The following is a 72,089-nucleotide window of genomic DNA, read 5'->3' as shown; positions in this document are numbered from 1 at the left end:
GGATTTCCCAGGCAAGAATACTGGAGTGGGTTGCTATTTTCTTCTCCAGGGGATCTTCGCAACCCAGGGATCAAATCTGTGTCTCCTGCATTGGCAGGTGGGGTTCTTTGCCCCTGAGCCACCTGGGGAGCCCAGAGAGCTGCCTGGAAATAATCATCATAGCCATTTTAGTATTATTGTCTTGAAAAAAGACATTTTGTTTAAATATAAATTATGTATCAGTTTGCACTTAGACTGTTCAATGGGTTCTTCCCTTTCACATCCTCTGGGTCATTTCTATTTTGTTTTCTTGTCCCTTCTCACCGTTTTTCAACTCAACATGAAAGTCTTGACTAAACTCTCAATATGCTACGTGGGGGAGCAGTGGTTCCCACATGTGGAGAGCAGTATAACTACCAACAAGCACAAAAAAATTATCACATACAAAAGTGTAAAGCCATGGGACTAACATGAGAGTTGATAGTTGTTTATTTTGCCAAGTATATTAAAACAAAGAAAAATAAAAGAAAAGCTACTATCTACTATCATTTCCAAAACAAGGACACACATACTTTTAAAGATTAAGAAAAATATAATCTCACACTTCAGATTTTCTTTTTTTCTTTTCCATTATTGTATATCATGTGTGTGTGTTTAGTCATTTCAGTCATCTTATTCTTTGTGACCCTACAGACTATAGCCCACCAGGCTCCTCTGTCAATGGGATTCTCTAGGCAAGAATGCTCGAGTGGGTTGCCGTGTCCTCCTCCAGGGGGTCTTCCTGACCCAGGGATCAAATCTGAGTCTCCTGTGTCTCCTGCATTGCAGGTGGATTCTTTACCACTGAGCTATCAGGGAAGCCTGTATTGTTTATCATAGGATGTTGAATACAGTTCCCTGTCCTATATGGTAGGATTTTGCTGTTTATTTACTCTATATTTAAGAGTTTGCATCTGCTAATCACAGCCTCGTAATCCAACTCTCCTGCTTGGCAACCACAAGTCTGTTTCTTGTATCTGTGAGCCTGCTTCTGTTTTATACATAAGTTCTTTTGTGTCATATTTTAGATTCTACCTATAAATGATATCATATGGTATTTGTCTTTCTCTTTCTGACTTCCCCAGTTCAGTTCAGTTCAGTTCATTTCAGTTGCAGTCATGTCCAACTCTTTGTGACCCCATGGACTGCAGCATGCCAGGCCTCCCTGTCCATCACCAACTACCGGAGCTTACACATTGAGTTGGTGATGCTATCCAACCATCATGTCATCTTCTGTCATCCCCTTCTCCTCCCACCTTCAATCTTTCCCCGCATCAGGGTCTTTTCAAATGAATCAGTTCTTTGAATCGGGTGGCCAAAGTATTGGAGTTTCAGCTTCAACATCAGTCCTTCCAATGAATATTCTGGACCGATTTCCTTTAGGATGGACTGGTTGGATCTCTTTGCAGTCCAAGGGACTCTCAAGAGTCTTCTCCAACACCACAGTTCAAAAGTATCAATTCTTCCATGCTCAGCTCTACTTCCGTAAGTCATACTTTAAATTTTAAACATGAAAAACTCACTATAATTTTTTTTTTCGTAGTTCCTTCATCTCCCCACAAGACAAAAAAACTGACTTGTGGTTTGGGAACATTTGCTCTAGGTAATGTTGGGATTACTAAAGGAGATCAGTCCTGGGTGTTCATTGGAAGGACTGATGCTGAAACTGAAATTCCAATACTTTGGCCACCTCATGCGAAGAGTTGACTCATTGGAAAAGACCCTGACGCTGGGAGGAATTAGGGGCAGGAGGAGAAGGGGAAGACAGAGGATGAGATGGCTGGATGGCATCACTGACTTGATGGACATGAGTTTGGGTAAACTCCAGGAGTTGATGATGGACAGGGAGGCCTGGCGTGCTGCTATTCATGGGGTCACAAAGAGTTGGACATGACTGAGTGACTGAACTGACTGGCTGAATCTTGCTCCAGTGTGATGTCACCCACAGCTGTGACTGGACATCAGCTGGCATATCACTGTCCCTTTCCCTCTTCATTGTCTACCTCCTAAGGGTTGACTCCCAGCATGTGGATATACTGAGTACTCACTGTGATGAGAGCAAGACAGTTTTTCTTCACTCTCCTGCAATGCACCTCTTCCTCCACTTACCTGGGGACCCAGCCATGTTCGTCAAAAATAACTGCACAAAAGTCTGCCTGCCTATGATTCAAGAATGATGTATTTTTTTGACTTAGGCAGGTATACTGTGTAACCAATGATCTCATTTATCCCAAAAGTTTGTTGGTTTTGGGAATCTGTATGTTTCACTTGTGCGTCTTAGTCACATGGATAAAGATTTCACCACTTTTCACAGAACATCCAAGGTCTTCTCACACTTTGGGACATAAGAATCTCTAAGAATCTACAGCAAAGGTTTTCTTTAACCCTCAATGAGCAGAAGACAGTAGTCGAAGGAGAAGCATCAATTATATATGTATATAATCTCACAAAACAGAAAGTCCAGCTGATGCAGCTGATGGGAGGGACTGGTGGTGGAAAAAACTGGATCTTGCTCTGTGGGCACAGCTATGCTCAGTAAAGCTTTATTCCAATTATCTGCTGATGGGTGGGGTTGCACTCCCTCCCTGTTGATTGTTTGACCTGAGGCAGTCCACCCTTAGGGTCTACAGGCTCTACAGTAGGATTGATGGAATCTCCCCAAGAGGACTTATGCCAACGGGCCCCTTCCAGGATTGCTGTTGCCAGTGCACCTGTCCCCATGGCGAGCCACTGCCAACCCACACCTCCAAGGGAGACCCTCCAACACTAGCAGGAGGATATGCATGCACTTCATTCTACTCTGCCATCTTGAGTAAGAAAAGCCTCTTAGCCTCATCCACCAGAGGGCAGACAGAAGAAGCAAGATGAACCATAATTCTGCTGCAGCTAGAACCAAAACCACATCACAGAAAGTTAACAGGATGAAAAAGTAGAGGGTTTTGTACCAGATGAAGGGACAAGATGTTATTGTTGTTGTTGTTCAGTCACTCAGTCATGTCCAACTCTTTGCTACCCCATGGACTGCAGCATGCCAGGCTTCCCTGTCCTTCACCAGTGCCTGGAGCTTGCTCAAACTCATGTCCACTGAGTTGGTGATGCCATCCAACCATCTCATCCTCTGTTGTCCCCTTCTCTTCCTGCCTTCCATCGTTCATAGCATCAGGGTCTTTTCTAATGAGTCAGCGGTTCACATCAGGTGGTCAAAGTACTGGAGCTTCAGTTTTAGCATCAGTCCTTCCAAAGAATATTCAGGGTTTATTTCCTTTAGGATTGCCTGATTCAATCTCCTTGCAGTCCAAGGGACTCTCAAGAGTCTTCTCCAACCACAGCTCAAAAGCATCAACTCTTCAGTGCTCAGCTTTCTTTATGGTTCAACTCTCACATCCATACATGACTACTGGAAAAACCATTGCATTGATATACAGACCTTTGTCCACAAAGTAATATCTTTTCTTTTTAATATACTATGTTTGTCATAGCTTTTTTTCCCAAGGAGCAAGCGTCTTTTAATATCACCATCCACAGTGATTTTGGAACCCAAGAAAATAAAGTCTGTCACTGTTTCCATTGTTTCCCCATCTATTTCCCATGAAGTGATGGGACTGGATGCCATGATCTTCGTTTTCTGAATGCTGAGCTTTAAACCAACTTTTTCACTCTACTCTTTCACTTTCATCAAGAGGCTTTTTAGCTCCTCTTCACTTCCTGCCATAAGGGTGGTGTCATCTGCATATCTGAGTTTATTGATATTTCTCCTGGCAATCTTGATTCCAGCTTGTGCTTTCTCCAACCCGGCATTAAGCATGATGTACTCTGCATATAAGTTAAATAAGCAGGGTGACAATATACAGCCTTGATATATTCCTTTCCCAATTTGGAACCATTCTATTGTTCTATGTCCAGTTCTAACTGTTGCTTCTTGACCTGCATACAGGTTTCTCAGAAGGCAGATAAGATGGTCTGGTATTCCCATCTCTTTAAGACTTTTCCACAGTTTGTTGTGATCCACACAGGCAAAGGCTTTAGAATAGTAGAAGAAGCAGAAGTAGGTGTTTTTCTGGAATTCCCTTGTTTTTTCTATGATCCAACAGATGCTGGCAATTTGATCTCTGGTTACTCTGCCTTTTCTAAATCCAGTTTGTACATCTGGAAGTTCTCGGTTCACGTACTATTGAGGCCTAGCTTGGAGGATTTTGAACACAACCTGGCTAGCATGTGAAATGAATGCAATTGTGCAGTAGTTTAAACATTCTTTGACATTGTCCTTCTTTGGGATTGGAGTGAAAACTGACCTTTTCCAGGCCTGTGGCCACTGCTGAGTATAACCTAAATCAAATCCCTTATGACTATACAATGGAAGTGACAAATAGACTCAAGGAGTTAGATCTGATAGACAAAATCCCCGAGGAACTATGGATGGAGATTCACAACATTGTACAGTGGTCAAAACCATCCCCAAGAAAAAGGGACAAGGCGAAACCCTAGAAAAACAACCAAATGAAGTGGAGATAGGCAAACTTCCAGAAAAAAAATTCAGGATAATGATAGTGAAGCTGATCCGGGGTCTCAAAGAATGGAAGTAAAAATTGAGAAAATGCAAGAAATGTTTACCAAAGACCTAGAAGAACTAAAAAACAAACAAACAAATTAACAGTATACTATGTACATCCTAAGTCACTTCAGTCATGTCTGACTCTGTGTCACCCTATGGTTCTGCAGCCTGCCAGGATCCTCTTTCCATGGGGATTCTCCAGGCAAGAATACTAGAGTGGGTTGCTATGCCCTCCTCCAAGGGATCTTCCCACCTCAGAGATAGAGCCCACATCTCTTCTGTCTCGTGCATTGGCAGGTGGGTTCTTTACCACTAGTGCCGCCTGGGGAGCTAGAAGGAAACAATAGCAGAATAACTCAGGCAGAAGAATGGATAAGTGACCTGGAAGACAGAAGGGTGAAAATCACTTTCTCACAACAAAATTAAAAAAAGAAAAAGAATGAAAAAAAAAAAATGAAGACAGCCTAAGAGACCTCTGGAACAACATTAAACACACCAACATTCACATTATAGGAGTCTCAGAAGGAGAAGAGAAAGAATCTGAGAAAATATTTGAAGAAATAATAGCTGAAAACTTCTCTAACATGGAAAGGGAAATATAGTCAACCAAGTTCAGGAAACACAGAAAGTCCCAGGCAGGATAAACCCAAGGAGGAACACACCAAGACAGATAGTAATCAAAATGACAAAAATTAAAGACAGAGATAAAACCTTAAAAGCAACAAAGAAAAAATGACAAATAATACACAAGGGAACTCCTATCAGTCTATTAGCTAATTTTTCAACAGAAACTCTACAAACCAGAAGGGAATGGCATGATATATTTAAAGTGATGAAAGGGACGAACCTACAACCAGGAATACTCTATCCAGCAAGAGTCTCTTTCAGATTTGATGGAAAACCAAAAACTTTCCAGACAAGCAAAAGTGAAGAGAATTTAGTACCATGAAAACAGGTTTACAACAAATATAAATGAAATTCTATAGGCAGAAAACACAAGAGAAGGAAAAGACCTACACAAAAAAAAATCCAAAGCAATTAAGAAAATGGTAGTAGGATCATACATATTGATAATTACCTTAACTATAAATGGATTAAATGCACCAACCAAAAGACATGGACTGGCTGGGGGGTGAGAACATGTGCTTGCATGCACTTCCACTTACCTACTCAAATCCCCAAATTGTGTGTAATTATTTTATATTGTTAAGATAATCATGTTTCTATTATTGATTGTAACGGCAATTATCTTTTCTTCTTATCTGGCTATTGACTGTGAAAACTGATAAACAGCTTTTACTCTTGTGGGGAGAAAACTAAACACGCTATATTCCATGGCCATTCTTGCCTTTTGTTATGACCCACACTCTGCGGCTCGTGTTTCTTCCAGGGCCTCTCACTTTCTGAGATGGCCCACAATCTGTGGAGAGTGTTTCTCTCTAAATAAGTCCACTTCTTACTATAAAAAAAGTAAGGAAAAATGACAGAAAGAAATGACTGGCTTCCTTACTATAAAAAAGTCCAGAGGCATAATGTCAGAGAGGGATGATTTATGAGATCAGTACCATCATCAGAACCAGGGTCTTCCCATCATTCTATTCTGCATTTTCCCTGTGGGTTTCACCCCTAGGTTGACACCACAAGGGCTCTGGCCCTCTAGCCATCATGTTCAGACACATGTCAGGTAAGGAAGTTCATGTCTTCCTGTATTTCTCTCACAGGAAGGAAAGTGTCCCCAGAAGCCTCCTGGAAAATTTTCCCTCAAGTTTCATTGGCTTAAATACACACACATGCCCACTCCTGGACCAATAAGGAACAGAGATTAAAATTAGACTAAAACAGATTAGGTATCCTCTTGGAGCTGGAAGTGGAGTCAACTTCCCCTGGGTATTTGATTGCAAGGGAAAGGGTGGCTGCCTAGGGGGAAAATCAGGGTTCTGCTATGGAGAAGCAAGGAATAAGTATCAAGCATGCAAATAACAGTGCCTCCCACATCCTTTTAAATAAATTTGTGGTTCATATGGGGAGGGAGATGGGAGGGGGGTTCAGGATTGGGAACATGTGTACACCCATGGCAGATTCATGTTGATGTACGGCAAAACCAATACAGTACTGTAAAGTAAAATTAAAAAAAAAAAAAAGAAAGAAAGAAAAACAAAAGTAAATAAATATGTGAGTTAATACTATTTATTCATCTTCAAGAAAATAGATTTATGGATTCTGTGTTAAAATATTTTCAGCTACAAGTTCCAATAATATTCAACCAAATGTGGTTTCAACAATTGTAGTTTCCCTTGTGGCTCAGCTGGTAAAGAATCTGCCTGCAATGCAGGAGACCTGGGTTCGATCCCTGGGTTGGGAAGATCCCCTGGAGAAGGGAAAGGCTACCCACTGCAGTATTCTGACCTGGAAAATTCCATGGACTGTATAGTCCATGGGGTCGCAAAGAGTCGGACATGACTGAGTGACTTTCACTTCACTTCACTTTTCTCTTACAACAGAAATATTTTAAGTAGATCATTCCAGGCTTTTCAGTGGCTCACGACTATGAGGACTCTGGGTCAGCTTTTCACTGATTTTCTTGACTTTTTCCTCATAGTCACAAGTTGGCTGCTGATGCTTCACATGCCTCATCCCCACAGGACAACAGGAAGGAAACGAAAAGAGGTGAAGGGAGGAAATGGGAGGGGAGGAGGAAGAAAGGGAAGGATTTTCTCTTCAAAGGATTCTCTAAGTCTGGGCTTTTCTGACTACAAACCCTGAGGCAAAGACTTGTGTGCAAGTAGTTGTTTAGGGAATGTGATTCTCTCGTGAAGAATGGGAGTTTAGGATACAAGCAGTGAAACAGTAATGAAGGGAAAGACAATGCAGGATGACTATTGATGTGGCCACTACTGTGGGATATGTGCTCAAACTACTGGGACTTTCTGATGAGGCTTGTGAAATGCATCTTCATGAATGTCCATACAGGAGATGAAAAAGAAAAGGTTTATCACCTCTGACCTCCCAGTGGTTGAGGTTTGCCTAGTAGCATTAAGTCACCCCACACCTCCAGATTGTGCTGCAGAGAACAAGCTTCCTGTGGACTTTGAAGGTTGTGGCATCAGAGAAACCCCTGAACAAGAAATGAGAAGCACAGTGCCTGGGCCCAGGTGAGGTCCCATCAAATTGCACCTGCACAGTCAGGCACTGGCTGGCACAAAGCTCCTCAGCAGAAAGGCTGAGGGGATTTTTAAGTGATGCACCAGAGTGGTCCAATGCAGTTTCTCTTTTCAATAGGGAGGAAAATCATTCATGAAGTTCTAAGCAGACACTCACTATGTGATGTCTCATGGTCTCATTGTCCACAGCTGGGTGACATGCTCACCCATAAATGCATAGAAGGTTATGATGTATGCATTCTTAGCCTCTAGAAGAAAAGGTTGGCTTTGCCAGCAAAATACAAGAGGGTGCGATATGTATTTCTTGATCCTAACAAAAGATAGAGGATAGGGTGCTTATTTGCTGGAGGAGGTTTTTCTACAACCAGACACAAAGTCAGACCCAGTGGGAGGAAGAGGAGTGGAAGGAAGAGTGGGACAACTGAGAAACGCGGACAGGAAAGGGAAATTCACTCTGTCTGAGCGGAGATTGGTGAGTCTGCATCTTGAGAACCAGGGAGCGGGGAACAAGCTGAATCCTGCTCAGTGTCACCCACCTGAGGACCTGAGTACACTGCCAGGTCCTCCACGACCCAACTGATCTACTGTCTACATAAAACCCACCGTGCACTAGTTCCAGCACCTGAGGGCGGCAGATGGCCGGGAGGAGAAAGGCTCTCCCCTAACCAAGGGGGACCGGGAAAAACCAGCTGTTATTTCCCTATGAGCCAGGAGAGCAGTGGACACCTCACCCGTGTTATGAAAGGTATCCAGCACCCTGGCGTGACATGTGGAGCATTAAGTTTGGTTTTAAAATAGAAATCTGGTAATTGTGCAGATGAGATAAGTAAAGAAAAGTTCCCATCAGTTCAGGACCTTCTAGAACTAATACCAAAAAAAAAAAGTCCCCTATTCATCACAGGGGACTGGAATGCAAAAGTAGGAAGTCAAGAAATACCTGGAGTAGCAGGCAAGTTTAGCCTTGGAGTACAAAATGAAGCAGGGCAAAGGCTAACAAGTTTTGCCAAGAGAACACACTGGTCATAGCAAACATCCTCTTCCAACAACACAAGAGACAACTCTACACATGGACATCACCAGATGGTCAATACCAAAATCAGATTGATTATATTCTTTGCAGCCCAAGAGAGAGAAGCTCTATACCATCAACAAAAACAAGACCAGGAGCTGACTGTGGCTGATGAACTCCTTATTGCAAAATTCAGACTTAAATTGAAGAAAATAGGGAAAATGACTAGGCCATTCAGATATGACCTAAATCAAATCCCTTGTGATACACAGTGGAAGTGACAAATAGATCCAAGGGATTAAATCTGGTAGACAGAGTGCCTGAAGAATTATGGATGGAGGTTTGTAACATTGTACAGGAGGTGGTGATCAAAACCATACACAAGAAAAAGAAATGCAAAATAGCAAAATGGTTATCTGAGGAGGTCTTACAGACAGCTGAGAAGAAGAGAAGTGCAAAGTAAAGGGGAAATGGAAAGACATCCTTATTTGAATGAAGAGTTCCAAAGACTAGCAAAAAGAGGTAAGAAAGCTTTCTTCAGTGATCAATGCAAAGAAACAGAGGAAAACCATAGAATGGGAAAGACTAGACATCTCTTCAAGAAAATTAGAGATACCAAGGGAACATTTCATGCAAAAATGGGCACAATAAAGGACAGAAACAGTATGGACCTAACAGAAGCAGAAGATATTAAGAAGAGGTGGCAAGAAAACACAGAAGAACTATACAAACAAAGATCTTCATGACTCAGATAATCACGATGATGTGATCACTCATCTAGAGCCAGACATCCTGGACTGTGAAGTCAAGTGGGCCTTAGGAAGCATCACTATGAACACAGATAGTGGAGGTGATGGAATTCCAGTTGAGCTCCTTCAAATCCTGAAAGATGATGCTGTGAAAGTGCTGCACTCAATATGCCAGCAAATTTGGAAAACTCAGCAGTGGCCACAGGACTGGAATAGGTCAGTTTTCATTCGAATTACAAAGGCAAAGCCAAAGAATGTTCAAACTACCAAACAATTGCACTCATCTCACATGCTAGCAAAGCAATGCTCAAAATTCTCCAAGCTAGGCTTCAACAGTACATGAACTGAGAATTTCCAGATGTTCAAGCTGTATTTAGAAAAGGCAGAGGAACTAAAGATCAAATTGCCAACATCCACTGGATCATAGAAAAAGCAACAGAATTCCACAAAAACATCTACTTCTGCTTCATCTACTATGCTAAAGCCTTGACTGTGTGGATCACAACAAACTCTGGAAAATTCTTAAAGAGATGGGAATACCAGACCATGTTACCTGTCAGTTCAGGCACAGAGTGACAAAAGCTAAAGATAGGAAAGGGAAAGGAGGCAGTAAGACACCCTGGAGGCGGAAATGGCCACTACGAAGAAAGACTAAAATGGCCAGTAAGAAGAAAGACTGGGGAGTTCCTTGGTGGTCCAGTGGTTAAGAATCCACCTTTCAATGCAGGGTTCAATCCCTGGTCAGGGAACTAAGATCCTACATAGAAAGTGAAAGAAAAGAAAGTGAAGTCTCTCAGTCGTATCCAACTCTGCAACCCCATGAACTGTAGCCTACCAGGCTCCTCCATCCATGGAATTTTCCAGGCAAGAGTACTGGACTGGGTTGTCATTTCCTTCACCGGGGATCTTTCTGACCCAGGGATTGAAACCAGGTCTCCCATATTGCAGGTAGACGCTTTTTGAGCCACTAGGGAAACCCAAGATTCTACATACCATGGAGCAACTAAGTCCAGAAGCTGCAACTACTGAGCCTGCTCACCAAAATAAAAGATCCTGCATGACTCACAGAAGACCATATGTGCCACAACTAAAACCTGATGCAGTCAAATAAATAAATAAATATTTTAATAAAGAAAAAGAAAAGACTAGACAAGGGTTGGTGGGTGGCAGCATATGAAAGAAAAGAGACAAGAAAGAGTTGGTAAGATTCCCAATATTCCCACTCCTGGTGAATCATGCTACCACAGCCTGAAAGGACGAAGGAAGAAGCTGAACAGTCAGCATGGGAGGAAAGATAATTTCTGTTTTGGACAGAAGGTAAAAGAAGCAATGTCCAGACACCCTCATGGAAATGCCCACTAAGCATAGAGACAGGGTTAGAAGTTGGGGAAAAGGTCAGAGGAGAAGACAAATTTGAGTCCATTCTGCAGATATCTGTTGCACTTTTAGGGGTGTGTGTGTGCTCAGTAGCTAAGTCATGCCCAATTTACAACCCTATGGACTGCAGACAGCAAGGCTCCTCTGTGCATGGGATTTTCCAGGCAATTTTCCAATCACTCACTGGAGTGAGTGGCCATTTTCCCCTCCAGGGGATCTTTCCAAACCAGGGATCGAACCCGAGTTTCCTGCGTCTCTTGCATTGACAGGTGGATTCTTTACCACTAATCCACCTGGAAAGCCCCTGAATAAGGATCTTAGGTATAAGATCCTGAATCTCCTAGGTACTAGGTTAACCAGACTCTTCTTGGCTGGAAGCTCATCTGAATTCAGGTAACAGGTTTTCAACATACAGCTGGCTTGTCCCAGAGAGACAGTGAAAATGGAGGAATAAAAAGGCTGAAGTCAGACAGAGCTTTTGGGGCAGGTAAGTTTGGAGGATGGAAAGCAGCACCAACTGCTGCAAATGGCCAAGGGAAAACAAGGTTGAGTGAAGGTCATGCCTTTGCCAGGATGAGGCTCTAGCTATTTTGCTAGTTCCTTTTTGGTAATTTGCAGAAGCAGAAAACAGAAAGCAGAGTGTTAAGAAGGAGAGGTGCAGTGAAGACACAGTCAAAGGCATAGGTTTTCCACTCTAGTTATCTAAAGCAGCACCTACTGTTCCAAGATCATTATAGGAAGAAATCCAGCATGGTTCACTTCAATTCCTCCTGGAGTTCCAAACCAAGGAAGATTTTGAAAACGGAAACAGGGACTCTAGGATGGTGCATTGAAAGAGCAGGAGAGTCGGCTTTGTCTTTTGCCCAAGAACAAGGGAGCCCATCTCTAGGCAGAAAGAATGACATCTTTGAAGAAGACCTGTTAATATAAAGGGCCCAGACTTTATGGCAGAAGGAAGACAGAGGAATAATGCATTTGTGGAAGGGACTTTGAAGAAAAGGAAGGCATCTCTCCCTCTGAGACTTGAAGGAAAGGAAAAGATGAGAAAGAAACAGCTTAGTTTGGACATGGAGAGATGCTGAGAGACCTCACAAGTGAAATAGCTAGAGTCTGATGGACTTTAGTGCAGCCTCATTGAAGGGAGTGTAATCAGAATGACAGATGAACAGAGGGACTGCTGGGCAGCCACAGGCAGCTGCACCAGGACTGGCAAAATCAGCACAATTATAGGACTCAGGATAGGAGCTGAGGGGCTACAATGTGTGCATGTTGGGGAGGAGGTCCTGACCACCAGTCATATTAGGGCTAACATATTTCCCAGCAGCCATAAAGGAGAGCAGTATCTACTGTTCCAAGATCATTACAGGGAAAAACTCAGTCCACCTCATTCCTATTCCTCCCCAATTGCAAAACTGAGGGGTTATTTATATAGCAAGCAGATGCCAACCTATATAAACTGGTCAGTAAAAATAATCACAATTTTACTACATTAAAGTATGTGAAAATAGAGTGTGTAGCTGAACAGAAAATCCATAAAAAGAAGACTCAGATGTGCATACCAAAAGAGCTTCAGTTCCCACACGTAAAAGCTTAGCAGTTGTGAAAATTCAGCTAAGTCCAATTTTAAACAAAACCTGAGATGGCAAAGATGAGGGGCTTTGCTCTCACATAGGCAGCTTTTGACTGCACCAACAGAAAACCTAACCAGGAAGGACTTCAACGATAAAAGAAATGAATTCTCTTACACAACAAAAAGTTTCAAAGTTGTTTCAGTTAATTCAGTAGCTCTATGAAGTCATCAAGGAACTGAATTCTCCCCCTTTCATCACTCCTCATCTTCATCTTACTGATGCATTCTCTTCATTTCATTCTCCCTCATGATCTCAGTAAAATAATGACATGAAGACAATGAGATCTCAAAACAGGAAAACTGGGATCACTTTCTCCTAGGCAACTCTTGTGAAGAGCAAAGAAAACTTTTCCCAGAATCCTAGCCACAGCAGACTCCTGCTGATTGGCCAGACTGTGTCACATGACCACTCTTCAACCAATCACTGATGAGCAGATGGTGGGTCTATTAGTTTAATCAAGGAACCCCTGGGCACCGGATATTGAAAAAAATCAAGGTTAGATCGACAAGAAAGAACAGAGGAAATCACTCTTGACTGGGCAACAGCATAATCTGTCCTAGATGTTGTGTTTGCAAGTCAGGAAATCACAAAATGACATTCACACATGAAGAGGAAGTTCTGTGCCAGTCAATGGGACTACAAAAGAACTTCAAGGTACCTGACCTACTTACTCAGCTCAAGACTGGCTTCACATATTTAATAAATATTTCTTATGTTTAGACATCTTTAAGCAAGTATTTTAGCAAGGCAGTCTGGTAGAGTAGGATTAGACAGACCTATGTACCAATCCTGGCCCCATGACTTGAATGTACATAAGGGACCTTGCCACACTATTCCAAGGTGGGTTCTTTTTCTTTTAATCTTGTATCCATTGTGGAGATTAATAAACAGAGAATCTCGGTGTGTAGTAAGCAGTATGAAATACAAGGATTGAGATCATCTTCTAAATTATAATCCAAGGATTATAAATGGACTGCCCTGATTTATAGTAAAGACTAATCATTGCTAAAATTATCCTGTGGAATTTAACTTGTGAACATAGGTTGATAAGGGAATCAATCCACACTAACATTGCAAGTACAAACCTAAAATATTTTTAGCAAAGGACTGCTGCAAGATATATTTGGCTAAAACTGTAATAACAGGAAAATAAGTCCTCATCAGCAGACTAGACATTCTGCTTTCAGATAAAAGTAAGAATTTATTGAAATAAATGGTGCATTAGCAGAGACATTGCAAATGCTTATTCAGAATAAATAAGGACAGTAAATAAGCAGAGTATAACTTCCAATTTCTTCCCATCTCCAACATTTCTATAACACCCTCATACTGAACTTCACAAAGTCTCACTTTTAAAAGAATGTGTTTTATTGAAGTATAGTTTAGTTACAATGTTATGTTAATTTCTTCCGTACAGCAAAGTGTTTCAGTCATACATATTATATACATTGTTTTTCATATTCTTTTCCTTTGTGGCTTATCACAGAATATTGAATATAGTTCCCTGTTCTATACAGTAGGACTTTGTTGTTTATCCATTCTATATAGAATAGTTTGCATCTGCTAATCCCAAGCTCCCAGTCCATCCCTACATCACTCCCTTCTTCCCCTTGATAACCACAAGTCTGTTCTCTGCGTCTGTGAGTCTGTTTCATAGATATGTTCATTTGTGTCATATTTTAGAGTCCACATAAAAGTGACATCATATGGTATTTGTGGTTCTATAAAGTCTCACTTTTAAGCCCTTACTACTCATCTCCAACATGTACTGTTTTGGTTGCTCATCTGATAGCTTGCCAGCCCTCATTCTGGTGTCTGAAGATGTCAAAATCTGATCCACTTTACCTCTTCCCAGTTTGTACTGAGAGCTTAATCTCATCTTTATACTGGTTGCAATGCACACATCTTTCCACCTGATTGCTGCCTTCCTCCCCTCAGCATATATGATCTTCCTACCCTTTCATGAGAGTTGGACCATAAAGAAGGCTGAGCACCAAAGAGTTGATGCTTTCAAACTGTGGTGCTGGTAAAGACTCTTGGGAGTCCCTTGGACAGCAGGGAGATCAAACCAGTCAATCCTAAAGGAAATCAACCCTAAATATTCATTGGAAGGACTGATACTGAAGCTGATGCTCCAATACTTTGGTCCCCTGATTGGAAGAACTGACTCACTGGAAAAGACCGTGAAGCTGGAAAAGACTGAGAGCAGGAGGAGAAGGGGGTGACTGAGGAGGAGATGGTTGGATGGCATCAACAACTCAATGAACATAAGTTTGAGCAAGCCCCGAGAGATGGTGAAGGACAGGGAAGCCTAGTGCACTGTAGTCCATGGGGTCTGCAGACTCCATAGTGGGACATGACTTAGTGACTGAACAACTTTTGTGAAGGAAGAGGGTCAGGGTTTCTGCTCAGGGAGCCTTCTGTGGAGATCTAGCCCTCAAGGATCCACACAGTCTTCCTCTGCCCTGTACCATGCTAAGGCTCAACTCAAGTTCATAGTGGGTCATCCCAAGGGGAGCTGGGACAGCAAGATGAGAGCTCTTGAATCAGACAACATTTGAGTTCAAATCTTGGATCTGCTGTTTACCAACTCTGTGACTTTGGGCAAGTTCTGTCTAACTTTTTAAAGGACCTCGGTTTCCTCTTCTTCAAAATAGGGATAATGTCAGATTTCTCTGCCTGGTTTTATTGACTATTGAATAATCTAATGTATGTTTTTGCATAGGACCTGGAATATGATATGAGTAAAGAAGAATATAATAATTATTGGCTGCTCACAAAATGCTTTCTGAGTCTATGTCTTGCCTCACAGGTTTGACTGAAATCCCTATAGATAATGACTACCAGGAAAAACAGATCTCCTCCTCTGCCCAACTCTTCCATCAGGTCCTGTTGGTCCTTCACCACATGGGAGGAGGTTTTGTGTCAACTGAACTTTCCCTTCTGCCACTAACCCACACTAGAATCAAAGATGCCAATTCTGGGACTTCTCTGGTAGTACAATAGATAGGAGTCCATCTGCCAATGCAAGAGACTCATGTTCGATCCCAGAGCCCACCTGCCACTACTGAGCTGGTGTGCCTAGCACCTGTGCTCCACAACAAGAGAAGCCACCACGAGAAGCCTGAGCACTGAACCTAGAAAGTAGCCTTTGCTCAGTTTAACTAGAGAAAGCCTGTGTGCAGCAATGAAGATCCAGTGCAGACAAATAAATAAATAAAAATGAAGCCAGCCTTGTCCTGGAGAGAGGTGATCCCTTATAGGTTTTGAGGGAAAGTTATAATAAGAATAGAGCAACATGCTTGCAGAGGGCAGTATTTCCACAGGGGTGCATGAGGGCACCTGCCTCTGGAAGGCAGTGGAGAAGCAATGCCAAGAGGTAAGATGGGGGTGAGGTGCTGGGTAGGGGTTGGGGTGGGGGGGGGGGGGGCGGAGAGGAACTATTCCAGCCTGGAGCCATGGGACTTAAAGAGATCCATGCTGAAGATTGCCATTGTCCTGCCATGTCTTCAATCTGATGAAAACTTAAATATATTAGGAGAGTGAAGTAGAGGAATTTACCTATCAAGGAATCACTTAACAGTTTGCACATTTTGTTTAGAAATATGGAGATGCAAAGTGATTCTGGAAGAATGGAGAAAGATTATCTCTGGAGAAAGGCTCTCTGGGGAACTTTGGGAAGAGTTTCATGGGGCAGGAGACTTACCAGGCTTTTGTACTTCCCAACTTTTGAAACCACATGAATATACTATTTCGGTAAAGTAAAATTTAAATAATAAAAATAAAAAAGGAAAAGATCAAATTGATCAGCATTTTCTAAGTCAATGCTCCTTATGAACTGGTTTTTCACTCGGAGATATTTTCACATTTTATTTAAATATGGACATCAGGATCACGACTAGTTAAAGAACAGACAGAGTGAAGTGGTATCATTTCAGAGGTGCTGCAAGCAGCTCCATCAGAATCAACACTCCCTCCAGTTTCCCCACGACAGTCACACTGACCTGGATCCCCAGCAGTCCTCTTCTAAAATCCTGCTCCAGAAAAGCCGAGTGGTGTTCATGGCCACCATTCAGTGTTTGTGGCTCCAGAAACAAAATCCAGTTCTGGGAGGTCCCAGAGCTCCCCTTACTGCTCCCTACTAAGTCAACCCTACCTTCAAATCCTGAGCACACACATATTTGTATGATAAATTTCCACTGGGGCTTAAATATAATCTAGCTCCTCAAGTCCTTTATTGGCACCTTGATAATTAATGAGTGTTTCAGCTCACAGAAGCTGTTAGAAGTTAATAGGACACGGTTTGGGAAGGAGAATGATGGGGGTCAGGAAGGACAATGTTAACAAAATTAAAAGCGGGGAGAATTTCCCTGGTGGTTCACTGGTTAAGAATTCGCCTTGCGATGCAATGCAAGGGTTCAATCCCTGGTTGAGGAACTAAGATCCCACATGCCATTGAGCAGCTAAGCCCATAAAACTGCTAAAGCCCATGAGCTGCAACTAACAAGTGCAGCCAAATAAATAAATATTAAAAAAAAAAAATGTTAAAAGTGCGGAGAAGGCAATGGCACTCCACTCTAGTACTCTTGCCTGGAAAATCCCATGGACGGAGGAGCCTGGTAGGCTGCAGTCCATGGGGTCACTAAAAGTCGGACACAGCTGATTGACTTCACTTTCACTTTTCACTTTCATGCATTGGAAAAGGAAATGGCAACCCACTCCAGTACTCTTGCCTGAAGAATCCCACGGATGGGGGAGCCTGGTTGGCTTCCATCTATGGGATCACACAGAGCTGGATACGACTGAAGCGACTTAGCAGCAGAAGCAGCAAAACTGCAAGAGCCAGCTTCAGCAGTGCCAACTATACACTGACAGAGTGAAATGGTAGAATTTAAAACAAAATGAGGTTCTTGGCACAGTTAACACCAGAGCTAGCTGTGATTCTGTCCAGAAGAAACAGAATCAGTGAAAGTAACTTAGGGGTATGGTATGTTACTGCCTACAAAGCTCTTCCCACTCTGTTGTCCAATTAGAGCATGTGAGAATGTCGGGGGAGTGTGTAATTTCCATGGTCCTGTCTTGCAGCAGGAAAGATTTGAAATGGAAGACCAGTGTTACAGCTCTGTTACAGCTCAGTTTTATTCAGCAAGCAAAGAAAAGTACACCCTCGAGATATAAGGGCGGGCTGATCCCAAAGAAGAGGCCTCATCAGCCTTGGCTTCCTCCTTTTATTTGTCTCCTCCCCTGCTGAGCCTGCCCTATGCAAATTGGGCTAGCCAAGAAGTAGGTGTGTTTCACCTGAAGTTTTCGCTCTGGTCCACGGGTTTTCTTTTGTTATGTTTTCACAGGCTTTCCCCTTTCTTTGTCTTTAAGCCATGGCCATTTTAGACTCCTTTTTCCTACTCTTAACTACTTAACAAGAGGAAGCCTCTGGGACAGTCCCCTGTGATTGCTTCTTTTGATATTCACACATGGTAGAGTTGTCTCCCACAGTGGACCAAGCCTCTCCTTGGTCCTTCTCAGATCATTTGCACAAAGGAATCAAGCTACCATCCATGCTGTGAGCTGTCTTTAGGGAGAGGCTCATGTGATGAGAAACTGAGGCCTGCCAACAGCCATACAAATCAGCCTGGAAGCAGATCCAACTCAGTTGAGCGTTCAGATGACTGCAGCCCTCACAACATCTTGATCACACTCTCATATAAGACTTTGGGTCAGAGCCACCCAACTAAGCTGCTCCTGAATTCTCTACCCTCCGAAAGGTGATGAGATAATAAAAGTTTGCTGTTTTAAGCCACTAACTTTTGGAGTAATTTGTTACACTGAAGCCAAAAGAAGTCAAGTGATTTGCCCAAGTTCTCATACTAATTAGAAGCGCTAGGTCTTAAATTCCATTTTTAGAGCTCTTTCTATACAACCATCAACTTGCTCCACAAGTATTTCAATGACTTAATTATTAAATAAAATATTAAGGGTTGCTGGTCTTCAGAACACGTAAAAATGACGCTTTAAAGAAACAAAAGGTACATGAAAATAAACTTGCTTAATGTAGTCCCTTCTGCAACTGCCGAGTGCCCTAATATTCCCTGCTATTTATGTTGGGAACAGAGGCAGGTACCATAAAAAGAGGAAGTGTTATTCTGATCCCCAATTGGGGCTTGTTGCCAGAGTTTGGTCTTATCCTCTGCAGTGTATAATTTGTGATAAAATTGGCAAGAGAATGTATGCTCCAATAACTTGGCCGATTGCATTAGGCAAATACAGAGCCTTAAAGAGTATTATTTATGATAAGAGCTGACCAAGGATTTTTACATTAAAAGAATGGGATTCAGGGAGCCCTAATGCATGTGAAACACCTGAACACAATAAAACCCAAAGGAGAAGCAAACAATGTTGGCATTCTTTTGGCTTTTATTCTTAGAAATAAAATGTGTCTTTCCTGTTCTTTATAGTCAGTGGGATTTTTTTTTTTTAATCCTAAGAAACCTCACTTGCTCATATACTCCTATATTTCTCAGGCTCAGAGATTCAAGATACCTGTATGTGGACTCAGTGTCTCCAGAAAGGGTCAACTCAGAGTACTAAGGCTCTCCACAGGAAAAGAGAACATTACTTTGTGGGAAGTGGAAGAGTAAGTCAGGGAATCCGTCAGGCCAATAATATTTACAGAACGTCAGTGGACATGTTTTCTGAAACATGAATGACTATGACAATCCCTTGGTTTAGTTTTTGGCTTCCAGTGGGGAAAGGAGAGAGAAAAGGAGTCCAAAGTAATCAGCAAGGTGGCATTATTCTTCAAGAGCTAGTCAAGCAGCTGACTCCAGGGCCAAGAAAGTTCTGTCCATTTATGAAATTTCAGGCCTATAATTGGAGGTGCAATTCCTCCATAAGCAGAGTGTCAGATAAAGAATAATTTGTGTGTGTGGTTGCTGGAATTGTTTTAAATTATTCTGATGGCTCTCATTCCAATGACTTCCCAGTACACATAAAATAAAACCCAAACTCGTTGTGGAATCTACAAAGGCCTGGGTGGTCTGGATTCTGCCAACCTCATACAGCCTTTTCCCTATACTCTTCCCAGAATCATGGCCGGGTTTCAGCCATACTGGCTCCTTAAATCCTTTCGGTAACCTCAGTTAAGTCTCTCTCCCAGGCAGTGGTATTTCCTGCTTCTCCTACTTTACTTGCCCCTTTCCCTCATAAGTCTGGTTCCTTCCTTCAGGTCTCTGGGCACCCAGTGTAAAGGAGACCACCCTTCTTCCCCTGGCCCCTGTCTCATCACCCTGATTCACTATTGGCCACTTAGCACTATCAGAAATCAACTCCGTATTTATTTAATGATAAAATAATATAATCTGACGATTTATTGGGCATATTCACATGCCAAGCACTATTCTAAGGATTTTCCTCATAGTAACTCAATTAATCCTGATAACAATCCATTATACCCATTACAGTGAGGAAACCAGGACACAGACAGGTTAAGTACTTTGCCTGAAGTGATACAACTAGTTGGTGATGGAGAGAATCACTCCGGGATTTGTTTCTTGGTTAATGTCTGTTCTCCCATTGGGCTGTAAGCACCAGGGAAGAAGGGCGTTTGCAGGTTTTGTTCACTGCTGTATCCCAGAACGCAGCATAGTGCCTGACACATAGTACGTCATTCTTTAATGAATGAATAAGATTTCACAGACCTAACCCTACTCCCAACCCTTGCTCTTACTGGGAGGTGTGGGCAGATGGTATACAATCCTCTATTAACTTTCATCAAGTCGGTGAATCAAGTGATTTCTACTTCCAACAGACTCCAGGTACTCAAATTAAGGCAGTTCGAAGTATCAAAAAATCTCCTTGCCTAGGAACACTCGGGTTTTGAGATAGACGTGTCCTCCGCGTAACCACGCATGCTCTGCCCACTCGGGGTCAAACCCGCTGTTGCAGGCTGTGCAAGCTTCAGTCCTGAGACTCGGTTTTGTTTGGTTTCAAAACGATTCTTGGTGGAAGCCACGCCCTCCTTGCCATGTTGGCTTGAGGGACGCTTAGAGTTTTCCAAAATTTCAAGACCCATGGGGGCTGGGCTGGGTTCTGGAGAGAAGACTCTAGAGCAGTAACCAAGAAATGTTTTAATAAGGTCCTTTCGGGCGCTCTCTGAGAGATGGGATTTATGTCTCTGAATTTGAAAATACACAAAAAAGGGGGGAGGGGGAGGTAAAAGCGGGGGGAGGGGCAAATATTTTGTAAAATTTGTAATAAGAAAAAGTAAAAGTTTATGATTTAAACAAAAAGTGCATTATTTCCCAAGATTATTTTTTCATCTGCAGTCAACTCTGCGGAGTGGGGCAGATTAGCTTTCCGGTAGCTGAACACCTCGAGCATGCCTTGCGATCACACTCCCTGCAACAAGCTGTTGCCGGGACTACACAAAGGCTCCCCGAAACCGGCACCTGGATCTTCCCTCAGTCCCTTTTGGGAATCCCAGAGGGGCCGCAGTGAGCCAGCAGGGCCGGGGGTCCCCAACACCTCTGCGGTCCAGACGCGGGGACTCTGCTGGCCTCTTTGAAAACCTGCCGGGCGCGAATGTGTGACACGTTCTCCTCTTCTCTTTCACTCCCCGAACCATCTTCTCCAAGCCAGAGTCTGCACATCGTCCTCTCCCCGTTGGGCTGTCGCTCAGTCCGGGAGGCCTAGGAGAGGAAAACTTCTGTCTACTGGAGAGGAGGGGTTGGGGGCTAGTAGGCGGGCAGAACACTGAGGCCAAGCAGCTGGGTCTAGGCTTGGGGGTCGTGACTTTCGTGCTAGGTCTACTAGGCTGCATCTGGTGCCCTGTCCCCTCAGCTCCAAGGCACGGAGACGCCTGTTATAAAAGTTCAAGGCTGAACAGAAAGAAATTCTCCAGTGACTTCTTTGCATTGGGCTGTGTGTGCACCCTGGACACTCAAAGATGAGTAACACGAAGCCATCAACTTTGAGAAACTCGAAGTCTGATGGACTGCATGGGCTGTGACAGGGCTCCATATGAGGCTGAGAAAGAGGGCGTGAGGTGGAAAGGGTGTGAGAGGGAGAACCTAGAAAGGGGTTTTAGCCCAGGTCGGGAATCAAAGAAGGCTCCCTGGGGGAGGTGAAACCTTGTAAGAGACCCGAGATATGCAAAAGAAGCAAAAAACCAGGTGGAACGATCCCTAGAAAGGCACAGAGCCAAAGATAGGAAGGTTCTTTTTAAACCTTGCTGGGGAGCCAGGGGAAAGGGGACAGGGCAAGAAGTGGACTGGGTTTTGACTGCTGAGGGCTCTTCTTCCTTTCACGCGAGTGACAAAGGTTCTCAGAGCGAATCCGTGTTGCTCTGTGATCCAGACAACAGGCTTAGGCTGGCACGCGACGTGCCTTGGGTAACTGCGCTGCGCAAAGACGCGCGTACTGAGGACGTGCGCACGGAGGACGTGCGCGTGGATTCTCTAGGCAAAGAAGCAAGCAGAAAAGGCACTTCCCGGGAAGTCTTCAGCCCTGGAGTGGCGTTCGACCTTCAGACCGCTGATTAAGCAGGAGGCGCGTTTAGGTGACCTCTGTCCCAAGACCTGTTCTGGTAGTGACCAAAATTGCTGGTTCTCCCAGGGGCCACTGCTCCAGGACGTCTAACCCGGGATCTAAGCCTAGCAGGGAGGCAGAGATCAGAGGGACAAAGCAGCCAAGAAGGTAAAGGCATAGGCTGAGACAGCATCAGGCCAGGCCGGGGGATCTGGGGAACTCTTGCTCCAGGCCCAACGCTAAGAACTCTTGAGTAAACCGGTGGCCAGCCAGCACTGTGCAAGGAGTATACGAGGCAGCGTTGTCCGCCTAGGAGACGCCGCGATGCGCGATGCTCCTCCATCCTGAGTTCGCTAGCAGAGCGAAGTTCAAGTCTCAAGGCCAAGATGGGGTGCAGGATGCTGTCTCCTGCCAGTCAGTGCAGCGTGACCCAGACAGCCTGGGGCTTCGAATTCTGGGTGGTCAGTGGCGCCCTGCCCACAACTGCCAGCCTGCCAGTGCACGCCGTTTGTAATAATCCGCTGCAGACTCTTGGATTTCGAGCTGAGCTCTGAGCGCAAGATGTTTAAAGAGCAACGCGGACAAGAGGAGGAGGTGGAGATATGGGGACTGAAGGAGAGGGCGCACCTGCCCCGAGATGACTCGGCGCAAAAGGACTGAGTTGGCCTGGAGGCTGGAAAGAGAGAAAGGGTCTACGACCCGGTGCCAGATCCCCTCCTTAAGCAGTTTTCAAGGTGTTGGTTTGCATTAACAGAAACCTCTAGGTGTGGTTTTGGTGTCCCCTGAGGGTTCCGGAGTGAGATTTGGCGGGAATCGCTGGACTCTGTACCCCTCTGCAGATGTGAACGTTTCCATTATTCCTTTGCCAAACCGTCGTGAGTCCAGTGGGACTCAAATGGCCTGGGCCCTGGACCTCGGATCCCTGGAGGACTCAGCACAGCGGTCAGTCCGCAGGCTGGTCCAAACTGAGTTGGAGTTGTCTGTCCCTCTTGGAAGCCCTCCGGAACTGGGTTGGAAAGGGCTTTTACTTGCTGGCACCTCAAGCTAAATGAAACCTCTTGAAGAGAAAACAGGGGTAGAGGGCAGGGTGAACGCCAGGGCTGGGGCTGAGAGAAGTGTGAAGAATGTGCACCTGCTAGCGAGCCCCCGCGGAGGCGGCGCTCCGGGGGCGAGGTATACGCTCAGAGAAGCCAGGTCTCAAGCCAGAGCCTAAGTGAATCAAGAGCAGGCTTGAGAATCAGTCCTCCAGTGCAGTTTATTTGTATGGCAGGTTTCGATGGCTACAGTAGTCTAGTCGAGGGTCCCGCGTTTGGCTTAAGCATTATCTAATCCTCAGACGTGGGGTGGGAAAAAAAAGAGCAAGGTTTCAAATTCTGCACACTGAACATCACCGCTGCCCACTGGAGTCACTTTTGGCAAATCGCGTAGCCTTCTCAAACTCAGTTTCCTAATCTGTAAAATGGGCATAGCGTCCATCTCTCCGAAGAGCGCGCCGAGGATGAAAAGCGCCCGCGTCTTTCTAATCCTAGAAGGAGAAGCAAAGCCTTCGCCTCAAACTTGACAAACTACAGTTCTAAAGAAAGAACCTCTCTCTCCCTGCCTCCTCGTTCTCTGCTTACCTCCCCCACCCTCAACCGGCCTAAGCCCGCGGAGCCACGCGCCTTTCTGGTCGATCCTCCCGAGAGAGGCTGGTGCAAAAGCCAATAAGCCTGGAACACACGCAGGTCCTGCTGGGCCTGGGACAATGGTTTCCATTTAATAAATATTTCCCCCAAGGGCATTTCAAATCGGGCAGGCAATTATTCAAAGGAAACGGGCGCGCAGTTCGGCTCCGCGGGTTATTTCGTCCTCTTTACCCGAAGAATGCTCGTTTGACGCAAGAAACGAGTCTCCCTTTTCCCTGGATGGGAAGAGGCGCCCCGGGACAAACCGACCCTGGGTGTGGATACAGCCTGACTCCGCTGTAGGGTCTCTGCTGAAACAGCAGAGGGGAAAATCACTCGCCCGCCGCGCCGGCCGACCTTCAGATTGCGCTTCTCCCAGGTTTGGACAGATGGGGAGGAAAAGTTGGAGGTTTAAATACACTAAACAATAATAACACAAATAGGAATCGTGATGGAAATCCCATCCCTCTCCCCCTCCACGAAAGTGAAGAGCGGATCCCGGCGGTGCTCTTCGAGGCTTACCAACCAAGGTTTGAAAACTGCGCCGCCGGAGGCAAGGCCTTAGGGCATCGGCTTGGAACACACGGCTGAGCTCGCCCGGGTGTAGAATCCCGGGGCAGGGTGGAGGCGGAGCCGCACCGGCGTCCAGTGAGAACGCCGCCAAAGGACCGCCCAGGGCACTGCGCGAAAAGTTTATTTCGCTTTTTAACCTGAGTCTGATACATTCTTTTTCGCTTCCGAGGATCTTTGACTGGGCGGGGGCGGGGGGAGTGCTGTCCTTGCATTTCGTGGCAAGGCTGTCCTATTTATCAACACGCTCTCTCAGCTTGCTCCCTCTGCTGTCCCCTCCCCGAGTCTTTGTATTCGAAGCCCTATTTCTCCTTTGCACAACTGGGAAAGGAAATGGGCACGAAGAGTTTTATTTGTTGACACTGCCAGAAACAAGGTGGAATCCAAATCCGGCGTCCGGAGTCGGCCGCTGGGTTCTCAGGCTCTCCGGGTCTCTCGCTCACACCTCTCCCCGCCCCCAGCAGTCACGCTCCCTCTTTCCTAGGCGGGCGCGCTAGCAGGTGCGCCCCCTCGCCTCCTCTGCTGCTGATTGGCGCCCAGGTTGGGGAGTCGCCGCCCCGCGCTTATGTCAGAGTGCGTGCCGTCCGGGCCCACCTCGCCTTTGAACTTCGCCGCTTTTGGCTCGCGTTCACCAGCCTCCCCGCATTCTCAGCCAGGTGCTGCGCTAGGCGAGGCAGCTCCGGGAAAGCCACGGGCGGGGGGGAGGGAAGCCACGGCCGTAGACACAGGAGAGAAGAGGACCCGAGAAGGCGAAGGTGGAGAGGGAGAGAAGGAGGAGCTTCCTGCCCTCGCCAGCAAATTACCTGGCCACTTAATCCCAGAGACTCCCGTACTTGGGCCCCAGCCTCTGGCACCGACAGCCCCCCAGCCGGCCATCCTCTCCCCCGCCCTTTCTGACCCCGCTCGCCCCCCGGGGCCTGCCTGGGTGCCGAGACTGGCATGATCAGCTGAACTTCGCGGGGTTAGCGCTTCTCTCTGGCTTCCCCCTCTGCGGTGAGGAGGCGAGGGGAGCGCAGAGCCCCGGCTCAGGACGGACAGACAGGCAGACCGACCACCGCGTCCAGGCTCGCCTGCCGAGCCGCTGCACTCCCCACCCCAACCCGCCTAGCCTCCGGGACCATGTCCAAACCTTCAGACCACATCAAGCGACCCATGAATGCCTTCATGGTATGGTCCCGAGGCCAGCGGCGCAAGATGGCCCAGGAAAACCCCAAGATGCACAACTCAGAGATCAGCAAACGCCTAGGTGCCGAGTGGAAGCTTCTGTCCGAGGCAGAGAAGCGGCCGTACATCGATGAGGCCAAGAGGCTACGCGCCCAGCACATGAAGGAGCACCCTGACTACAAGTACCGGCCGCGGCGCAAGCCCAAGAACCTGCTGAAGAAGGACAGGTATGTCTTCCCCCTGCCCTACCTGGGCGACACGGACCCGCTCAAGGCGGCCGGCCTGCCCGTGGGGGCCTCCGACGGCCTCCTGAGCGCGCCCGAGAAAGCCCGGGCCTTCTTGCCGCCCGCCTCGGCGCCCTACTCCCTGCTGGACCCCGCGCAGTTTAGCTCGAGCGCCATCCAGAAGATGGGTGAAGTGCCCCACACCTTGGCCACCGGCGCGCTGCCCTACGCGTCCACCCTGGGCTACCAGAACGGCGCTTTTGGCAGCCTCAGCTGCCCCAGCCAGCACACGCACACGCACCCGTCCCCCACCAACCCGGGCTACGTGGTGCCCTGTAACTGTACCGCCTGGTCTGCCTCCACCCTGCAGCCCCCCGTCGCCTACATCCTCTTCCCCGGCATGACCAAGACTGGCATAGACCCCTATTCGTCAGCCCACGCCACGGCCATGTAACCCCCATCCCGGCCTGCCAGACCTGGAGGGCAGCCTGGAAGCGGGGTCTGCACCCTGTTCTCTGCGCCTAGCCGGGGCCTGCAGATGCCCCCTACCCTACCCCAGACTCTGCCTCTCTCTCTTGCATGGGAATGGTAGGGGCGTCCCGCCGGACCCAAGGCGCAGACAGGTGCCAGAAACTTGTGAACGGTTATGACAGCTATACAGCTGCCCCTACCGCAACAGCCCCAAAACGAACCTCCAACTGTGCCCTCTTTGGACAAAAAAAGTAGGCAATTTTGCTTTATTTATGTCCCCTTCTCTTTACTCTGATGGGCTTTGGACTCCAGAACTCCCAGACCCTGGTATTATATCTAGAATTTGCATTTTTTTTTCTTTTGCACCCTGAAGAAATAGCTGTCTCTTGTGTTTTGCCATCAGACACAACTAGGTGCCATTTGCTCTTCATGTGTGGGGGGAAAGGCTTAAAAGTTTAAAACCACAGAAAGGAAAACATTTCTATTTAAAATCATGCTATGATAGTGTTTGCTTCTTTAAAAGGTATAACAAAAGGACCCACATGGTTATTTACTTTGTATAAAGCAGTGCTCCTAGAGACCTGTTTACTTTTAGACAGAATGTCAGGTTATAAAGTCAGGAAGTAGAAAGTGAACAAAAATTAAAAAAATAAATAAAAACATCCTCAATGGTCATAAATGTTTTGACAATGTCTTGGAAATGTACCTAGAAGGATTTCACCTCCTTACTCTGTTCATTTGTTGAACAAAGATGTTTTGAATAAAGACAATCTGTCATTGCAAAAAGTAACCTTTGATGTGCATAAAATCTGAAGTGGAGAGGCAAGGTCTTTGGGGAGCTGGGTGGCTAGGAGGCGGAGTGTACACAGAGCGACTCCAGCAGTGGTGCTGGCAGCTGGCCTGTGTGGGCTGAGCCTGGCTGCCCTTGGGGTCGGGTGCCTAGGGGCCCAGAGTCTAGGGTTTGTCCCTATCGTGCCCTCTGTATCCACTTTTTGCCTTTAGAGGCTGGACAAAGTTATCTGCTCCTGGGACTTCACTCCTTCCTTGCATTTTTCACAAAGTGGTCAGACCACTTGGAGGAGCAAATGAACTAAGACAAAGGCCGACCTAGACTTCTGAAATTTGAGTGCATTTTCTTCTTTTAAACCAACTCCAAAGGAATGGAGAGAAGCACCAAATCTATAGGGAACCAGTTGCCCACAGAGCACCATGTCCTGCTGTGGGTGTTTAAGTTCAATGCCAGGGAAAGAGAAGTGGAATGGTTCTTTTGTTTGTTTGTTTTAAATAAGTTGTCTGAAAATGCTGTTGCTAGGTCTTCTGGGGGTTGGGAGCTCGATACTGGTTTCTATGTTAAAATATAAAAGTCTAAGAAACATTGAAAAACATGTGGTAGTTTCCCACTCTTGACGGTGGAAGACTTTTTGCCAAGACCCTGCAGATGTAAAGGGACAAGGCAGGCGATAGTGACACAGCTCCCACAAGGAATTTTTTTAAACATCATAAAAATTAAATAACTCATAGCCCTTTGTGTTTATTAAGGAAGGGAAATGGCCTTTTTCTTATCCCTGGTGGGTGAATGTTAGCTTGAAGATTACGCTGGTTTTCACAGGGAGAAAGGACCGTCTGATTCCTTCCAGAACTACTCTTTGGAACTTGTTCTCAAAATCGAAGGGTGCCCCTCTAATCCTTGTCTCCCCCCAGTCTCATCCCCACAGCCGAGCTCACCAGTATTTTTGAGGTCGGTTGCTCTTCTCACTGGCTTTGATAAGGTGCGGGGTCGAAGCGGGGCGGGGCGAAGCGGGGGCGGGCAGCCTAGCGGCTGGGCTGCTTTCCGCTGCTGTTGAGGGATTTGTGCCCTGCCTCGGTTGTTTCCAAAGAGTCAGTGGCTGCAAGTGCACTGAAACGTTGTCAACAGACACCAAAGCCGAAAACCACGGATTAGCATATTGTCCTCAAAACAATTAGGAGTGTTTGAGGTGTTATTTGGAGCCTATTCATCTGAGCCCCTTTGTCAAAGGGGGATTTTCATTATTTAAAAAAAAAAAAGTTAGCAGTTGTCCATCTGGCTGAGCTGAATAGCAAAGTGATCCGTGTTGTATATGCTTTTCTCATTAAGAGCTCTTTTGAGACCGATGTTAGAATTAAATGGTATAACACAATTAACATACACGGGCGCTGAATAGGAAGGGACGCCTATAAATAATAGATAGATAAATAAATGAGCGATCAGGCGTAGGTAAACAAAGGCGGACTGGGGGACCGGGCGGGGGCGGGGGGGGGGGGGGAGGCCGGGCGGGCTGCGCCACGCTTACTTAGCATCACAAAACCCTCTTACAAATCGAGACAATTAGGAAGTGACTTGCCTCTGGTGGCCGTCGGGTCTGGGGGCTCCGAGCGCTTAGGGAAAGCCCCTCCTCCCGCCCCCTAGGAAGCCCTGGAGGCCCAGGGCGGAGGCTTCCCGGTTTCGCTATGATATAACCTCAACTGACAGTCCTGTCAACCGCTCTGATCTCCCTCATAGCTCAGTGTCCCTTAACATCTTCTAAGATGGAGCTTACAGGGTTCTGGGTGTCTCCCCGCAGAGCCAGGCGCACCAACACCCTGGGTCCACAGAGAACCCCAGGCCGAGGAGGAACACGGCGCACAGCCCCGCCGGCCTGCCCAGCCGACTTCCAGGCGGGGTTAGGCTGGGAAGGGGCACCAGGTGGGTCCGAGTGTGGAAGGCTTCAGGCGGCGGCAGTTGGAAAACTGAAACCCGGGTTCCCGACTGAGCCGGCCCTGGGGACTCGGAAGGGAGCGCCAGGAAACTGGGGTGCGCCGTGGCTCCGAGGCGCAGGTGCGCCGGCTGCTGGGTCGCCGAGGCTTCTTTCCAGCCAGCAGGGAGCAGGAGACCCAGTGCAGGTCCTGAGACCTAAAGCCGCAGACCTAGCTCCGGCCGTTTCTGCCGATCACACCTCCTCTCTATTCCCGGCTGTTGGAAATACGCAGCTGTCTGCGCTCCTGGGGCCTGGTCCCAGCAGGGACCTGCCTGAGCCCTGCCTCCCGCGCCCCGCGGGCCGCCGAGCCTCCACCGAGGTGCGCGGCCGGGACTCGCCCCAACAAACCGCCCAAATCCTCCCCGTCAAGCTGTTGACGGGCCGATTACTGACTTTGAAGTCAGAGGCAGACAAAAAGAAATCCCCTGGGGGTGGCGGCGGGGGGGGGGGGGGGGGGGGGGGGGCAGTCCCTGTCAAACCTGTTTGCTCACAACTGTCTCTTTCTTTCAAGAAAATCATTAAAGCAAACCTGTAGACAGGAGAGCAGTGCCCCGCCCGCTGGAGTCGAGGAGAGCCGCTTCTCCCGAGCGCGCGACGCGCAAAGAGCCACCAGGAGTTCTTTCGGGCAGACTGCTCGGTCGGGAGAATGAGCGCTCCCTCAGCGCGCCAGGCGCCCGAGACTCTGCAGGAGGCTACTCCATCGACCCCTGTGCGCTTGGCGCGCCTCCCACGGCCCGAGAGCCCGGGACTTCTGCCCACCACACGGGCCTCCTTCGGGCAGGCTCTGCAGGGCAGACCCGGGCCTCTTGCCTGCGGGTGCGATTGCTTCCAGGGAACAACCACAACAAAAAATGACCCAATAGAAGCTGCGCTTGCCCCTGCCTTTCCTCAACTGGGCTTTTTCTAGGAGCGCGGAAACCTGGCCAACAGACGGCTCCGGATGTCAGCGGGCGGCGCTGGCCCGGCAGAGGCAGTTGTTTGACTGTTACGTTTTCTTTCTTAAACCTTGGCAGCCGTTTTGCTCAAGGACACACTGGCCACATTCTTCTGGGAGATGCAGGATGGTTGGATCCCCTCCGCCCCTGGCTTCTTCTGGAGACCCTTTGCAGCTTTTCTTGCCCTTCCCCAGTTTTGGATCCTACTCCAAACACCTTTGATACCCTTCCAGTTTCTTTCTAAATATCAATTTCCTTAGAACTGCTAACTTCATTGATGGGAAAGATAGGCTACTTAAGAGTAAGTCGTACTGAGGTGGTAGCGGCTGGGTTCTGAGACACCTTAACATTTACATTTTAAAACACGATCTAGATAACCTGCGGGAATCTCTTCAGTCATCTAAAACGGGGTGATATTTCAGACAGGGTAGGGCCTAGAGGACTTTCATTGCATCACAACATCCAGAGAACGCTCTCTAGCGCAGGCAGCTTCTTTGGAGAGATCCCAGTCTGCCAAGGCCCGGGAAACTTGGAGAGCGGTGGCGCCAGGACTGCCCTGGAGGACTCGTTTTTCGTTTTGGGTTTTTTTTTTTTTTTTTTTCAGCTCCTCCCCAGCTCAGGCCTTGCCACCATTGTTCAAGCAGACAATGAATTTCAAGTCATTTGAATTTGAATATCCGGTAACTCACAAGATTCCTGTTGAGAACCCTCATCTATTTACTGGGCTCACTGTACCTGTGTATAAGTGTTAAAAGAGGAAGACAGAGGCAGAAGGGGCCCATTAGATTTGGGTTCAGGAGACGCTGGGGCCGGTGCTTCGTGCCTCCGCCGAGGGGCGCGCGCTCCTAGGCTGTGGCTGTGCCCTGGCCTCGGAGACCTCGCAGACCCAGGAGCACTGCTTGGGCTGATTTCTTTCTTGGCGCTATGGGATGAGACTTGTCCTGGAGCCAGAAATGCTAGCTCAGGGCCGCCGCAAAGTAATGAAGATACAACGTTAAGTTGGGGGAGAGTGTGGGCCGCTAGAAATCCTGGGGCGTCCACACCACAGATCGCAACCCGAGACTTGCGGTCGCCTTGCCTGAATCTCGGCTCTGTACCCGCCTGGGGTCGGCAGCTTGGTAGTGTCCGCCATGGCACTGCGAGGAGACTGAAGGAGAGAAGAGGGAGCTTCGACACCCCCTTCTCGTCCAGTCCCCTGATCTGCGTCCAGCTGAGCGTCACTCGTGAACTCCTCGCCTGTCCCTGGGGCCCGGGTGTGACTTGTGCTCTCGGAAAGCGGGAAGAGCCCTAAGCCCGGGACGTTCTTGGGCAGCCTCCCTAGATTCTCCGCCCTCTTTGCTCATATCTCTGCTCTGGGCATCCTCTCTGACCCCTCAAAGGCCCCAAGAATTTGGTACGAGTTGGAAAAGGGAGCAGGTGCCTAGGCCGGATAGAGACCGAAAGGAGTCCACGAGCTTCCTCTTTGCTGCCAAGTGGAGGAGTTGCGCTACTCTGGCAGCTGGTGGCCGTTTCCAAACTTTTTTACCCTTGGGCTGGGAGAAGCAATGCTTTCGGGATCCCCGCCCTCAGGCAGGCACTGAAGGGACTTCGGAAAACTGCCGGCCTGCCGGGTTCCACTCGGCCTGGAACTGGGAGGGGACCCCACGGACGCGTGCTGGACGATCCACCGCACTTGAGTGCGGGTCCTCCTTGCACCTCCAGGCCTTGGCGCCACCCGCCGCTCCCTGCCTCTCCAGGATATTTCAGGGTCCGGCCGCACCTCGGAGCCCGGAGGCTCTGCGGGCACTAATAGGCGATGAGGAGGGGAGGTGGTTGTGAGTCGCGTGCCGGGTGCGGCGGGAGAGCTGGCGCGGCGCACCCTCCTAGCTGGCGGAGGGCGGAGATCCCGGAGTCCTGAGTGTCGCTTAGCTGCTCCCGACTTCCTGCAGCAGGGCCAAGCCCCCGCGGGCTCTCCGGGCGCCCCGCCCGGGGACCGAGGGAGGAGGGAGAGGAGAGGGAGGGAGCCGGCGGCCGAGGCGCACGCCTCCAGTCCGCGTTAGCCCGGCACCCCCCGTGGCGCGGCGAGTCCATGGGATTTGCACACTCGAGGTGTAACAGCATTACTGCATTAATTACCATTTTCATTTCACGTCCAGATTGTTTACTTATCTGCGGGAAACATATGTCGGGAGAAGTTCACATTCCGGATTCTGCTCCGCTGCCCAAGGTGCAATTCCGGGGAGGCGGCGAGGGGGAGGGGAGGGCTTCAGATTTTTTATTACACCCTCTAGCCTTATCTGCCGCTGTAAATTATGAGGATCCTCCATTGAGCGGCATATGGAGATTATATACTTTTTTGAATATCGTTTCCCAAAGCCTGCAGATTTTCACTTTGAAATGAAACAATCCTCCGCCGGCTCCCCCGGGGCCTGGAGCCTGCTGCGCTCCTCCGCGCGACCCGGGGGACCCTTTTTGCTGGACCTGGCTCGCACCCATGTCCCCAGTGCCGCGGCCAGCGCCCAGTGGAGCCCTGTTTCCAGAATCTGAAATAATTTCACTAGGAAAACCTATTGGTAGGAGGTGTTCGAGAACCCACGGGGCGCTCTGCTCTGTTTTCTGCATCTCAACCCCGGACTTCTGCGTACTTTGCAGCTTTTTCATTTCGGATACCCGCATAGACGCGAGCCCACTTCTACCCTCTTCCTACGCTGGGCGGCTCCAACCCCGAGGCGAGGGTCGAGGTGTCCACGCCCGCCCACTGCCGTCTCCCTTGCGCTCGAGCATTTCATAGGTTCCCCAGGGCTTTGGTCTTGGGACAATCCCGGCTTGAGACAGCTTCTCGTAAACCCTGAACTGAAATCCTGCGTGGAAGGCAACTGCTTCCCAGTCCCGGGAGAAGCAGGACGAACCAGAGCAGCGCAACCGAATCCCATCTTTCTTATCTCCTCGAGACTCCTTTCAGGCTGAGATCAGAGAGGGAGGGAAAAGGAAGAGAGAATCATTGTTCTTCTTCTTTTTTTAATTTAATATACCAAGCCACCCGCTCAGGTCATTTATATGCTTAATTTAGTGATAAAAGTCAATAAGCACAATCACAGGATTCTCCCCTCTTTCAGTTTCTTTTGACCATTTTTTTTTTCACAGTAATTGGAAAACCAGTAAAACGTATATGCCCCTGATTTCCACCCCCTTCCTTGTTCAATGCTTTGTCTGCAATGCAATTATAAGAAATGTGCTTTTGTAATTTGTTTGGTTTTTCTTTAGAACATAAGGGGAAAAAGATACCTTTTATGCGATTATTTTTTATCTTGTTTGGGTTCGATTTGCAGAATTACACACAGCCCGTTTATAGACAACCACTTTCAAAAACAAAATCAGAAATTTCCTTGATTTTTATGATTCTAAATATCCCTTGGGAAGCCTATTGTGATGTTGTAGCAGAAACAATTAAATGGACCAAAGCAATGCAATTGAGGGAGAGAAAAAATAAGCCAGTAGAATGTGGAAATAAACAGGTTCTTTCCCACTAAGTATTGTTTTGGGATTTCTAATTTTTTCCTTGAGACTTCTAAGAAAATTGTGAGGTGTCACTTCTCTCTTCTGGGTCTATCTGTAATTGAATCTAGGTCACTATTCTAAAGCAAGAAAAGTCTGCTTCCCACTTTCTTACATCAGGCTGAAATTTGGGGAGGGACAAGGGTCTCGCAATTTCATTTAAAATGTAATGGTGGATGAACTGATAAGCAAATAGGGAAAAAGGAGTCTGCTTAAAAGAGAAAAAAGGGAGGGGGCATGGTTTTAATATGCTCCAGATGGGGGGAAAATGATTTACATGAGAGTTTATTTCCTCTTTGCTGATATGAAAGAATTACAGATACAAAACCCACTGATCTATAGAATAAAAAAAGAAAAGAAATGTTATTTTCCTGTAAAGGTGTCAGTTCATTTATATTCATTTAACCATCCATCCATCAATTCACTTTCTCACTCCGTGCACATTCTCTCTGGCTCTGTTAAATCTTCCCCCATCATACAGTTTGCTAGAATATGCAATGAAGTTTTCTTTCTTTAAAATAATGTGAGAGTGAGATGAAATAGGTAAAGATAGGTAAAGAGGGAAGGTTTTGTTGTTGTTTTCAAATATCCCTGACAATTTAACATTATGATTTTAGGGCAAAATTTTAACCATAGTCACCTTTCATTATTGCTGCAGTTTGAGCCTGAAAGATTATATGCAGAGAATATGCGATAATTTTTTCATAAAATATTCATACAGTAGAAAGACGTTTACCAGTTGAAAACCTTTGTGTAACATAGAAATGTACCAAAGGATGAATTCTTATGTAGAGTCAGATTTTGGGTCAATAATGCATTGTTTTATTAAAAGAGTTGTTATGGACATGAGCAAGTTCACATTTCCCTGAAGATTTCCTGCTTGGTCAAGGTATGAGCAGCACAAAATCTTCTGTGTTGAGTTGCAAGGTCTAAACACGTGTGTAGCAAAATTTGCATATATCAAGAAAGAAATGAGAGGTGCTGTCATTTGGGGGCTTCCAAGGGGAGACAATTACTTAAGAATAAGTATTACTTTTCTTGAAATAAAAGATGATGATAGATGATTTTCACCCAAATAAAGGGGTAGTATAGTATCACTTCCAGTTTAAAGTCACCCAAATGGATGATTGGAGACCTAAGCAAGGACAAGATCAACTGTCAACATCTGATGATGGTTTTCACAGTTAAGAAAAACAGTAAATGCATTCCCATAGAAGAAGTTTCTCTACCCTGAAGACTAATTCTTTCATTCTCCCCTCCCCTTTCTCATTCTTCCTCCTCCTACTTATGTTTAGTTTTCCTTTTTAAAATGTGAACACTGCTGTCAGATCAGAAATTTCCTTCATAGGTCTTCATAAATTATCAGCATCATTTTTCATCATGCCGGTTTCTTCCCAGTCTCACATCCTTCTGCTATGGTAATACATTTACTTTCCCATCTAATTTTTAATCAAACCAACTGAATATGGGGCAAAAGGAATAACAGCTTGGCCAGAAGTTGAGATATTTCATGTGTGTTTCTTACCGGAAACTCCATAGATTCACTTGAAGTGAGTGCTTAGAAGTTAGCTGGATGAGATGACACTTTTAAGGCATTTAAAATGTTCTCCTTATCATTGTCTTTTACATCCTGGGTTTTCCAGACTGTTTGCAATACTTATACCTAATAAGAAGGATCGATTTGCTTTGAATTCTCTTTAAGAAGAAAATTGACAAGAAAAAACTGAAGTCATCTAAAGCTGAACTTTGTCCAAATACACTCTTAGTTTACAATGAGCCATTTATATATGAATATAAATGTGCTACAGTCTGAGTTAAAGTGAGCACAAACAAGTTGTAAATACAAACAACTTACTGTCTGCTGTTGTGACAGCTCTAGCTGTCTCTTGGGTTCAAATCCACATTGTTACCACTGGCTTGGTGAAATTCAAAGTGTATTACACAACTCACTGTAGCAGCCTTCACAGCTAATTTGTTAGGCGGAGAGGATTGTCATCGGATGGAGGTCAATCTACTGTCGTATTAACAACCTTCACTCCCTTTGCAGATGGTCGAAGTTGCTCCAACAATTTAAAATGTGTTTTAAACAATAATAAAATGTGTGTCTTGAAAACACATTTGATAGTAAACAGGTTAAATGAGTGATCATGGCAGTAGGCTTGGATTTTTTATTTTAGGAAATTTCATCAGCAAATCTGAAGCCGCGCCTGTCATTAGTTCTCTCTCTGTCCTAGTCCCATCCTTCTGCAGGTGGTCCCTTGTGGAGTTCTCCCGGGACACTAAGACTGCTGGCCCCTTCGGGGGCTGCCTCTTGCTCTCCCATACCAACTCTCAGAGGACATCCTACAGGGACATTTTATTTTTACCTTCTTTTTTTCTCTTCTTTTAACGGGAACAAAAATTTGGTTATCGCCACTGTCCACCTTTGTGCGATGTGATGGGCTTCTGAGTCATCAAACCCACTGAAAGAAGGAGCTCTCATCCCCTTAGGAGACAATCTGGAGGAAAACAGGTAAATTGGTTCAAGACAAACTGTTGCCAAAAAGAAAATTACCATTATAATTTCACTCTTCTTAGTTGGGGAGGGGCTCAAACATAGGATAAAGTCTGAAAAAAAAAAAATTGGATTGACACCAAAAGGGATTTGTATTAATTTCTGTCTTTTGGTCATCCTCTGGATATCCAAGCAGCATTCTTTAGTTAATAAGGTAGGGAAAGGCCTTGATCCATGAATGCACTTGTCAACCCCTATGGTTCAAATTCCTTACTTTCCTAAATGGGCAGCTAGTCACCATGACCCAGGGCAATCCAGAGCCCTTAAGTGACAGTTCCACAAAACTGTCAGTAAAACAGGGTGGGAATGGAAAGATGGAGGGAGTGCCATACGACTGCCAGTGAATCATCAAATTCTTAATAATGGGGTTCTGGGCACCTGCTGATGGTATCATAGAGAAGGAAATGGCAGCCCACTCCAGTACTCTTGCCTGAAAAATCCAAGGACAGAGGAGCCTAGTGGGCTATAGTCCATGGAGTTGCAAAAGAATCGGACATAACTTAGTGACTAAACAGCTAACAACAACAAACCGATGCTATCAATTCACTCTTACACTCTTTCCCTCAAAGATGGCCGGCAGCATCAAAAGTTCTGACTGTCTTCCTAGGAGAAATCCCTGGTACTGAAAGACACAAACCTGGAGAATGATCAGACAAGCCTGGAAGACTCCCAGAGCCAACTGGGCAACTGTTGCCCTGCATGGACGCCAAAGTCTGAGCACGAAGGCTCTGACCATTCATTTACCGAATTCCCTGGCTTAGATGCAGAAAAAGAAGTTACAAAACATGTGTCTTACTCCAAGGAGCATTGACTGTGCCTGGATTGGTGGGTAGAACAGTCCACTGGATTCAAATGGGTAAGATTTTTATCTCTTGAAATCAGTGATTTAAAGAAAAGCCAGCATTGATGACTGTTTAGGTACCATCACAGGTACAGAATTACAAGATATTATTTTTTTCTCTTTCAGTAAAATGTGTTTTAGAGATATGTTTTAATTGATTATATTTCTTTCCAGGACTCTGAAGATCTGTCTTCATCTTCCTTGGGGAGATGTACTCTGCAATAAGGGAGAACCACAGTGGTTTATTAGATAGGTGTTAACTGTGTGCTCTGTGCAAAGAAGCACGTGAGGTGCCTTAGATATTCCATGTTGTTAAATTCTTCCTAGAGCACCAGGAGGTAAGTGCTGCTATTACCCTTGCTCCTCACAGGAGGAAACTGAGGCTCAGAGACATTCCTAACTCGCCCAAAGGCTTATGGCCCTCGCAGTAGAAAAGTTATACCAGTGCTCACTGTCTACTCACTACCACTATGTATAAAATCAAGAACTCACTGGAGATGGGTAAAAGAAGGGGCCAAGAACCCACAGAATGCATACCTGGGGATGAAACCAAGGAAGAGGAGAAAATGTAAAGTTTTGGGGTAAGGTGAAGGAGCTGCAAAGGTTTCCCTCTCCCAGGTGGATAAGGAGACGCAGAATTGAAATGGACCCACATCTCCTGCCACCACGGATGGAGTCCTCTCACTAGCTGGGCCACACGCTGCTTCAGCCTTCTTGGCCCAAGATTCACTATCTAATTCTAAGTTTTACTGATACACACATAGCCAGGGACCAGGACATCACCAAGCTAATCACGAATCATCACAGAGCAGGCTGCCCTGGTAGCTCAGTGGTAAAGAATCCGCCTGCCAATGCAGGAGACATGAGTTCGATTCCAGGGTTGGGAAGATCCCCTGGAGAAGAAAATGGTAACACTCCCATATTCTTGCCTGGAGAATCCCATGGACAGAGAAGCCTGGCAGTCCATGGGGCTGCAAAGAGTTGGACATGACTTCAAGACTGAACAAGAGCAAGGCATAGACACAGATTCCCTGAAGAGCAGACAGTCAACTCCCTAGGCCCTTCCAGATGCTCCATTTCATGATGTTCATGAAACAGACGTAGAGCAGAGGGGGACCAAGACAGCAATTAAAGAGGAAGCTGCCTCTGCCAGGGAGCTTAGCAAGTGAAGCTATAGTGTATAGGGGAGGGAAGAAGAAATGTTTCCCCCAATTCTGTTTTGCATTCTCCTGCTTCTAATCAGGTTTAGTTAAAAGCTGCTACCCTTCTCCTGCCCCTGAATTCCTCAGCCAGACTCTTGAAATCTGCCCAGCTTCTGTGTCTTTGCCTTAAGGTGGGAACACTGATTTTTGCTTGTTCATCCTGTACTGAGTGCTTGCATATCAATCATGGTATACCAAGGATTTTGCATTTCCTTGCTAAGAATAGTTGGCATTTGTCACGTCTTTGTAGGAAGATCAAAGCAGGGCATAAACAAAAAGTTACTTATCACAATATTTATGTTTAAGGCAATTTGGGGACATTCCAAAGCCTCTTAGTTGCCCAGTCCCTGCTTTGGTGTGATGTTACAGAACTGCTTGGAAACAGGCTCATTGACTCCTTCCTTTTCTAGCTTTAGAATCGCATCCCTGGTCAGCATACAGATGATTCCTAAGTCACATAAAAGAAATGAATGTATGAAGTCAAAGAAGGGAGTCCATGAGAGCTGAGGAGCAGAAACCTATGGGCAAGATGTGATCATTTTATAGATGTTTAAAAGGAGATTTGAAATGCTATTGGCCTTACCAAGACTTTTATTTCTGAAGTGCTCTGGGTGACATGATCACTTGTGCAAATTACAGTTTGAGACCAAAGGACCTCAAACCAGCGACTGGGTGGGTGGGGCAGGTTTCTCAGTAACATTGATGGGAATCCCTTCCAACGTTCAATGGGAGCTGGGAGGATAGAGCAGAGGGGGACTAAGACAGCAATTAAAAGAGGAAGCTGCCTGCTGATCCTGGTCTCTGCTTTGATAAAGGGCAGAAGATGAAGGCTGGCTTCTTTCTAGCATCATCCTTCACAATTTTGGTCATATCCATCTGCAATTTTAGTAACCTCATATATTCTTCTTTCACTTGACTCATTCTTTCACTTACTCTCATCCTACACAATAATTACATGAATCATGAAGTTTTTTGTGGTAGGTTTTTTTTTTAAGATTAATTGAAATTAAAAATACCCCCTCTAAAACAATCATGCTGTCTCAAGATAGCATGGAGAAACTTGGAGAAACACTGTTCTAAAGTGTTCACTTCATCACGGAGGGAAATGAAGAAAGATCAGAGGGGTAAAGTACTTTCTCCAAAGTCACACAGCTTGACAACAGGGAAGGGCAGTCTATAGCCCAGGTCTTTTGGGTCTTGGCCTAGCACACTTTCCTTCTGTTTCTCTCATTTTTCTCAGAAGATAAAAGAGAGCATTAGACAGGTAGCATTTTCTTTTGGGGGAAGAGGGTATGAAGATTCTCCTGCTTCTCTCATGAATTTTAAGCTCTGTGTTGGTGGTACATGTGTGCTTAATCGCTTCAGTCATGTCTGATTCTTTGCAACACTATGAACTGTAGCCTGGCAGGCTCTTTTGTCCATGGGATTTTCCAGGCAAGAATACTAGAGTGGGTTGCCATGCCTTCTTCCAGGAGACCTTCCTGACCCAAAGATAGAACCTGTCTCCTGCGTCTCCTGCATTGGAGGATTCTCTACCACTGAGCCACCAGGAAAATCCTTCTTGGTAGTGCTAAACCTTATTTCCTGATTCAGAATGTCTTCAGCCTACTGATTATATTGTATAAAACATAACACAGGGGCTTCCCTGGTGGTCCAGTGGTTAAGAATCTGCCTGCCAATGCAAGGACACAGGTTCTATCCATGGTCTGGGAAGACCCCACATGCCGCAAAGCAACAAAGCCCCTGTCTACAAGAGAAGCCGCAGCAACAGGAAGCCCAAGCACTGCAACTACTGAGCCTGTGCTGTGGAGTCCCTGCCCCATAACAAAGGAAGCCACGGCAACAGAAAGCCCAAGCACCATAGCTAGAGAGTAGCCCTCACTCACCACAACTAGTGAAAGCCCTCCAGCAGCAGCGAAGACTCAGCACAGACAAAAAAATGAATATAAATAAATAAATCTTAACAACACCGAAAAGCCTAACACATTTCCCAGGGAATTGAGGGAAAGGTGGGAGCAGTCTATGGGAAGGAGGGATCTGAATGGGCTTTGAGATCCAGGAGCTTCCCATGCCCTAGGAAGGTCAGTTGGACAGGAGATGGTAGGAAGGAAGGGGGAAGGCCACTAACCACAAGCAGTCTGCTGGTGGCAGCCACCAGTGTCTTTGTGCCACAGACACACCCAGCGAGCTGAGAAGTGCAGTCTTCTCTGTCATCAGCTGGGGTCCCAGGCTGTGTACTATCCCACCCAACATCCCCCGGGCACTTGTTTTAACCTGGATCACCTGATGGCCCAGGGGGACTAAATTCTTCATCTGTGGCCTTGCAGTGTCTGTGGCTGTTTTCAAAATGAGGTGGCCTTTTTTAAAAATAACATCTTTTAAAAAAAAAAACATTTATAACTTGGCTCTTTTCATTTTATTTTTTTGGCATACTGCATGGCTTGTGGGAACTTAGTTCCCCAACCAGAAATTGAACCTGGGCCATGAGCAGTGAGAGTGTGGAGTCCTAACCACTGGACCTCCAGAGAATTCCCGAGGTAGCCTTGTATTTGTCACTCCCAGCACAGATTTCTAAGCAGCCTTCAGTGAGAGTTAAAAAAAGAAGAAGAAAAAACCCCAGGGATGCAGTTTCAGTTCAGTTCAGTCGCTCAGTCGTGTCCAACTCTTTGCGACCCCATGAATCACAGCACGCCAGGCCTCCCTGTCCATCACCAACACCCAGAGTTCACTCAGACTCACATCCATCGAGTCTGTGATGCCATCCAGCCATCTCATCTTCTGTTGTCCCCTTCTCCTCCTGCCCCAAATCCCTTCCAGCATCAGAGTCTTCTCCAAAGAGTCAACTCTTCTCATGAGATGGCCAAAGTACTGGAGTTTCAGCTTTAGCATCATTCCTTCCAAAGAAATCCCAGGGCTGATCTCCTTCAGAATGGACTGGTTGGATCTCCTTGCAGTCCAAGGGACTCTCAAGAGTCTTCTCCAACACCACAGTTCAAAAGCATCAATTCTTCAGCGCTCAGCCTTCCTCACAGTCCAACTCTCACATCCATACATGACCACAGGAAAAACCATAGCCTTGACTAGACGGACCTTAGTCGGCAAAGTAATGTCTCTGCTTTTGAATATACTATCTAGGCTGGTCATAACTTTTCTTCCAAGGACTAAGCGTCTTTTAATTTCATGGCTGCAATCACCATCTGCAGTGACTTTGGAGCCCCCCAAAATAAAGTCTGACACTGTTTCCACTGTTTCCCATCTATTTCCCATGAAGTGATGGGACTGGATGCCATGATCTTTGTTTTCTGAATGTTGAGCTTTAAGCCAACTTTTTCACTCTCCACTTTCACTTTCATCAAGAGTCTCTTTAGCTCCTCTTCACTTTCTGCCATAAGGGTGGTGTCATCTGCATGTCTGAGGGGTGCAGTTTAGCATCATAAAAAAAAAAAAACGCTCCCAACAAATCAAGTATTTTGTCACAGACCAATAGTGATTTTCTTTGTTTATTAAAGGGTCTGAGGTCTTCTCACAAACTACTTTTTTCCTCTTGCACTAATGAAATCAATCCTGAATATTCAATAGAAGGACTGATGCGCAAGCTGAAGCGCCAATACTTTGGTCACATGATGTGAAGAGTCGACTCATTAGATAAGACCCTGATGCTGGGAAAGATTGAAGGCAAGAGGAGAAGTGGGTGACAGAGGACGAGATGGTTGGATGGCATTATTGACTCAATGGACATGAGTTTGAGCAGGCTCTGGGAAATGGGGAAGGATAGGGAAACCTGGCTTGCAGTCCATGGGGCCTCAAATAGTCAGACAAGACTGAGCGACTGAACAACAACACAACTTTCACACAGAACTACCCTGTAGCTTACACCTCCTGCAGGCTCAGCTGCAGTAAGGAATGTATGTAACTCCTCCCAGCTTACCTGCCTTCCCCGGCAGTCAATTCCCAACACCTTGTCTATAGGTATTATCTCTCTCTCTCTCTTTTTTCTTTTGTATTATCTCTCTTTCACAGAAGAAACTGGAACTTTGAGAAGTTAAATGACTTTGCCTGCGGTCCAAAAGACACTAGGAAGAGGCCCTGAAAACTCAGCTTTTTTCCCTCCCACCTTGGGTCCCGGCTCTCACCCCATCAGCTATCTTGACCTGCATCTGTTGCCTTCCTTAAGGCAACACACACTTTCTCCAGAATCCTTGGAGCCTTCATCAGTCAGTCACTTCTGAATAAATAGCTAACTCCTTAGGACTCTTCTGCCTTAGGTTCATTTTGTCTTTCATGTCTTTTTCAGGCATCAGATTATCATTGTGGTTCCTCAAGTCTTGAATTCTGTAGAACTTCCCTGGTGGTTCAGTGGTTAAGACTTCATGCTGCCAACACAGGGGTTACAGGTTTGATCCCTGGTTGGGGAACTAAGATCCTGAGTGCTGCACAGACACAGCCAAAAAAATAGACTTAAATCTTAGCTCTGCTGCTTGCTAGCTCTGTGACTTCCTGGGTCTCACTTTACTCATCTGCAAAATGGACAGAGAAACAGTTTTAATGTCACGAGATTGTTTTGAAAGACAATATGGTTGTAAAGAGCTTATTAATATCAGGCCACACATTTAATAAGTATTAGCTATTTTTTGGATTTACTACATATTCTCTTTCACTTGAAAGAAATTCTTTCCCTCATGTATTTTTTATGATGAATGGGAATATCAGCTTAGTATCTGTTCTGTCCATCTCTTCAAAGTGGTGTCATACTTTTTCTTCAAATGACGCAAAGAAGACCTCCAGCCTTTTTCCATTTCCCTTGTAGCTACACATTGCCCATCGTTATACAGGTTATTTCTTTTCCTCATAGCACAACTGAGGGTAGAAACACAGTTTAGGATGTTTTCATGGACAAATCTTTTTTGTTCCCTTCTAGTTATATTGAAAAGAAAAAAAAAAAATCTCTCCTGTTACAGAAACGCTGGGCTCGTTGGTAGTCAGGAGCTGGAAAGAGCAAGGGGGATATCAGGGGGGTTTTCAGCTCCCGAGTCATAGAACACATCCCTTTCCCATTCTCAGTTCCAGCATCTCCTTGCCTTCTGTCCTCATCACAGTCCTCTTCAGTTCAGTTCAGTTCAGTTGCTCAGTCGTGTCGGACTCCCTGGAACTCCATGAATCGCAGCATGCCAGGCCTCCCTGTCCATCTCCTGGAGTTCACTCAGACTCACGCCCATTGAGTCAGTGATGCCATCCAGCCATTTCATCCTCTGTTGTCCCCTTCTCCTCCTGCTCCCAATCCCTCCCAGCATCAGAGTCTTTTCCAATGAGTCAACTCTTTGCATGAGGTAGCCAGAGTAGGTAACTGCATTCCTGAGGGGCCCGCTGTTCCTTCTGTGCTCTCTGAGGTGCTTCCAAGAGCAGCCCCCCTGGTAACCTGATTCCTCTTTCCCCACTGAAGTCAGTCTCCCAGTCCCACTCCCTCTTCCTCCTACCTTGGCTTGCCCCTCGGCCTTTCCTTCTACACCTTTAACCATCCAACAGTACTCATGGAGTGCTAGTCACATTCAAGCACTTTCGGGCACTAAGGAATCAGAGGAGTACAAGGCCAACCCTTGGAGGCTACTGTCTTCCCTTTAGTGATGGGAGTGAGCGTAATCTCTGCTCTGAAATTACTTGTACCTTTTTTTTTTTTTTAAGCTCTTTCTACTTACTACTACTTAAGGACTTCCCTGGTGGCTCAGACGGTAAAGCATCTGCCTACAATGTGGGAGATCCAGGTTCGATCCCTGGGTCGGAAAGATCCTCTGGAGAAGGAAATGGCAACCCACTCCAGTGCTCTTGCCTGCAGGCTCAGCTGCAGTAAGGAATGTATGTAACTCCTCCCAGCTTACTTGCCTTCCCCGGCAGTCAATTCACAACACCTTGTCTATAGGTATTATCTCTCTCTTTCTCTTTTTTCTTTTGTATTATCTCTCTTTTACAGAAGAAACTGGAACTTTGAGAAGTTAAATGACTTTGCCTGCGGTCCAAAAGACACTAGGAAGAGGCCCTGAAAACTCAGCTCTTTTCTCTCCCACCTTGGGTGCCGGCTCTCACCCCATCAGCCATCTTGACCTGCATCTGTTGCCTTCCTTAAGGCAACACACACTTTCTCCAGAATCCTTGGAGCCTTCATCAGTCAGTCACTTCTGAATCGATAGCGAACTCCTTAGGACTCTTCTGCCTTGGGTTTGTTTTGTCTTTCGTGTCTTTTTCAGGCATCAGATTATCATTGTGGTTGATCATTTGAATGTGGAGTGAGATCCTCAAGTCTTGAATTCTGTAGAACTTCCCTGGTGGTTCAGTGGTTAAGACTTCATGCTGCCAACACAGGTGTTACAGATTTGATCCCTGGTTGGGGAACTAAGATCCCGAGTGCTGCACAGACACAGCCAAAAAACAGACTTAAATCTTAGCTCTGCTGCTTGCTAGCTCTGTGACTTTCTGGGTCTCACTTTACTCATCTGCAAAATGGACAGAGAAACAGTTTTAATGTCACGAGATTGTTTTGAAAGACAATATGGTTGTAAAGAGCTTATTAATATCAGGCCACACATTTAATAAGTATTAGCTATTTTTTGGATTTACTACATATTCTCTTTCACTTGAAAGAAATTCTTTCCCCCATGTATTTTTTATGATGAATGGGAATATCAGCTTAGTATCTGTTCTGTCCATCTCTTCAAAGTGGTGTCATACTTTTTCTTCAAATGACGCAAAGAAGACCTCCAGCCTTTTTCCATTTCCCTTGTAGCTACACATTGCCCATCGTTATACAGGTTATTTCTTTTCCTCATAGCACAACTGAGGGTAGAAACACAGTTTAGGATGTTTTCATGGACAAATCTTTTTTGTTCCCTTCTAGTTATATTGAAAAGAAAAAAAAAAAATCTCTCCTGTTACAGAAACGCTGGGCTCGTTGGTAGTCAGGAGCTGGAAAGAGCAAGGGGGATATCAGGGGGGTTTTCAGCTCCCGAGTCATAGAACACATCCCTTTCCCATTCTCAGTTCCAGCATCTCCTTGCCTTCTGTCCTCATCACAGTCCTCTTAGGTAATTGCATTCCTGAGGGACCCACTGTTCCTTCTGTGCTCTCTGAGGTGCTTCCAAGAGCAGCCCCCCTGGTAACCTGATTCCTCTTTCCCCACTGAAGTCAGTCTCCCAGTCCCGCTCCCTCCTCCCCCTACCTTGGCTTGCCCCTCAGCCTTTCCTTCTACACCTTTAACCATCCAACAGTACTCATGGAATGCTGGTCACATTCAAGCACTTTCGGGCACTAAAGAATCAGAGGGGTACAAGGCCAACCCTTGGAGGCTACTGTCTTCCCTTTAGTGATGGGAGTGACTGTAATTTCTGCTCTGAAATTACTTGTACCTTTTTTTTTTTTTTTTAGCTCACTCTATTTATTACTTCCTTTTCTGCTACTTACTACCTCTACAACTATGGACTACTTACTATACCTCTCAGGGTGGGTTCATTCATCAGTGAAAGGAGGGATTAAAGTAGCAATCCCAGTGCCTAGCCACACATGTGTTATCAGGAGTAAATGAGATAACATGCAAGGTGCCCACCCAGCCTGGTGCCTGGCACATACACAATGCCCAGGAAATGTCATGACTCTCATGTATTATTATTGAACTCTGTCTACACTGCAGAAACCAGTGGGGTGTACCACTTTATTTATGCAAAGTTTTTTCCTACTCTTTTTTCCTTTCCCACAATATTTAAATAGAAAAACTACTTTAAAATATATATGTATATACAAATTTTTAAATTTTAGTCTGCACAGCACAGCATGCAGAATCTTAGTTGTCCATCCAGGGACTGAATCCTGGCCCTTGCAGTGGAAGTGCCGAGTCTTAATCACTGGACTGCCAGAGAAGTTCCAAGTTCTGTATATTTTTAAGTCAATTATCTAGTCATTATTTCTTAAGGTCTAGATTCACCTGATAATCTCTCCAAGTTTCTGTGGTGTCATGTTATGTCACGTTTCATTCAGTAGTGTCTGACTCTTTGCAATCCCAAAGACTGTAACCCGCCTGGCTTCTCTGTCCACGGAATTCTCCAGGCAAGAATACTGGAGTAGGTAGTCATTCCCTTCTTCAGGGGATCTTCCCAACCCAGGGATTGAACCCGGGTCTCCTACACTGTAGGCAGATTCCTTACTACCTGAGCCACCAGGGAAGCCTTGTGTCTGTACAGACCCAGTGAAATCCCAGAATAATAAACAGGAGAGGGGTGGGTCCACATTCTCAGGGTCAACAAATGTTTCAACCCAGATAAGAGTGGGCAAAGAGTATACAAGAAATGACTGAATTCTAAAGCTGTGGTCTATGTGTACTTAGGGTCTTAGAAGTTCAGAACTGAGAGAAATCTATGAGAGCTTTGAAATCACCCTCACATTTTTGTATTAAAAAAAAAAAAAAATCAAGGACCAGGGAGGAAGGCCAAGGTGCCATGGTCAAGGTCACACAGAGAGGTCATGGCAGAGCAAGACCTTTTGATATTTCCTCTTTTGTGAGTTCCCCTTCATTATGTGGACAGGATAATAGATTAAAAAATGAAAATTTAGTCCATTGCTTCTATATGGGGGAATGGCCCAGGGGATTCTGTGGACAAGCAGATGTAAAGCCTTATGATCATGAGTAGTCTTGCTACTGATAGCTCAGACTACTAACTTCCAGGACTTCCCTGGTGGACCAGTGGTTAAGATTCTGCACTCTCAATGCAGGGGACCTGGGTTCAGTCCCTGGTCAGAGAACTAGATCCCATGTGCTGCAACTACAACCCAACACAGCACCCCCAAAATAAAAAAAAACACTGATTGCCTGCCTCTTGGACTGCTTTGTGCCAGGCACTGTGTGCATCCCTCATTTCATCCTCGCTCCACTCTTGAGGGTAAATGTTATTCTGCCCTGAGGACACTGATGCTCAAGGAGGCTAAACACGCCCGTGGTCCTAGTGGACCCAGGTTGATACTAAGATCTGCGCATCTTCAAAGAACTTGTGGTTTTCTCCTGTGTCATGCAGATATTTTGTGCTCAGAACAGAGTCCTTGAGAAAGTGACAGAGAGATCAACAGTGTGAAGGAAAAGTTCCAGAGGGAGAGGGCAAAGAGGATCTGGAGGACCCATTCAAGAAGCCCTCCTGGAAGAAGTAAGTCTGTAAAGAATTGAATGAATGTGTGTTGGAGGGAGAGAGGTGACAATAACAAGACATGTCTCGTCTATCAGTGGGTTTTCTTATATTTGATTTTTTGTGTTAAATAATAATCAAGTTTGCTGTCTTTATAAATTTTAAGACTATAAAATGAGGCAAGACTGGCTTTTTCTCTCAGCATAATTTCTTTTATTTACATGATATTCTCGAACAGACAAAAGTATAGTTGTTAAGAGTCAAGGGTGGGGGGAGAAGATGTGGATGACAAAGTGGCATGGGACATTTTTGCCTGGGGGACTGTTCTGTGTCCTGAGGGTAGAAGCGCTCACACCCACGTATACGCTGTTAATATGCATAGAGGTATACCTCCAAAAAGGCAATTGTACTGCATTTTCCAACTGATGAAAAAACAAAATGTTATAAAATAAGGCACGGAAACTCACTGATGAGCACTTAGATTCCGATCACTAGGAAACAAAGGGATCTAGTTAAATTAGCCCACCCTTTGGTCTGTCATTCAAGGCCCCTCAGTGTCCAGTCTGGTGCCCAGCTGACAGCTGACCTCCCTATGTTTCCAGCTGAGGAACAGGGGCTGGTTCCATCCAAGTGCAGCCTCCAGCTCTTCCATGGCGCCATTCGTCCATCTGAGCCTGGAGGAACGGGAGGAAGGGGTGAGGGGGGATCATCTTCAGGTAGGAAATGCACCTCTCACTCACAATATATAGTATTTACAAGAAGCCTTTGTCACCACAGAGTATGCATGGCATTTCCCCTAAATCTATTCTCTTCTGAAATTAAACACAGGTAAAGAGATTCTCTAAAACAGGATGGGACTCTAAAGTAGCATTAAACCCTCTTGCAACTATAATAGCCACTGATACCATTTACTGAGTGTCTCCTCAGGGGATCAGGAATTTTCTCTGTCTGCATTGTCTGATTTATCCCTCACCATCAGCCTTCAAGGGAGGAGAACCATTGCTCACACAAGGAAATTCAAGCTCAGAGAGGTGGCACCGCCTGCCAGAGGTCACAAGGCTGGGCCCTGGCAGAGCTGGGCTTTTCATCTTGGTCTCTGTCCCCAGGAGCTGGTGTGCTTGCTCTGAGTTCCAAAGGGGCCACCCCAGTCCTACCAAGCAGCCAGCCCTGGCCCACCCCTCCTCCTACCCCTCCTCCCCAGTTCCCACCACTGGCAACGCCACTTCCCACTCTGCCTTGCTCGTCTCCCCCTACCCTCAATTTGTCCCTGCTCTCACTCCTCCCTTTTAAGAGATTTGTCCTTGCTTTGAATCCATCTGTTCCCAGCTCTCCATCCTTCCCTGTTGTGCTCTGAGAACCAGTAGCTTGGAAACAGGGAAGAAACACACTAAGTTGGAAGAAGATGAGTGCCTGGTACTTATTCCATGTGGTTCTCCACGCTTGTCCTTACAGACCTTGTTATAAACAGTGGGCAAGATTTATAGGCTGTTGACTGGGAATCAGAAACTATTATTCTGTCTCTTTCTCTTTATACATAGATATGAATGTTGGAGGGAACCACAGTCCTTATCTTGTCCAAGCTCTAGGGACTGCAGAAAATCTTCTGGGCAGACCTAGGAATCTAGTGGTGTAGTTCCATGGTACGTAAAGTGGGTGTATCTGCATCAACTGGAATCTTGTTAGCAATGCAGATTCTCAGGCCCCTGCCCAGACTTGCTGAACCGGAAACTCTGGAGGTGGAGCCCAGCAATCTGGGTTTTAACAAGACCTCAAGCTGTTTCTGCAGTAACATGTTTTTGAGATTTACAGATGGAAACTAGTGCTTCTAACACCTTTATGTGCATAAAAATTACCTGAAGATAGGGTTGCCAGATTTAGCAAATATTTTTTATTTTATAGGTATGTTTATGGGACATACTTATACTAAAGAAAAATAACAAAAACCTTTCCTTGTTTAATCTGAAATGGAAATGTAATTGCCTATCTTGTATTTTATCTGGCAGTTCTGCCTGAGGTCCAGCTTCTGATTCAGTGGTTCTGATGTGAAACCTGAGATTCAGCATTTCTAACAAACTCCCTGGTGAGGCCAGAGCTGCCAAACCATGCTGACAGCAAGGACCTAGAGCTACTTGTTAAATGCAGATTCCTGAACCTTCCCCCAACCTACTGATTCAGAACATCCAAGGAAGACATTGATTTGGACTATTTGGCTATGTGTTCTGAGTCACGAACATTCCATCTACAATTATTCCTGAATTCTATAAGTTCAGGTCTTAACCTTTACATGTAACTCCATACACACAATAGGTTAGCGGAGGTGAGCCAAGAATGGGGGGCTCTGCTGAAAGACAGGAGAGGAAGGGAGGCTCGCAGAGGAAAATGGAGAACTCACCAAGGGAGTGGAGGACCCAGGAAACTGGAGGTCTGGTGCATCTGTAACCGAGGGAGCAAAACTCAGGGCTGCTGGCCTCCCAGGCTCACCAAAGACAATCAGACCTTATCAAAGTGGACCACGCTTGTGGGTAGATTTATCGAACCCTCTTGCATTAAGAACTCTGCTTGTTTTGTTCAGTCACTCTGTCATGTCTAACTCTGCGACCGCATGGAGAGCAGCACGCCAGGCTTCCCTGTCCTTCACTATCTCCCAGAGTTTGCTCAAACTCATATTCATTGAGTCAAGGATGCCATCCAACCATCTCATCCTCTGTCACCCACTTCTCCTCCTGCCCTCAATCTTTCCCAGCACCAGGGTCTTTTCCAATAAGTTGCTTCTTCGTACCAGGTTGCCAAAGAACTGGAGCTTCAGCTTCAGCATCTGAACTGTATGGATTTTATCTTATTTCAGTTTATTCTCAAACAATGTTTAAAGTTGGAGATTCGTCCTCTCATTTAGTAGATGAAGAGCCCAAGGGAGCTAGTCCAAGGTCATACAGCTGTTAGGTCCTTGAGTCAGGATTTGAATACAGGTCTGTGACCCGAGTGCTCTCCGCTGCACGTGTCACTCTGGATTCTTATGTTTATGGAAGGTGCTGAAGCACAATGGTGGCTCCAGGAGCAACTAGCCACTGCCCTCCACAACTGCAGCCACAGGCTCTTTTCTCATGGCATCTGCCTTCAGCCCCCTCCCTGCTGGGCCTCTCCACCCCGTCAGATGACACCCCAGAGCATCACCCACACAGACCCAGCCTGCTCCATGACTCACCGACTGGCTTGTTTCTCCTGAGGAGCATGGCCTGCATGATGGAAGCTTCTCGAGAGCCCTGAGCCCCCCACTTCATTAGACCCATTGACCTCCTCTTCTTGCTGTTGTGGGATTAGTCATGTGTTTATTCTTGATGCACTTTTGTTTCCTTTCATCTTCCAGAACAGTCTTTTCAGTTTAAGTTTCTACCTGGACATGATGAAATTCCAGGCATGTTCTCAACTCTATCTCAGGTTTCAAAGTGTATTAGTTTGAAGAATTTCTCTCCACCCAAGGAAATGATATTGGTCTGAGCCAGGTTGAAAGAGTCAGAGGTCTCAGTCTCACCACTGTGGATGAGATGTCAGAATTTCAAACTCACAATCTTATTGACTCCTCGTCCTTTTGTTCTTTGCTGTACTTGTCATGAGAGTTGAGTTTGTGTAATTTGGAGGGGTGGCTGATTGGCTCTGGTTTGATTATGACCTATTTGTCATTTAATTAATAAAAGCAGCAGCCAACTGACAGATGGCTTAAGGACATCCTAGCAACTCCTGCTACTCCAAAGCCCAGGCAATTATTTGGGTTTTAGAAAAATCAGATCATCAGCTTGGGATGGATGTTGTTTTGCCTTTAAGCAAGCTCTAGCCATCCTCTGTAGAGTCCACCAGTGAAAAGAATAACCAAGAAACACACAGCTTTCTTCAAGGATGGGAAAGGGAAAGAAAAGTCCCATTTCTCCAGTATTTAGGTTGTGTCAGGCACTTAACTAATTTAATCTTCTCAATAGCTTTAAGTTATAGATCTTTAGTTAGTCCAGTTCAGTTGCTCAGTCGTGTCTGACTATTTGAAACCCCATGGACTGCAGCATTCCAGGCTTCCCCATCCATCGCTAACTCCTAGAGCTTACTCAAACTCATGTCCATCGAGTCGGTGATGCCATCCAACCATCCCATCCTCTGTCATCCGCTTCTCTTCTTACCTTCCATCTTTCCAAGCATCAGGCTCTTTTCCAGTGAGTCAGTTCTTCACATCAGGTGGCCAAAGTATTGAAGTTTCAGCTTCAGCATCAGTCCTTCCAATGAATATTCAGGACCGATTTCCTTTAGGATGGACTGGTTAGATCTCCTTGCAGTCCAAGGGACTCTTAAGGGTCTTCTCCAACACCACAGTTCAAAAGCATCAATTCTTTGGAACTCAGCTTTCTTTATAGTCCAACTCTCACATCTATACATGACCACTGGAAAAATCATAGCTTTGACTAGATGCACCTTTGTTGGCAAAGGAATGTCTCTGCTTTTTAATATGCTGTCTAGGTTGGTCATAGCTTTTCTTCCAAGGAGCAAAGGTCTTAATTTCATGGCTGCAGTCACCATCCGCACTGATTTTGGAGCTCCCAAAAATAAAGTCTGACACTGTTTCCATTGTTTCCCCATATAAATGCCATGAGGTGATGGGACCAGATGCCATGATCTTAGTTTTCTGAATGATGAGTTTTAAGTCAATTTTTCACTCTCATCTTTCACGTTCATCAAGAGGCTCTTTAGTTCTTCGCTTTCTGCCCTAAGAGTGGTGTCATCTGCATATCTGAGGTTATTGATATTTCTCCCGGCAATCTTGATTCCAGCTTGTGCTTCATCCAGCCCAGCATTTCTCATGATGTAATCTGCACATTAGTTAAATAAGCAGGGTGACAGTATACAGCCTTGATGTACTCCTGTCCTGATTTGGAACCAGTCTGTTGTTCCACGCCCAGTTCTAACTGTTCCTTCTTGACCTGCATTCAGATTTCTCAGGAGGCGGGTCAGGTGCTCTGGTATTCCCATCTCTTGAAGAATTGTCCAGAGTTTGTTGTGATCCACACAGTCAAAGGCTTTGGCGTAGTCAATAAAGCAGAAGTAGATGTTTTTCTGGAACTCTCTTCCTTTTTCAGTGATTCAACAGATGTTGACAATTTGATCTCTGGTTCGTCTACCTTTTCTAAATCCAGCTTGAACATCTGGAAGTTCATGGTTCATGTACTATTGAAGCCTGGCTTGGAGAATCTTGAGCATTATTTGCTAGTGTGTGAGATGAGTGCAATTGTGAGGTAGTTTGAACATTCTTTGGCTTTGCCTTTCTTTGGGATTGAAATTAAAACTGACCTTTTCCAATCCTGTGGCCACTGCTGAGTTTTCCAAATTTGCTGGCATATTGAGTGAGGCACTTTCACAGCATCATCTTTTAGGATTTGAAATAGCTCAATTGGAATTCCATCATCTCCACTAGCTTTGTTTATAGTGATGATTCCTAAGGCCCACTTGACTTCACATTCCAGGATATCTGGCTCTAGGTGAGTGATCACATCATCATGATTATCTGGGTCGTGAAGACCTTTTTTGTACAGTTCTTCTGTGTATTCTTCCCACCTCTTTTTAATATCTTCTGCTTCTGTTAGATCCATACCATTTCTGTCCTTTATTGTGCCCATCTTTGCATGAAATGTTCCATTGGTATCTCTAATTTTCTTGAAGAGATGTCTAGTCTTTCCCTTTCTATTTTTTTTTCTTTATTTCTTTGCACTGATCACTGAGGAAGGCTTTCTTATCTCTCCTTGCTATTCTTTGGAACTCTGCATTCAAATGGGCATATCTTTCCTTTTCTCCTTTGCCTTTCACGTCTTTCTTTTCTCAGCTATTTGTAAGGCCTCCTCGGACAACTATTTTGTCCTTTTGCAATCCTTTTTCTTGGGGATGGTCTTGATCACTGCCTCCTATACAGTGTTATGAACCTCTGTCCATAGTTCTTCAGATATTGTCTATCTGATCTAATCCCTTGAATCTATTTGTCACTTCCAGTGTATAAGCATAAGGGATTTGATTTAGGTCATACCTGAATGGTCTAGTGGTTTTCCCTACTTTCTTCAATTTAAGTCTGAATTTGGCAATAAGGAGTTCATGATCTGAGCCACAGTCAGCTCCCGGTCTTGTTTTTGCTGACTATATAGAGCTTCTCCATCTTTGTCTTACTAGGAAAAGATCTATTTAGCATAGATCTTACTATCCCCATTTTACAGATTACAGAGTCTAGCCCCAGAGGTTAAGAAACCTGCCCCAAGTTCAAACAACCAGAAAATGACAAGCCTGGGATAAGAATTCAAGTCTGTCTGATTTCAAAGTCATTGTGTTTTCATTCTGGGTAGGTTGGAGAACTTCTTCATTTAGCCCAAAAATTAAAAAACTTTTTTTTAAAAATCATTTCTGTGTTTTTTAATGGGTAGAATATGTGTTATTTAAAGTACTGAGGCTCTTAGTCAACCAGGTATCAATACTCACCAAAAGCTCTGCTAGTAAGTGGGAAATACAGGAAATATATTAAGAAGTGTAGATCAGTGGAATAATACAGGGTTCTGAGAAACAGCCCTAGATATCAGTGGGGGAAGTGATAGACTATTTAATAAATGGTATTGGGACCACTGACTTTTCAAATAAGATAAAGTTAAATTCTTATCTTATACTATACATAAAAACTAACTCCAGGCAGCATATATATTTAAAATTTTAAGCAAGAAAAAATATATAGGAGAATATCTTCGTGATCTTAAGGCAAGGAAAACCCCAAAAATAGAAAAAATAATGGGAAATATTGGTAAGTGGGGCTGCCATACACTATATGCAGGTCAGGAAACAACAGTTAGAAGTGGACGTGAAACAACAGACTGGTTCCAAATAGGAAAAGGAGTATGTCAAGGCTGTATATTGTCACCCTGCTTATTTAACCTACATGCACAGTACATCATGAGAAACGCTGGGCTGGAAGAAGCACAAGCTGGAATCAGATTGCTGGGAGAAATATCAATAACCTCAGATATGCAAATGACACCACCCTTATGGCAGAAAGTGAAGAGGAACTAAAAGCCTCTTGATGAAAGTGAAAGAGGAGAGTGAAAAAGTTGGCTTTAAGCTCAACATTCAGAAAACCAAGATCATGGCATCCAGTCCCATCACTTCATGGGAAATAGATGGGGAAACAGTGTCAGACTTTATTTTGGGGGGCTCCAAAATCACTGCAGATGGTGATTGCAGCCATGAAATTAAAAGATGCTTACTCCTTGGAAGAAAAGTTATGACCAACCTAGAGAGCATATTCAAAAGCAGAGACATTACTTTGCCAACAAAGGTCCGTCTAGTCAAGGCTATGGTTTTTCCTGTGGTCATGTATGGATGTGAGTTGGACTGTGAAGAAAGCTAAGTGCCAAAGAATAGATGCTTTTGAACTGTGGTGTTGGAGAAGATCTTGAGGGTCCCTTGGACTGCAAGGAGATCCAACCAGTCCATTCTGAAGGAGATCAACCCTGGGATTTCTTTGGAAGGAATGATGCTAAAGCTGAAACTCCTGTACTTTGGCCACCTCATGTGAAGAGTTGACTCATTGGAAAAGACTCTGATGCTGGGAGGGATTGGGGGCAGGAGGAGAAGGGGACAGAGGATGAGATGGTTGTATGGCATCACCGACTCGATGGACATGAGTTTGAGTGAATTCTGGGAGTTGGTGATAGACAGGGAGGCCTGGCCTGCTGCGATTCCTGGGGTCGCAAAGAGTCGGACACGACAGAGCAACTGAACTGAACTAATACATTTTAAATTTTTTGTAGAATAAAAGGCCCCACTTACAAGGTTAAAAGATGAGAAGCAGGCTGAGAGAAGATAATGACAAGACATATAACAGTCAAGATTAGTACTGAGAATGTTTTAAAAAACACAAATCAATACCCCCAAGACAGATAGCTTAGTAAATAAGTAAGCAAAGATAATGGAGCAAGAATTTCACAAAAGAGAAATGCATATCCCCTACTACACAGAATAAAAAAACAAATTAAAAGATATTCACTTCACAGGGAAATAACAAAAATAATACACTTGTCAAAAATAAAGTAATATTTCATAATTTATTAACTATACATGAGAAAATGAGCCAGTGGAAACTGTCACCTACTACTGGTATTTGTGTAAATTTGTACGGCCATCATGAAACGTATTTGGGTAATTTCAGATTAAAATGGACAGTGAGCATGGCCACTCAGAAAGCCACTTTCAAACAATTTCCTAGAGCCTCTTTCAGGCAGATAGATGCAGGACCAGCTCCATGGGCATGTGTAGTCCCACAGTTCTGTGGCCTTGGGAGGGCCCTGTGCTTGGTTTCATGGTCTGCTTTCACCATTTTGAAATTCTTGACAGTTTTGAACTTGTGCTTTTAACTGAAGTTCCGTGGGATGGTGGAGTGTGTCCTGGGCAGAGGAGGTGGGTGTAATATACATGCCTCCATTGCTTATTAACATTCAGATCATTCCCTGAACACAACATTCTAGTGGAACTATGATGTGGGAAAGTTTAGCAGGGCCCAGATGGAATAAGGTTAAGCATGTGATGTCAACAACAGAGTAATCGTGAAGCTGACATTCCCAAGAGGTCACACTTCTCTTGAACCAGAACTTGCTTCAAATGCAGAAAGAAGACCGCAGCAACCAGGGACCTCTGTCTTAGCCTTTCTCACTCGCATTACTTCCCTGTACCAACCAACAACTTACCCTGAAAATGATGACACAGAAGGAAAGGGAAAGACAGAACACCTCAATTCCTTTTGATCTCAGTGCTTCCTTACTCATCAGTAAGTCAAAGGCAGAGCGTGGGTAGAAGGTGCCGGAGTTATAAAAAAAAAAAAAAAATGAAAACACTTCTAGTAATTTTATGCAGTGTTTCTACTTTTCCTGGTACAAATAGTACATACCTATACAGGAGCTGCAAGATTAAAGTTGTAGGATTTCAGTGATTTCCTATAAGTGTTAAGTATGCTTACATTTGCATTTAAAACTGGCATTGTATAATATATTATATACCATTGAAAGGTAAAATTCCTGATAATAATCTTCATTTCTCATCTTTCTTAGAGCAGTATTAGGATGGAAAATTTAAAAAGTTTGTTACAAGTTGAGAGAAAGAGAGATCATGGAAGAAAAGAAAAGGTTTTATATTTTAGTTCCTCTAACAGCTCTTTCCCCCTACATTTTCCATAGCAGGCAGGGGCCAGCCCTACAGCTCCATTTTGCACTAGCCAGCCCTGTGTAGTTGCACATGGGAACATGAACAAGAATGTCCATTTAAGCGAAGTTGTAAAGGTGAAAAAATAGAAACAATTCAAAGTCCAGGAATAAATGATGGGATAGATTATGGCATAGTCAATAGGATGGAATAAATATATTGACCAAATTTGTGGGTACATAGTGAAGATAAAAAACAAGGCTAAAAAAAGAAAAAGAAATGCTGCTCATATATAAGTATACCATAAACTTTAATTAACAAAATTATTTAAAATATTTTTTAAAGGCTGAGAAAAAAATAAAACTGGAGGGCATTACACAAAGTATGCAATCATGCATCTATTTACTTGTATAAAGCACCCACAAAATTTATTATCTATGGATACATTTTTATGTATATATAGAAACACTGACCAGGCACACACCAAGTTCATGATAGTGACTTTATTTAGGGAGAGAGAGAGAGAAAGAATAGGGCCAGGAAGAGGATGATGGAGGAGTTTATTTTAAATCTTTTATTTCTTAAGAAACAAAAGTTTATTACAATGAATGTTGCATACATGAGTTTGATACATTGTTCTCAATGGTTTCCATATTTGTTTAATTTTTTAAAAACCCTCCTAAGTTTGGTTAGATAGACCGGCTATGTCTCTTACCATCCCTTCAGGCCAAAAGCAATTTCCAAAGAAGAAAAAGAAGCTACAGTGAGAATACAGAGCCACCCCTGTCCCCTTGTGTGTTTCTTTTAACAAGATGCTAAAACATGGCTCTATCTATTTGGCAACATGGGAGATATGGCAGTGAGGCCTGGAGTAAATCTCTCCAGGTTTCGTGAGCAGAGTTTGTGCACAGACCTCTAGAGAATCATTTGGCTGGCAAAGGAAGATACATTATGCATCTGATTTCCAAAATAATACTGTTTTTTTTCTCTCTTGAGTCAAGCATTTTTTTTTTTTTAATATACATGACTTTTACATCCTGCATTTGCTACTAAGAAGTCAGACCCTTTGGAATCATCCATTGCCATCTGGAGGATGGTCACATTCTTGGCCATGGACCAGACCGGAAGGCAGTGGTGATGATAACATGATGCACACAGCCTCTCAGCCCCTGCTCCCATATGGAGCTGGAACAGCTCTTTAAGCTCTGAAGGCTTGAGTTCACTGTAGGCATAATATAAGATGGAAATGACTTTGGTTGCAAAGGCAGGATGTAGTCCATTCATGTAGAAAACCATTGCAATAAAGTGAAAAGAAAGTTAGTCTAGGAAAGTGATGCTTGGTTTGGGTTTTGTTTTACGTGTCCTTCCTTTCCAGACATTGGCTTCATCGCTGGGAACTTGGCTGCTGTTTGACGTCTGGCCCTCTGGAAACAACATGGTACTGATAACAATCCCTGGAAGGTGACCCATTCAAGTTCAGCCCAACATTCTTCTGTCTTGCAGCCCCATCCCTCACCTCCATTGCTCTCCCTCATGAGCAAATCACACACAGGTAAGTAACAGGGGCCTTCCATGTCACTTTTAATTGACATGGCACTTAGTTCACAGCCTGCACCTCTACTATTTTTCTACTGAAACCTCAAAATTTGACAAAGATGAAACATGGCCAGCATCTAAAGGACAATTCAAAATGTCAGTGTCTCTTACATAGAAAATGGAAAGAAAAATAAAAGCTTCTACAAAAAAATTAGATGGCATTTAAAATTATTTTCAATAACTCACCAGTAAGCCCCTTTTCATCCAAGTTGGTTACCAAGATGGAATTAACCCTTTCCAGATAATTTATAGTATCTACCCTAACTTACACTGCAAATTCACAAAACAGTGAAGGCTTTTCTCCCTGACATCTGTAGACTGCCGCAGTGGACTTGAATTGCCTCCCACTAACTGTTCATTAAGGGTGCAGGGGGCGTGGCAACAGCAGAACCATCAGTAAATAAAGTTGTGGGAGCCTTTTGTGTTTCAAGGTGGAAAACTGATACTGAAAGGGACCTGCTGAGTCAGGGGACCTTCTGTCTGGCTTAGTGCTTTGATGCTGATGGCCAAGCGGTTGGGATCCTGGAACTTTATCAGTGTATATTATACTGTAACTGCATAAAAATCGATATACAATTAGCTATCAATTAATTTAGACTCCTGAAGAGAAGAACAGACAACAAAAAAATCCCTCCCAGAGAACTTACAACCCTATCCACAAATCAGCAATATTCATCTTTGGAATTTGTGATGTGATTTTTATTTCTACCAATTTGCCTCCCTAACTGAGTATGATTTAGACTTCTCTGACAGTTCATTTGCAGTTGGTGTAGATAGTGAGAGGAGAGACCTGGGCAGATGCTTTGAGGAGAGTGGTCAGTTGTGGAGAAATCGAATTTCACCATATATAATCCTCACCAAAGGCTGAGAATCTGCGGACTGGATGCTGATTTGTATTAAGAAAAGAGTGGTTCCTTTGCCTGTTTATAACATCTTTTCTTCCATTGAATCATATCTGTGCCCTGTGAGAGGAGGAGATGAGGGGTGGGAAGCAGTTGTGATTTGTTTCCATTTTGCAGACTGTACTCAGCAATACAGGAGAGTTCTCCCAGACCATGAGAGTCCATGAGACCACATGGCCTATTGCTTGGTAGCTGAGTCCAGTGCCATGAACATCCTAACACCAAGCTCACTTCTGCAGCAAAGCAAAAGTCTACTGACTGAGCACACAGCTGCTGATGACAGGACTCGCTCTAGAGACACAGGAGCACTAAATGTTTGCTGCCCCTGCGAACATACTGGGTACTGTTTGGAGAGAAGCCCCATTGCCCCAGCTGGAATAGCCCTGGCCGTGCAGAACAGTGACTGTGCTCCTTGTCTTATTGCCAATCATTGCTTTTTCCCAACACCTCCTGAAATTAGCATTTTTAAATGTTACTAAATAGTGTTTATATTTACTTTAATATTGCTTAAACTTCATCTAGTAGCTAGGTATACCTTAACCTATCCAATACTAAATAGTGTTTATATTTACTTTAATATTGCTTAAACTTCATCTAGTAGCTAGGTATACCTTAATCTATCTAATTACTATCTTATATAGTTGTTTGACATTGAATTTTTTCCAGTTTTTCAGAATTACAGATAATGCTTTTTTCATACTGAAGAAAAAAAAAAAAGAGTCCCTTGGACAGCAAGGAGATGAAACCAGTCAATCTTAATGGAAATCAGTCCTGAATATTCATTGGAAGGACTGATGCTGAAGCTAAACTCCAACACTTTGACCACCTGATGTGAAGAGACAACTCATTGGAAAAGACTCTGATGCAGGGGAAGATTGAGGGCAGAAGGAGAAGGGGGTGAACAAGGATGAGATGGTTGGATGGTTATCACTAACTCGATGGACATGAGTTTGAGCAAGCTCTAGGAGATGGTGAAGAAGGGAAGTCTGGTGTGCTGCAGTGCATGGGATTGCGAAGAGTTGGACATGACTTAGCAACTAAACAACAACAGATAATTCTACAAAGAATATTCTTGTTTATGGGTTTTTTTTTCTATTGAATTATTTTTTCAGATTTCTTCTCATATGTGTTATCACTAGGTTAAAGTCTAAAATCACTTTAAGTTCCTTTGCATTTTGCTTTCTAAAAAGGATAGTCCAATGTACACTGCCAGTAATGAGTACAGTTGTTTTAAATTTTGTTTTAACTACCTTTATATAATACACTTATTAAAAAGTGCTTTTCTTATTTTTCATTTTGATCTTCTCAAAGTTCTAGCCCTAGACTTCAGGGCCACATCATAATACTATTTGATCTAACTAACCCTCTGCTGTTTTCATGTGAATTCAAGCCCTTGTCAAAGGAAGATAGTGCTGGTTTTCTCTACTGACCTATCCCACTTATGCAAATGGACCTCAAATTCTTCCTTCCTAAGATAAAAGGATATTATCTTCTCCTGGAAAATAGAATCAGTATGGTCTGATTTGGGCTTCCCTGTTAGCTCAGCCTGTAAAGAATCTGTCTGCAATGCAGGAGACCCAGGTTTGATCCCTGGGTTGGGAAGGCCCCCTAGAGAAGGGAATGGGTACACACTCCAGTTTTCTTGCCTGGAGAATTCCATGGACAGAGGAGGCTGGTGGGCTACAGAGCAAAATTAGACATGACTAAGCAACTAACACTTTATTCATGGTCTTCCTGTTAACCAGTCCTTATGCTCTAGTGGTACCCAAGAGTAGGAAGGCTGGAAGAGAACAAAGGAGGGATTCAAAGGCAACAAAGACAGTCTGATCTTTTAAAATAAATTTCCAGTATAGTGGGGTGAGAGGTGGGAGGGAGGATCAGGAGGGAGGGGACATGCATGTACCTCTGGCTGATTCCTGTTGATGTATGGCAGAAACCAACACAATATTGTACAGCAGTTATCCTCCAATTACAAATAAATAAATTTAATTAAAAAATAAACTTCCAGTATAATACAGAAGCACATGCACATACTGGCATACATACCCCTGAGCCTTCCAAATGTTGAAACATTACCTCCAGATGGGTTTGCCCTGAAACTTTTTTTTTAGAAGAAAACCCTAATTCTAGTTTGCTTTCTTGGCAGATGATAAAAGGAGAAGCCATAAGAAAACTTAATATGAAATCAGAAGAGCCAGTAAGTTTCACTAGCCTCTTTCTCAAAAGTAACCAGCACTTATATGTATAAAATTATTACAATATGTACTACTACTATAAACACAGTTCTTGAACTGGAAGTTGACCCAAATTTCTGCTCCCTAAGCTTTCTTCCCTGTGCAGCCCTCTTCTCTCTTTTGCTCACTGTCCCTTGGGTTTTTGCTGCTGCTGCTAGGTCGCTTCATTCGTGTCCGACTCTGTGCGACCCCATAGATGGCAGCCCACCAGGTTCCCCCGTCCCTGGGATTCTCCAGGCAAGAACACTGGAGTGGGTTGCCATTTCCTTCTCCAATGCATGAAAGTGAAAAGTGAAAGTGAAGTCGCTCAGTTGTGTCTGACTCTTAGCGACCCCATGGACTGCAGCCCACCAGGCTCCTCCGTCCATTAGATTTTCCAGGCGAGAGTACTTGGGTTTTTACCAGCATCCAAAATGTTCCCTTCCTTTGGGCTCTGCAGCAGTTACCCTACCAGTTAATGAGATTGCATTAATGTCCCAGGGCAATGGTGCCATCTTGTGAACACTTGGAATGCTGCAGTTTCATCCCAAAGTAAAGTTGCATTTTCCCAACTACAGGCACAAATGAGACTTTGTCTTTTTACTGCTTTTAGATCTAGGCTGAGAGGGGTCCCATATGGCTGAAGATGTCAAGAGGGTAGGGGGTAGACAATCTGTAGTGTCTGTTGGTCATGTCTCTTGAGATCTTGAATAAACCTTGGGAACTTGTATGAGAGTTGTTGCAAAACTGTTTACAAGATGCATCATTAATTTATTAGATCTGACCGAAAAGCTTTTCCCATAGCACAGTAATATGGCAACATGTACTACAGGTGAGTTGGCATGCTGTGTGACTTGATTCACTCTTGTAAAATAATTACTTTATTGGACATGTGGTCTTCAATCAGAATCAATTCTGTGATTTAATTTTTTAAATATGAGAAATATTTTCACTTCAGAAACTCACCAACTTTGTGAACTTTGTGAAATTGGATATTCCAGTTGAAATATGTATTAGAGTTTGGGATATAAGACACAGGACTTTAATAATAATTTTTAAAACCCTAAAAGTATTCAGAGAAATGTTTGAGTCAGCACAGAATTTATATAATTTAGCAAATATGTTAATAATAAAATTTTGTGATAAAATTATTTTCTTAAAGAAAGCATAAACTTTCCTTTTGATGAACCTCTTTCTTGTATGGTTTAACTGAAGGCCAGAATGCCTGCAAGTATCCTTTGGAAGGAGGAAACTGGTATTCTTCTAAGCTACTCCTAAAAAAGGTATTTGTTCAACTAAAATGTATTGTCTGCCCATTGCTGTCACTATCAGAAAATAATCTCTGATTCTGTCTTCTTGGTACAGATTTCCCATCAGTAAAATTCAATTTTGAAATGCAAATAAACTCTTCTTTCTGTAAGCTTGTAAAAATGCCAAAACAGCCCACAAGAAAATTAATTGTCACATAATTAGGTATTTAAACAGGAAGGCTATCCTGATGTTTTAATTTTTGCTTTATTGCAATGATGTATACTGAATAATAAGGCAGGGTGGGACAAGGTGATAAATTAGGGAAGAAAATAGCTAATAGCACCAAAAGGGGCTGCCCCTGGACCCAGAGCCTGGCAGAAAACAGAATTGACTTGCAGGGAATCACCATGGGGCCTAAGGAAAATAAACACAACTCTATTCAGAAAGCCCTCTTTACTCACTGGTTAAATTAGTAATAAATAACCAGAACCCAACAAAGTGTCGTTGCAAGCCAGAATTGCTTTTGGAAGAAAAATGTGAAAATGAGGATTTATGAAGAAGTTACATCCTGGGGTCAATACAAATTCAGTCCGATTCCTTCAACCTTCTTCATTTTTCTTACAGAATTCTACTTCTTGTTAATGTTTGTAATAACTATCCTGTGGCACTGTCGATTCCCAAATCATAAAAGAAAGATCAAATTACAGATCGTCCTCAACCTACAATGGGATTATGCCCTGATAAACCCATTGTAAGTTGAAGATATTATAAGTGGAAAATGCATGTAATACACCTAACCTAGAGCGACTTCGCTTTCACTTTTCACTTTCATGCGTTGGAGAAGGAAATGGCACCCCACTCCAGTGTTCTTGCCTGGAGAATCCCAGGGACAGGGGAGCTGGTGGGCTGCCGTCTATGGGGTCGCACAGAGTCGGACACGACTGAAGCGACTTAGCAGCAGCAGCAGCAGCAGCAGCAAACTTCTTAACCTTGCCTACCTTAAAATGCCCAGAACAATTACATTAGCCTACAGCTAGGCAAAATCCTCTAACACAAAGCCTCCTTTATAATAAAGTGTGGATTATCACATGTAATTTATTGAATTCTATACTAAAAATGTAAGAATGGTGGAAAGGGTACAAAATGGTTGTACCAATTGTTTACCCTCACGATCACATGGCCGACTGGGACCTGTAGCTGCAATCATACAGCATATCACTAGCCCTGGAAAAGAATAAAATTCAAAATTTGAAGCACAACCTCTACTGAATGTGTTTTTCTCTCACACCATAGTAAAGTCGATAAATGGTAAGTTGAATCATTATAAGTCAGGGGCCCTCTGTAGTGTTTCTTGATGCTTCTTACTAGACAACAGAGTGGGCTCACATGTTACAGAAGGATGTTTGACAAAAGTGGAAATTACAAGGGTTATCTGATCCACCTCAATTAATCAGAAATTTCAATTAACAGAACCCTGGTTCTGATAATATTCCATTATGATAATGGTGGAAAAGAAAAAGAGAAGGAAAGGAAGAGAAGGAGGAGGAAGAGAAGGAATTTGAACTTCTCAGCAGCTAATAAGGAACACACTTTTGTTTGGTTCTCTCAAGGTAGCCAGCTTGGGGTTAACTATGTACAAGGTGTGCATCAGATACACTTGTTTGTGTAAATTTCTCCTCTCATGGAGGGCATAAATGGAATTTACTCCCTAAAAATGAAGTCTCTTGAGTCAGAAATCAAGCAAGCTTTCAAAGAAAAATGTGCTTATATCAAAAAGATACAGGCATCAGCTTGAAGGGTTTCCTACTAGTCAAAAGTTGGGGCAATTTACACATTACAAGCATGATAACTGTAAATTGAATATATGAAAACCTATCAGTCTATAATGATACTTGAAAGAAAAAAGGTCAAAAGAAGTGCTTTGTCACCATCCTTGAAGTCTATTATATCAATCTCTTAATTGTAAAATTTGTAATTAATGGGAAAGAATTAGGTATTATCTTGCGTTTCAAGTGCAATCTATATTCTAGAGTAAACAAATAGTCCCAGCTGATAAAAGAACATTTTCCTTTACAGTAAAGTCTTAGCTAATAATAGATGGACTTACAGAGTTAGAAAATCACTACTTTGCAATCCCTATTAAGAGAAATGATTCTGTCATGGACCATTAAAAGATGCTAAAATCTGAAGGGAGTAGATGTGGATGTTAACATTCACCTCATAGATTACAAGGGAGGAAAGCATAACTTTACACAGGAAGGGTCAGTGCTCTATGTGGGCATCAGTGGTGGACAGTCAGAGGGCATGCACCTTTTGTGAGGAAGCAATGAAGGTCTATTAGCTGTGATGTTCTTGCCCAAAGTATTTAGGTTGAGTATAATCAAGCCTTTAGTTCTAACTTCGAGTTTACAAGAAGATAATGTCTACAGGAGCAAGTAAAACAGTATGCAAGGGATCAAAAGTCCATAAAGTAGAACATTCTAAAGAACAGCTGGTCTGGTCTCAGCAAATTACTGTTAAGGAAAACAAAAGGGAAGGAGGTTGCTCTAATGTGCGGTCCTTGATTAGAATCTGATTTGAAAAAACCATTTTGGGAACAGTTGGGGAATTTTTCACACAGACTAGGTATTACATGCAAAGAAGGTGATGGCATTCCACTCCAGTACTCTTGCCTGGAAAATCCCAGGGACAGAGGAGCCTGGTAGGTTGCAGTTCATGGGGTCGCTAAGAGTCAGACACGACTGACCGATTTCACTTTCACTTTTCACTTTCATGCACTGGAGAAGGAAATGGCAACCCACTCCAGTGTTCTTGCCTGGAGAATCCCAGGGACGGAGGAGCCTGGTAGGCTGCCGTCTATGGGTTTGCACAGAGTCAGACACGACTGAAGCGACTTAGCAGCAGCAGCAGCAGCAGGTATTACATGATGTTAAGGTATTATTGTCAATTTTGTTAGCTGTGATAGCAGAATTGTGGTGACGTAGGAAAATATTCTCAATTTCACCACTGGAAACAGCCATTGTTAATGCAGATGAATTTCATTTCAGACATTATTTAATGAGTAAGAGAGAAGGAGTATGAAAATATTTATATAAAGATAAAAATAATGCTACCATATACACATTCAGTTCAGTTCAGTTGTGTCTGACTCTTTGCAACCCTATGAATCGCAGCACGCCAGGCCTCCCTGTCCATCACCAACACCCGGAATTCACTCAGACTCACATTCATTGAGTCCGTGATGCCATCCAGCCATCTCATCCTCTGTCGTTCCCTTCTCCTCCTGCCCCCAATCCCTCCCAGCATCAGAGTCTTTTCCAGTGAGTCAACTGTTCCCATGAGGAGGCCAAAGTACTGGAGCTTCAGCTTTAGCATCATTCCTTCCAAAGAAATCCCAGGGCTGATCTCCTTCAGAATGGACTGGTTGAATCTCCTTGCAGTCCAAGGGACCCTCAAGAGTCTTCTCCAACACCACAGTTCAAAAGCATCAATTCTTTGGCACTCAGCCTTCTTCACAGTCCAACTCTCACATACATACATGACCACAGGAAAAACCATAGCCTTGACTAGACAGACCTTAGTCAGCTAAGTAATGTCTCTGCTTTTGAACATGCTCTCTAGGTTGGTCATAACTTTTCTTCCAAGGAGTAAGCGTCTTTTAATTTCATGGCTGCAGTCACCATCTGCAGTGATTTTGGAGCCCCAAAAAATAAAGTCTGACACTGTTTCCAGTGTTTCCCCATCTATTTCCTATGGAGTGATACTATATATGAAATAGATAACCAACAAGGACCCACTGTATAGTATAGGAAACTGTACTCAGTATTATGTAATAACCCATAGAGGGAAGGAATCTGAAAAAGAATGTATACATATGTATTTGAATCACTTTTCTGCACACCTGAAACTAACACAACATTGTGAATTCATTATACTTCAATTAAAAATGCAAGAAATCATTGGTATATACTAATTTTAAGAAAAAATATTACATTGACATTTAATTGAATTTCAAGAAAAAAGAGAAACCAAAATTAAACCGAGGAAATGCCTTAAACTTTAACTAAATGCTTCTTCACTATAAGAGATTTCCTGAAATACAGCCCTAGGATTAATAACAAAGATTAAGAAGCACTTTTGTTTGTTTTTTAAGTAAATTATGGTGAATTCACACACTTAATGGTTTATTATGGAATTGTTGAAATAATGCTGTCAAGTATTATTTAAAGACAAATACCTGCAATATATGGTTTCGTATTTTCTATCATTTTTTTTATTACTTTATTATCTTTTATCTTTATTTTTAGTGAAGTATGGCAATGGCAACCCACTCCAGTACTCTTGCCTGGAAAATCTCATGGATGGAGGAGCCTGGTAGGCTACAGTCCATGGGGTCACTAGGAGTCAAACACGATTGAGCGACTTCTCTTTCACTCTTCACTTTCATGCATTGGAAAAGGAAACGGCAACCCACTCCAGTGTTCTTGCCTGGAGAATCCCAGGGACGGGGGAGCCTGGTGGGCTGCCGTCTATGGGGTCGCACAGAGTCGGACACGACTGAAGTGACTTAGCAGCAGTAGCAGCAGCATAGTTGCTAAACAACATCATGTAACAGGCATACAATACAGTGATTCACAATTTTTAAAGGTTATACTCCATGAATAGTTATAAAATATTGGCTATACAGTATTCACCGTGTTGTACAATATATCCGTGTAGCTTCAGTTCAGTTCAGTTGCTCAGTTGTGCCCAACTCTTTGCAGCCCCATGGACTGCAGCACGCCAGGTCTCCCTGTCCATCACCAAGTCCCGGAGTTTACTCAAACTCATGCCCATTGAGTCAGTGATGCCATTTAATCATCTCATCCTCTGTTGCCCCCTTCTCCTCCTGCCTTCAATCTTTATACCTAATATTTTGTACCTCCTACTCCCCTACCTCTATATTGCCCCTCCCTTCTTCCCTCTCTTCACTGGTAACCACTAGTATGTTCTCTATATCTGTGATTTAGTTCTTTATTTTAAGAATATAAATTTTTTAAAAATATGGAACCATAAAAGACCCAGAATTGCCAAAGCAAACCAGTGGAAAAAGAACAAAGCAGGAGGCATAACCCTCCCAGACTTCAGACAACACTACAAAGCTACACTAATCAAAATAGCATTATACTGGCACAAATATGAGACACAGGAATCAATGCAACAGAATAAAGGGAAACATCATTCCTGTCATTGTGAAACTAGTATATCTTCCTAAAGAGACCTGAACATTGATTGTTTTTATCAGCCTAAATTAGACTATTTCAAACTATACCATTTTCCCATAATAAGAGAGAAGGAAAGTAGCTATTGATTGTCTCAACTTAAGGTATATATGTGAATTTAAAATAAACAAAAATTTTTAAAAATATATAAATTTGTAGTTCTTTATTTAGTTTACCTCTTGATTGGCTGGCTTTTATCAAGACATTTTTACATGAATGCCTCATGAATGCCTCAAAACACTTATTAAAGCAAAAGAGAGTGGAAAATTATGTATTTCTAATTAGAAAAAAAAATCACAGGATTTCATGCTAGAGAGCATTTGTGCAGTTGCACAGAAAGGAATTTCTTTTCACCTTGACCACAAAGGATGCAGGAACTCATAGTTAATGGTTTTAAGAGCCCCAGGGCAAGGATTTCCAGGAGTGACTTTTGATCTTGATCAGTACTAGCTCTAAGACTTGAGAGATCAAAAGCATCTAAGCCTCAATTTCCCCATCTGGAAAATGTAAACATTATCTATTTGTTGTTGCTGTTGTTGTTGTTGTTCAGTCACTAAGTTGAGTCCAAGTTTTTGTGACCCCTTTGTCCTCCACTATCTCCCAGAGTTCACTCAAATTCCTGTCCATTGAGTTGGTGATGCTATCTAATCATCCTATCCTCTGCCCCTCCCTTCTCCTTTTGCATTCAATCTTGCCCAGCATCAGGGTCTTTTCCAACCAGTCAGCTCTCTGCATCAGGTGTCCAAAATATTAAAGCTTCAGCTTCAGCAACAGTCCTTCCAAAGAACATTCAGGGTTGATTTCCTTTAGGATTGACTGGTTTGATCTCCTCGCAGTCCAAGGAACTCTGAAGAGTTTTCTCCAACACCGCAGTCTGAAAGCCTCTTTTCTTTGGCACTCATCCTTCTTTATGGTCCAAGTCTCATGTCTGTACATGACTACTGGAAAAACCATAGCTCTGACCACATAGACTTTTGTCTGCAAAGTGATGTCTCTCCTTACTCATGTGTGTTAGTCACTCAGTCATGTATGATTCTGTGCAATCCCATGAACTATAGCCTGCCAGGCTCCTCTGTCCATGGGATTCTCCAGCAAAAGAATCCCATGGACCAAGGTAGGTATGCTTACTCTTACCTATCTTAACAAGCAACTGAAAGAGTTAAAGGAGAAAAATCTGTATAAAATGCCAGGACAGTGCCTAACATATAGTTAACTATAAACACTAGCTTACATGACATTCACCAGCACATAGCTCAGTAAATGCCAGTTATCATTCATAATTGAGATTCCTAGGAGGGTAACTTTGATGTCTTCTGATGACGTTAGAAGGAAGTCAAATTAGAGGTAAGGGGTTATCATGCATTGCCTTCCAAGATTTCTAAGGCAGAATTGGCCAGAATTCTAGAGTTCTGATGCACCATGGGCAGACACCAAGATGAAGTTAAAGCATTTGAAGAATTCACTTGAAAAGTCTCATTCAAGTCTTAAAGAACAATACATCAAGCCAAGTAGTGACTGATACTAAGTAGTATGATTAAGCATTCAGTTCAGTTCAGTTCAGTTCAGTCACTCAGTCGTGTCTGACTCTTTGCGACATCAGGAATCGCAGCATGCCAGGCCTCCCTGTCCATTACCAACTCCCGGAATTCACTCAGACTCATGTCCATAGAGTCCATGATGCCATCCATCCATCTCATCCTCTGTTGTCCCCTTCTCCTCCTGACCCCAATCCCTCCCAGCATCACAGTCCTTTCCAATGAGTCAACTCTTCACATGAAGTGGCCAAAGTACTGGAGTTTCAGCTTTAGCATCATTCCTTCCAAAGAAATCCCAGGGCTGATCTCCTTCAGAATGGACTGGTTGGATCTCCTTGCAGTCCAAGGGACTCTCAAGAGTCTTCTCCAACACCACAGTTCAAAAGCATCAATTCTTCAGCGCTCAGCCCTCTTCACAGTCCAACTCTCACATTCATACATAACCACAGGAAAAACCATAGCCTTGACTAGACGGACCTTAGTCGGCAAACTAATGTCTCTGCTTTTCAATATGCTCTCTAGGCTGGTCATAACTTTTCTTCCAAGGAGTAAGCGTCTTTTAATTTCATGGCTGCAGTCACCATCTGCAGTGATCTTGGAGCCCAAAAAAATAAAGTCTGACACTGTTTCCACTCTTTCCCCATCTATTTCCCATGAAGTGATGGGACCAGATGCCATGATCTTTGTTTTCTGAATGTTGAGCTTTAAGCCAACTTTTTCACTCTCCACTTTCACTTTCATCAAGAGGCTTTTAGTTCCTCTTCACTTTCTGCCATAAGGGTGGTGTCATCTGCATATCTGAGGTTATTGATATTTCTTCTGGCAACCTTGATTCCAGCTTGTGTTTCTTCCAGTCCAGCCTTTCTCATGATGTACTCTGCATAGAAGTTAAATAAGCAGGGTGACAATATACAGACTTGACACAGATTTCCATTTTTCAAGTCTTAAGGTAATGGAATTCTGAACCACAGTTTGATGCTTTTCTGTTCTAATAAAATAAAACTAAGAAATGTAATTAAATTGTTAAATAACTCTATTTCTTGGCAATATAATCTATCTTTGGGAGATTAAGTAACAAAATTGTTTCTTTTTGAGGTTTTCAGACTGGTTACTGATTAGCCCCATGAACATTGCCCAGAATTATCCCATGGTCCAAGGTTGTTGCCTTGTGGCACCAACATTTATTGAATCACCTGACTTCTTCCAGAGCATTTGAGAAACTACATTAAGAGAGAAACAACACTGGCATAGACATAGCTATTTTTCTTGCTATAGGAAGCCTCACTGTCAATGAATCTCCTCCTTTATTCTTTCTTTGCACAAATATTTATTGAGCACATGCTATGTGCCAGGTGAATATGATACAGAACAAAACAACTGTGGCTCTTCACTCCATGTTTAGTTGCAGTTTATTATTCAAAACAGCACACAGATTAATGTAAACTTGCAACTGTGATAAACAGTTTGAAGAAGAGGTACCTGCTATTTTGAGAGCTGGTAAAAGGGTGATGGGGTTTTGAAAGAGGAGCTAGGGAAGGCATCCTTGAAGAAGTGACATTTTAATCTCAGGTTTAGAAGAGAAGAGTATGCTATTGAGGGAGGTGGGGTATATGGGGAAAGAATCTTAAACAAAGGGAAGAGTAAGAGTCAAGTTCCTGTAGCATGAGAAATTACATCAATATTGGGAAGTGAAGGAAGACAAGACTGGTTAATAAGGTGCAGTGAATAAGGTGCTGGAGAGGGTGCAGTTTGAAACAAGTCTGGCGAGGTAGGCAAGAGGCACACCTCAGACAGCAGTGCAAGGAGAGACATCAGAGGATTTTAAGCAGGGGCTTGATCTAGCTTGGTTAAATTTGCACCTCAATAAGTCAAAGTGGAGAGTGAAAAAGCTGGCTTAAAGCTCAACATTCAGAAAACCAAGATCATGGCATCTGGTTCCATCACTTTGTGGGAAATAGACGGGGAAAAAGTGGAAACCGTGTCAGACTTTATTTTGGGGGGCTCCAAAATCACTGCAGATGGTGATTGCAGCCATGAAATTAAAAGACACTTACTCTTTGGAAGAAAAGTTATGACCAGCCTAGAGAGCATATTGAAAAGTAGAGACATTACTTTGCCGACTAAGGTCTGTCTAGTCAAGGCTATGGTTTTTCCTGTGGTCATGTATGGATGTGAGAGTTGGACTGTGAAGAGGGCTGAGTGCTGAAGAATTGATGCTTTTGAACTGCGGTGTTGGAGAAGACTCTTGAGAGTCCCTTGGACTGCAAGGAGATCCAACCAGTCCATTCTAAAGGAGATCAGCCCTGGGATTTCTTTGGAAGCAATGATGCTAAAGCTGAAACTCCAGTACTTTGGCCACCTCATGCAAAGAGTTGACTCATTGGAAAAGACTCTGATGCTGGGAGGGATTGGGGTCAGGAGGAGAAGGGGACAATAGAGGATGAGATGGCTGGATGGCATCACTGACTTGATGGATGTGAGTCTGAGTGAACTCTGGGAGTTGGTAATGGACAGGGAGGCCTGGCGTGCTGCGATTCATGGGGTCGCAAAGAGTTGGACACGACTGAGCAACTGAACTGAACTGAACTGAAGTTCTCTTAAAGTAGGGGGAATAAGAAAGGTAAGAAACAATGGCAGCTTGGTGTATGGTAGTGATGATAAAGATGGAGAAAATTGGTTAGGTTCAAGAGATATTTAGGAGATAAATTGATGAGTCAGTAACATGATGATGAGTTAGTTAAGGAGGGTGAGCAAAAGGGAGCCATAAGAAAGGGAACCAAAGATCTCCTAGGCTCCTGGTTGTGAGATTGGATGGATGGTGTTGAAACCTCTCACTAGAGAAGGGAACAAGGGAAAAGGAAAAGGGTTAGGGAAAGGAGTGAGAAATCATAGACTGAGTTTGGATAAGAGGTTTGAAGCCCTTTTAAATATTCAAAAACACATTCAGAACATAGTAGGCTCTCAAAAAATATTCACTGATTTAACCAAGGAGACAGCAGTGAAAAGGAAGTTGAATGCATGAGCTTGAATCCCAAAGAACGGGT

General features: G+C 44.2%; 1 protein-coding gene and 1 long non-coding RNA gene across 2 annotated transcripts; both read left to right on the top strand.

Annotated features, from left to right (window-relative positions):
- Positions 1–24,850: 24,850 nt before the first annotated feature.
- Positions 24,851–27,108, top strand: SOX14 (SRY-box transcription factor 14). The gene has a single exon (XM_012102842.5). It carries the CDS (start codon positions 25,373–25,375, stop codon positions 26,093–26,095), a length of 723 nt encoding a protein of 240 aa, XP_011958232.1. The 5' UTR covers positions 24,851–25,372; the 3' UTR covers positions 26,096–27,108.
- A 15,526-nt stretch (positions 27,109–42,634) lies between these two features.
- Positions 42,635–60,064, top strand: LOC121817311 (uncharacterized). The gene is made up of 3 exons (XR_006057171.2): positions 42,635–47,110; positions 57,663–57,839; positions 59,452–60,064. It is a non-coding gene; the product is annotated as an uncharacterized LOC121817311 (long non-coding RNA).
- Positions 60,065–72,089: the final 12,025 nt, after the last annotated feature.

Source organism: Ovis aries, chromosome 1 (genome assembly GCF_016772045.2).
Source record: "Ovis aries strain OAR_USU_Benz2616 breed Rambouillet chromosome 1, ARS-UI_Ramb_v3.0, whole genome shotgun sequence".
Lineage (NCBI taxonomy): Eukaryota > Metazoa > Chordata > Mammalia > Artiodactyla > Bovidae > Ovis > Ovis aries.
The sequence above is the reverse complement of the archived record's forward strand: the minus strand, read 5'-3'. Positions and strand labels throughout refer to the sequence as shown.

What these genes read in the sequence shown, in the direction of transcription:
- SOX14 (XM_012102842.5), top strand. Translation starts at nt 25,373, where the DNA reads ATGTCCAAACCTTCAGACCACATCAAGCGACCCATGAATGCCTTCATG.